The following is a 72,089-nucleotide window of genomic DNA, read 5'->3' on the forward strand; positions in this document are numbered from 1 at the left end:
TTAGAGGATTGCATGCCATTAGGTGTGTGAATCTCATTTCAGTGACATGAGAAAGAATGAGATTAACTTCTGGGTTCATAGAATGCTAAATTCCTCATTTGCTCTCACCTTTTACTTCTCTACAGTTCTGACAAATTGAGTCTTAGCTGCCCTGTCGAAAAAAGAGCTAGAGGTATTTAACTGAAAATGTAAGACATGCTGAAGAGTTTCACACTCAAAAGATATTAACAGTCACACTGAAGGAATTGACAATACAGGATTGTACTCTTTTGTATTGAAACATTCTTTGAGTGAAGCATTCCATTATCTCTGTCCACATAGGATGAATCTGGATAAAAGAAAGGAAAAGATTATTTGTTTTGAATGAGATCCAGATAGACTTTAGTCATGAGCTCCACAGTTCACTCAGTGTACCACTGCCGGAGGCCACTACAGCCTTGACAACTAGTATTTAACAAGTATTTAATGACTCTTTGTTGGGGAGCCCCCACTAGGCAAAGACCCTGGGTAGGTCAACCTACCAGATGAATAACTACCTGTAGTCAGAGGGTTTCTCCATTCTGCCCTGCCCAATAATCACTCAGAAGTTTATATTAATTATAACTGCTCAGCCATTAGCTTAGGCTTATTACTGACTAGCTCTTACACTTAAATTAACCCATAATTCTTATCTATGTTTAGCCATGTGGCTTGTTCTCTTTTCTCAGTTCTGCCTTGTCATCTTGCTTCCTCTGTGTCTGGCTGGCAACTCCTGACTCAGCTCTTCCTCTTCCCAGAATTCATCTCTTCACCTCACCCTGCCTATACTTCCTGCCTAGCTACTGCAACCAGTGTTTTATTTATCAACCAATCAGAGCAACAGATACTCACAGCATACAGAATGACATCCCACAGCAACTGTCTGTTGGGGATCCCACCTGGCAAAGTCTTGGAGTTACTGACCATTAGTGACCAGTTGCTCCTGTCTGTGACTTTCTCAAGTGCCACCACTATATCTCCCTAACAAGAACAGCTGTGGGGTTCTTTCCATAGCCTGTTGGTGGTGTGTTTTACACTTTTGGGGCATAGAACATGTCTGTGATTTGTCAGTAGGATGACTTCTTATAAATTGTGTAAATTTGGTGAATAAAATGTACTTTCTTAGCCAGGCCTTTAGCTAAGACTTCAGCAAATTCAAAATAGACTAAATTGCCCTGGAGACAAAGTGCTCAAGGTCAAGTTTTCAAGTGGCTGACAAGGTCAGGCATGAAAAACTTCAGTGTCAGGTTTTTGCTTGCAAAACAAGCCTGATAACAGTTAAAGACACAACTCACTGTCTCAATAATTGACTTTCTGCACGTATTTCTAACCTCATTTTTATGTTATAAAATTCAAGGTACAGCTTACTAACTATTTATGCAGGGTAGAAGAATATATCTTAAGATTTGGGAAACTCTCTAGGTCACTGTCATTGCTATGTGTCTTTCTGCCTGCTTCATAGACTGTGCATCAGGGAATCTGGCTGACACCAAAGCTTTGCCCTCATTATGGTTGGCATGGCTTTTCAAGCCTGAGGGGAAAACCATGTGAATTCTTAAGTGTTAATAAAATGCCTCTGTCTCCATTGTTTACTTAAGAAACGTAATATGATCTTCAACATGCAGCTCTTATATTGGCTGGAATTTTTTCTGTGAAGAAGAAATTTTATGAGATACAGTAATAAATAAAGTTACCTTCAGAAGGTGTGAGCTGTTTTTTTCCTAAAGAGTTTTTCAGAAAAATAAGAATTTGTCCTAATCTCTGGTTACTCTGAGGTCTTCTTTTTTCCCTGCCCTGGAGCAGATCATGGGAGCTGACCTGGAACAGTCTTCTTTATACCATGATGGCTTTTTCTTGACCTCTGTGCTGCAGCTTAAAGTTGTCACTGTCCCATAGCTCTGAGACATCAAGTGTGCTCAGAGCATCCCTTCATTACTGAACAGAATATGTTGCCTGCCTCCATCTGGTCAAACTCCTCAGAGTTTCCTACTCTTCCCAAGTACTTAGAAAATTCAGCACTCTGGTCCTGTCTCATTTATTACCAACTATATACACTTGTGAGTCTTGCCCAGAAGAAAACAAGACACAAGAGCTAGCTGCAGCTGCCCCTCTTGGCAGTGTAGCTTATGTGGTGTATGAGTGATATTGGTGTCAGGTCATGAATGCAGGCATCCATGAATCCTCACCAAATCTCCTGACTCTACAATGTGAAAGAACTGCATATGAAGGTCAGCCTGGTGTTGAAAGAGAGTCATTGTTTTCCCTCTACAGGTTGTGGCTGGAACAAATTTCCGGTTTGATGTGATCCTGGGCCAAACCACATGTATGAAGCACCAGGCTGACTTGACCAACTGTCCTTTAATTGAGCAGGCTGATCAGCAAGAGGTATGGACATGATACATATCCTAGACATATTGTGCACTCAGGACAGTTAGTTTGTGAAATAATAATGTTATATTTATAATGTTATAATTATTTTGTTATAATTATATAATTATACAATGTTATAATTGTATAATTATAACATTATAAAAGTTTGTGAAAGTATATATCAGATCATGTCTACAAATGTGCAGGTGTGTGAATACATTAAATAAGTGTGTGTTTGTATGTATATATGTGTGTTTGTGTGCATATTTGTACACTGAGTTATGGGAGAGTGCTTTTCCTCATACAAAGACAAAGTTGGAAAAATGCTTATGTGGCATAGCCATGTTTTGAGATGTGAATGTATTTGTATGTATGAAGAGAGTATGGTTATTTGTAAATTGATATAGGGATTATTAGGAATATATAAGCCCAATGGTTAAGGTATATGTATACACATTAAAATTTTGAGTTGTTCTTAGGATTGTAGTGTGAATTAAGTACAATGAGAATATTTCTGAACGCTTTGGGTATGTTACATGCTGGATAGGAGCAGACAGCCTCAGGTGTCCTTTTCTATTGATGGAAAAAGCTCTATGCAGTCCCAAGCTGATCTTCTGTCTGGATCTCCCTGAAATGAAGCCATCCAGCGCTTCCCCTTTCATCCAATGATTTTCCATGATAGAAGTCTTCTTGAGATAGAGTGACTCTGTATATAACTGCAGTTCCTCATTATGCTGCTTTTCCCCCATGTAGTTAGTGTTGAAGACTTTCTGCGTCCCAAGCCCCAGATTCATCATTGTTGTCTCTGGTACTGGAGCAGAGGGGGTGCAGCTTACTGAATCTGTCCCCCTTTCCTGACCTCTAAGGTCCTTGCATGAGTCATGAGCTACTCTTTAAAGGTTGTTTTGTCAAAGAGATGTGAAACCCTGTGAGCCTAAGATGTATACATATGTCTTATTTTAGATGAACACTGATGGTTCTGGCTGAGTGTCATTGGACTTGGCAGAGGTTTTGGGTGATGGGTGGTGTCTTACTTGCTTCATTCCCGCTCCCACCTGACACTTCTGGCTGCACATCTTCTTCTTAGTGGTAACCATCACTGATTAACCTTCTCTCTTCATTTTTGCAGAGAGAATTCTGTTCTTTTGAGGTCTACGTTGTGCCCTGGGAGAACCAGATGTCCCTGACAGCTTCCAGCTGCCACAAAATATAAGTTCCTGCCAAACAATACTGTGCAGATTACACACCTCTCTGGCAGAGCCTCATCACTGTCATGGATGACTTGGCCTTTGGGGGTGTATCTCGGATCACCTGCATTAAGTTCCATATTAGATTAGGCTGCTTTGGGTAGGTTCTCACACCCTAGCAGCCATTCTGTATTCTTTTCTCTTTCCCCTGCAAATGGTCTGCTGCATACCTCATTTGTGCTTGCTTATTCTTTGCTCAATAAAAGAGTCTCACTAGCTCCTTTTGAGTGGCTCGTGTCTCAGGATATGTCAAGTGGGGTGATGGGAAGGTAGTTAATGTTGTTTCACATACACATGTGTAAATCAGAGCAACACATGCTCTCATTGTAATATGGAGATAACAAAGTACAGGTAGTAACTGGAAGTCAATTATGTTGACACAGTGGCCACTAGCAGAGGGGTGGGTGATAGTGGAGTAGTATTGCAGCCCCTGAACCTGAGCTTCACTCAAAACCAGATTTAGACAGTAAGGTATGTGTCATGTCTATCAATAATACTGATGACCCTGCCTAAGGAGTAGAGTCACATAATGAACGTGGGCTTCTTTCTTCAGATTCCAAAAAATCCATATGTGACGAAACATAGATTCTATTTCTGTCAGGAAATGTTTTGGGACCTGTAAGAAGCAGAGACTAAAACTGTGTGCTTATTTCTTTGCATGTTCATGTATGTGTGTTACTCATTAATAAAACACTAACTAGAATCCAACAAAGGGTGAAATAATCCAGAACCCTTCAAAGCCCATACAAATACATATTCTAGACTGATGTGACTCTATGGGAGAGAAAGATGACTAGATGATTACAGTTCTTCTCACTTCTGGTATAGCACAAGATATTATGAGCAGGTTCAGTTTGAAGGTGTGTGCAAATGATAAATGGACTCTCACTATACCAAACTACAATCTACTAGGGAGGCTTTTTTAATGAATAGCATCTTTATGCAACCATGTTTCAGTAGAAGAGTAACATCTTACTGTCTGTTAATAATAAGAGAGTTTGTCACTCAGAGAAATAAAAAGGAAACTGTTTGAATTTATTCCTGCAAGGCCTAGCATCAGCCTTGAATGGCATGCACCCCGATTGAGGAAGAGACCAGTTTTAAACACTGAGGATATAACCCCCCCCTTTTCTGTAATAATCAGGAAGCACAGTCTTACTTGTCATCTCTGGCTTATCTATTGCTCTGTTATGCATTTTTCTGTTTTTCTTATCAAAAATTGTGTTGGTTCCTCTCTAAGTTTTACATCCTCGTGTTTATTTTTAAATATTTTCATGTGCATATCCTTGGAGACATGCAGGGCTATAATTTTCTAATCTATAATTCTAGTTTGGATATGTATAGGTTGTAGCTCAACAGAGTTTATGTGTGTATGTGTGTACATCACAGTAAAGTTTGGTTGTGTGCAAGTGTTCATCTCAGCAGCTTTTGGTTGGGTGGGGATAGCTCCACTAGCTGACTTGAGCGAGGATCGAGTGTTTTATATTCATTTGTAGGTAGACTTTAGAGTAATTAATTTTCCCGCTGCCCATTATTCCCTGAACTCTGGCCCTGGTGTGACACTGATTGTTTTCATGTTCACTCTTCTTAGAAACAACCTCTCAGCAGTGGACTAATTGAGGCCTGCTTCCATTAGCTCAGGAGAAAAAGGTACTTGTTCACTCTGTATAGTATGCAGGTTGATCATTGACATTCTTCTCAATCTCAACACATTTCCAGACCCAGAAATAATCTATTTCTACAATTCATTCAGAATTCTTCCTTCACAGGATAAAAGGAATTTGGGTACTTCAAACACAGGGATGTTTCAAACCAAAAGAAAACTTTGTAATGACTACTCAGTAAGTCTGACTTTTCAAGGGATTATATTTTAGTGTGTTACTGACCCTTGTATGTCATATTTTAAATTAGAAAAGGGATCCCAATAACTATGGTGAAGCACACGGTGAATGACCAGGGGAGATGGGTTCTAGGTTTTCCCTGTGGATTCAGGAATGAGTCCATGATTCCTATCATGTCTGGTTTCATATCTGGAAATGAGACTCACCTAAACCATTGTGAATATTGCTTGAAGATTCTATTATAGTTTTTATATCCCTGCCTGAAATGTGCCAGAATGATGCAACTTAAAGAAGGATTTGTCTTATGTATTTATTTGGGTTTCAGAGGTAGGAGTCATAATGATAAATAAGGTGTAAGAGAGCACAGAATCTCTCAGCATTGTCATAAGGAAGCATAGAACAAGGCATACAAAGAGGGGCCAGAGCAATATATTGCCCCCAAAAAAAACACAGGTCCCCAGTGACATATTTCTCCAAGTATCTCCACCACCCATCACTTGTTATCTTTTGATAATGACACAAAGCTTTATATGTGATCACCTGGTTTTGTCAGAGCATTCTGATGATAATCATCACCCAATCGGCTCTGTTAAATCCATCTCACAAAGGATACATGTAGGTTTTTATAAAAATCTCTTAATCATTTCTTACTCCATCTTTAGTGAATATCTAGTGCTGTGGGATGGTCTGTATGTCAAGTGTGTTGCTGATTGGTCAGTAAATAAATCACTGATTGGCCATTGGCTAGGCAGGAAGTATAGGTGGGACAAGGAAAAGAATTCTGGGAAGTGGAAGGCGGAGAGAGGGGGACACTGCCAGCCGCCATCAGGACAAGGAAGATGTAAAGTACTGGTAAGCCACAAGCCATGTGGCAAAGTAAAGATTAATAGAAATGGGCTAAATATAAGAGTAAGAGCTAGACAATGACAGGCCTGAGCTAATGGCCAAGCAGTTTAAATAATATAAGAGTTTGTGTGTTTATTTTGTAAGTGGGCTCTGGAACTGGCGGGACTTGGTGGCGGGAGCTGGAGAGAAATTCTCCAGCAACAAATGGCGTCCAACGTGGTGGCAAGAGTTTCCACCTAAAAACTGAGAAAAAAGATTCTAAAACGGAGCTAAAAACAGTTCCTAATTGTCTCTCTCAAATAAGCGGCAGCTGCCGGTTTGAGCTACTGGCGGGTTCCTAGTGTGCGCTCTCGACCTGCAGTATGGTGGGAATGAGGCCTCTGCAAGTAGCACATTAAACTGTGTGATGAATTTAGCCTTTGCTAGTACAAAACAAAAAAAAGAGGTTTCTGGGCTACACGCTACTTTGGTAAAAGTGTAGACCCACTATTTCTGAGAGTCATGGCTCCCAGAGCTGGCGGAAAGCAGACCGCCGCCATGTTGGGAAGCTGAAGTGGGCGGAGCCAGCAGCCACTGCGCCATTTCAGGCTTAGAAGGCTGCAGTTTAAAAGCAATAGGCTCAAGCTAATATAAAAAAATAAGCCACGTAAAGATGACTACCACACAGAGAATCTGGATTATGTTCTCTTTGATATTCGTAACTGAAGAAAAACATTTGATTACAAAAGCTGTTGAATTATGCCAAAATGTGTATTTTAAAGGTACCTTGACTTCAAAGTTTGGATGTAAGGATATGTTGCTTTGGAAAAGAGTCTCTTTTGTTTCCACAGAAAGCCAGAGACTATGGATTTGTTCCAGATTAAGATACATCAGGTTTGACCAGCCAAGACCCCCTGAAAGGTCTCCAATGACACCATGGCCCAGATGACTCAACATCCAGAATGGTTCCAAGGCAACTGGCTCAGATGATACAGCCTCATGGACTACTCCATGATCCTAAAATTTTCTTCGTGTCCCCATAAGATACAGCGCCCCCCTCCAGCAGGAAGTAGTAAGAGAAGCTACGCCCAAATTCCCAAATATACCAAGCTGGCTTTAGAGATGGAATTGGCTCACTCCCCCTCTAAACCCAGACATATTGCTCAAAAAAAAAAAAAAATGGTTAAGAGATTCTTGTGTCCCAAATCAGAAGAGCCCTCTGGTGTGGGACAGAGAAAAAACAATATTTTTATTTAAAGCAGGTTGATTATAAATACAATCTCTTTCTAAAGAAAAAAAGGGGATAGTTTAGATATGATAGGATGAAAGGGTAGATTAATGAACCTACTTTTAAAGAGTAACAACTTGTTTAAAATGTTTTACATCGCTATAGATTTTAGTTTATTGATACAAATTTAAACTTAATTTTGTTATACTGTATATATATTTCTATTCTTGTTTGAGGTATTATGTTTATGTAACTCATTTAAAATTGTAATGGATAATTAAAAAATAGATTAATAGTTAGTCATCTATGATAATATTTGTAGCCATGTTAGTTAAGTCTTCTAGGTATACATAGATATATTTCAGATAGATAGGTAGTCTTCAAACACTTCAAAGACCTACAGAATATGGCATTTAAAATGTTTTAAAAATTTAGACTTTCTGGACAGTGAGACATGTCTGCTCCTGACAGCACCGATTTACTTCAGAGAGGAGGATGGGCATCGAAGACACTCCATACGGAGTTTATCTTCACCTTGACAAAAATAGCCATTTGGGCAAGAAACTGTTCTTGCCTGGACTGCCTGATCAACTGGACATGCAGGACCCATACAAAGGTGACCACTGAACTTTGCTTGACAAAATGGTCCTTCAGGTTCCTGCTTTGCAGAGAAAACTGCCAGACATTCTACAGGACACAGAGAAAAGTGAATAAGAGACTCTAGGCCTGTGGGCTGAAGACAGATGCCCCAACTTTACAAGAGAACTATGAATGACTGTCCAGGCTGCCATCTGTCTCTGTCTACCCTACAAGACTCCTAAAAGTTGCTTATATCCTTCTCCATTTCTCAGGTAGTAATATATCCTTCTGAGGTCTTTGATGTGGTTAAAGACTAGATACTTACAATTTTCCTTAGTTATAATAAAAGATAAGTTAGATATAAAACCTTAAACTTACAAATATAAGATAGATAGGATCTCTTCTTTAATATTGTAACTGTAATTCTTGCTTGATAATTGTTTTGTTATATGTAATTTTACTATGTTAAAGTTAAAACCTTCCTTTTTAAGAAAAGAAAAGGGGAAGTGCTGTGGGATGGTCTGTATGTCAAGTGTGTTGCTGATTGGTCAGTAAATAAATCACTGATTGGCCATTGGCTAGGCAGGAAGTATAGGTGGGACAAGGAAAAGAATTCTGGGAAGTGGAAGGCGGAGAGAGGGGGACACTGCCAGCCGCCATCAGGACAAGGAAGATGTAAAGTACCGGTAAGCCACAAGCCATGTGGCAAAGTAAAGATTAATAGAAATGGGCTAAATATAAGAGTAAGAGCTAGACAATGACAGGCCTGAGCTAATGGCCAAGCAGTTTAAATAATATAAGAGTTTGTGTGTTTATTTTGTAAGTGGGCTCTGGAACTGGCGGGACTTGGTGGCGGGAGCTGGAGAGAAATTCTCCAGCAACAATCTAGATTCATTATCATGTGTTTCCTCTAAGTTAATTAGCATGCTTGAACAGTACATGGGGCAGCAAGGATAATAGAACCTATAAAAACATGTTAGAATTAAGGGGAAACAGGTGCAGCAGGAAGAACTGTGCTGGTCTTAACTAATTGCACCTTTATTTAAAGTAGGAAAGAGCTCTTCACTCAGTGTATAATGGGGCACTGTTGTATCTGTGTCAGTGTTAGTACATATCACCTTTCAGCATGTGTTGTGACTCTTCCAGAGATGGCTAGAAAATAAGACTCAGAAGTAGGATGAAGGCATGTGAGTCTATATTGTAACCTTCTTCCAAGACTGACCATGGGGACAGTAACCCTTGGAGGAGCGTCATTCCCAGTTCTCTTCCTTGCTGATAATACCTTTAGTTCTGGAGAGTTAATACCACAGTTTGGAGTCCAGATATATTTCAGGATTTATCATGCTCAGAGTCAGGGAGGAGTACCTAGATGCTGGTAGCAATGAACATATCAGTGGTACAGCAGATGGCAATTGAAGTTCAGGTATCAATCTACCAAGAGGAAAATCTCAGAATGCTCAATCTCATTTTAAGGCAAGGTCATGAGACTCCAGACTCCAGAATGTATTTTTCTTCTATTGTGTCCCTGTATTCTTGCTGCTATTGTGTACATGGTATAGGGAGTCTCTCACTGCCTATATTTTAATGTGTTCATCTCATGAATATATTCCATCTACTGGGCACATTTATATCTGTATATAGTCAAGAAGATGATTTCTTCTTAAGCTGTATAATTTTGATGAATACTGCAGACATGAAAATAGTGAGAGAAGCAAATACTTTCTATCTCTTTCAATTGTGTGCACATTGGCCTGCTTCTGCCTCTAGGATTCTGGCTTGTTCAATTTCCTTCTATGACTCCCCAGCAATTAGAAGTTTCATGAGGATGTAAGCTGAAATAAACTTTTTCCTAGAAGCTCACACACAGAGGGAATGGGGAGAGTGATAACATGCCAGAAGTTCCTTTTTGTATCAAGATACATATGACTCTATGAAGCAATAATGATTTTTACTTGCTCACAGTTATACCACTATACACAGTTGCTGTATGCTTGGGTTTCAGGGAGGCTCAACTGGAGAGCACTTTATGCCTGTTTTTATCAGATCACATTTTAGATGACAGCTGCTATGGTGGACACTTGGGAGCATGATATGACCTGATTCCGACAGAGGGCACTCACCTGTACTCATTGAGTAAGAGTTCAACTGGGGCTCTTACCTGGAACATATCTGTGTAAGCTTTAAAATACGGCAGCCTTGATGGTGGTTGACTCACAAGGGGATGCATTTGCCTTGGAAGTCACCAACCTCCTTTCTCTGAGAGGTGGAATATAGAGTAAAAAAGGCCAGTGAAAAAAAACCATGGGCATGAGACTACAGCCAAAAAAACACATCCTGCACCTAACCAATTCAGAAATTGAAAACCAAAAAATCCCAGAGCTTAAAAACCAACCAAACTCTGAGTTTATTTCAGACTCAGGAATTGAAACCCTACCAGTTCCCACACTGAATATCTCTACCTTGGAAAGCTCTATACCTAAGAATTCCTATGTAAGCCCTGTACTAGTTCAGTTTGGAGCTGCCATTTTCCACACTGGCAGATAGGAAGCATGATTCTAGTTAGTCTTATCAACTGAAGCCTAGACTCAGATATTGAGGGTGAAAGATCAGAGAATCAGAGCATCCAGCCACTAGAGACTGATATCTCAGATCAATTAAGGTCTGAGATCCTGTCTCTACCCACCTTATGTTCCTGTCTCCAGCTCCCTAGTGCTGGCATTAAAGGTGTGCACCACCACTGCTTCTCTTTTAGACTGGTTCAATCTTATGTAGCCCAGGGTGGCCTTGAACTCCTGATCTTCCTGCTTCCTCCTCCCAAGTGCTGGGATTAAAGGTGTGTGCCACTACTGCCTGGCCTCTATGGTTAACTAGTGGCTAGCTCCGCCCTCTGATCTCCAGGCGAGCTTTATTTGTCAGAACACATATATCATACAACACAGTTAGAAACCACTCTTCTGGATTCTTCCCTCGCAATAAATATTTTGAGTGAGATTTGTTGTAATGACTTTCTTTCACCAGATCAGAACAGAGCAGAGATGTAGCAATTTTTGCCAGAGCAGAGCAGACCTGCTACAGCTCTGTGGAAACTCCCTACGCAGAATAGAGCTGTATGGCTCTCACAGGAGTGGAGCAAAGCAGGAGAAGAGCAGCATAGGAACACTTTGACTGGGGAAACTTTTCCTTGCTGGTGAAGCTGAGCAGAGCTGTAACGTTTCTCCAGATCACGGTGAAGCAGAGCTGTGACAGCCCAGCTAGGGAAATCCTCCCCTAATGGAGCAGAGTTGTTACACTTACATTAGGGAACCTTTCCAGGCGCAAGGACTGTGACACTTTGCTGGGGAAACTGACCCCACTGGAGCAGCAGTAGGTAATTCTGGGATTCTGACTGCCAGGATGCCTTTCCCTTCTGAGCAGTAGGTAACCCTTGGCTTCTGACTGCGTGGACACTTTTCCTCTCATAGCTGTAACACTTGCAGGTATTCCTTGACTTCTGACTACCAGGACACCTTTCCCTTCAGAGTTGTAATATTTGCATGGAACATTCACTAGACAATATAAATTATGGGAAAAAGACTCAAGTCCTGCATCTCAAAGATAAGAATGCTAGAGATTTTCAAAACCAGGTCATAAAAATACTTCCCTATATAATGACATCAATGAAAATAATCTAACTTGTACTCAGTGGTTTCTCTCAATTGCACATTGTTGTTTGTGTTAAGGTTACTATTATGAAATAGGCATCTATATCTTAATATGTAAAGTAAATTAATGTAAAAGTGAAATATGTAGACAGAACGCACATGGTCTTAGCTGCTTTCCCAGGAGACATGTTGGCAATGACAATTGGACTTGCAGCTTCTAGTTCATGTGTTTCACCCCGAGTTCAAGAGTCCAGGATCTAGGAACCCAAAGCAAATGTTTCTCTGAGGGTCTGTGGCTTGAGACAGCCCCTGAGTAAGGAATGTATAGTATCAATATCAACTGTTAGCAACTAGATGTCTTGCCCAGGCACTTTTATAACAACAGAGCAGAGAATGGATGGAATTATCAGATGGCATCTCAGTCATCCCAGTATGTCCCCACAGCATAGGATGTATGGATATAGGTATTTCTTTGCTCTGGATTATGTCACCCTGCCTTGGATGCTGCAGGAATTTTATTTATGTGTTAGTTACATGGACGTACTTATTTTATTCATTTTGTGTACAGAACTGGAAAATAGAGGAATTTTCAAATATGTATTTCCTGGAGACCTGAGGTGTGGAGGTCATCACCTCTATTTGGTGACTTAGGCATATGTACATAGGTAATAGCTCTTCATGTTATCTAGTACACAATCTACATACTTTATGTAAGTCTCCTTTGTAAGGTAGCAGCTGATGATACAGAGCATCAGGACAGGCCTCTACCTTTGATGTCCCTCTGCATGGAGCTATTTCATCTGCCCAATGGCTTCCCAACACCCTTTAGGTCTTTGACAACTCTGAGTCCTCTATATCACAAAGACAGCAGAATCGCTGCAATATCCATTGGGATGGAAGCCCAGAAACAACAATACTACCACATTACTCCACTTGGTCTGAGATAAGAGCAACTCAGAAGGAGCTGGTGAAGGTTTTTATTAGCTATTAGTGAGCAGAAGGGCAGCCAGCCCCTTAGTTATGAGAGCCTACCTTTATTAGGGTCACTACTGGGCTGCTAGTGCGGGCAGCTGAGTGCATCCCTCAGGGCAGGAGCATCCATCTGAGTGATGAGGCACTACACAGAGGGCTTCAAGTCTACACAGCAGAACCTGATAGAATTTTTGACTTTGTGACAGCTAGAGCTTTTCAGGGGCTTGTGATTTATCCAGGCTACAGTGTAGGTCTGAAAGGAGAATGTCTGTGTCTGCAAAAGTAAATATAGATGGTTTTTTATCAAAGCTAGATGGAGCTAAAAATGAAGTTGCCCAGCAAGATATGTCAGATTGGGGTGGAAATGATGTAGTTAAGACCCAAATCCAAAGCCTCTGGTAAGTCCCATAACACTCGGTCTGCCTTTTCAGTGTCCGATGCTTGCTTACACATTGCTGTCAGGCCACCAGATGGCATCTGTCTCTCTCCCTGGCTCACAGAGTTTGTCATCCATTTGCCAAACCACGGCCTTTTAAGGAGAAGATCGTGGATCATGCAAGAGCCAGACGCAATGTCAGGGGAATAGACTCAGTGCTCTTTATCCCCTTCATGCAGGCACCTGGGTCAATTAAAATCATGGCCTACATGAAAAGGATTTATAAGGCATTATAGGTGTAGCTAGAGCCCCTATGTCTCAAGAACACTTCTGTCCAGAGGAAAATGTCATTGGGCTTAAAGAGCAATACTGCAGGCCACCTTTCAATCACTATGGTCTGACAGACACTCAGCTAGGGATTAAAAAGAGCTTCTCCCTGGCAAGGAACCTTGAAACTGCTTCTTCCTGTCCATCAGGCAACATCCCCCTAACACACTCATGGCTGATCTCTGAATACCCTGAATCTCCTTTCAACCTACTGAGCAATTCAAACTACTTATGGGTACACATAAGCCCTTCTCCAAAGACTGTGTATATGAACAAATACTCCATGCCAAGGTGTAGCATGAATCTTAAAAGGTCTTATTAATGAAAACAAATCTGGAGCCAGGTATTGGGGTGAATGCTAGAAGATCAGAGAAGCAGAACAAGCCACAGCCACCTCACCTTGCCAATTCCTCAGCTGATCTTGTTTCCTCAGACTGGAAGCCTCTGTGTCCTCATCCAGAATGAATCTCAGCTGAACTGCTGCTAAAAGCTTAACCAGCTCTAGTTCCTTGTCCTCACGCCTTATATACCTTTCTGCTTCCTGCCATCACTTCCTGGGATTAAAGGCATTAGTCACCATGCCTGGCTGTTTCCAGTGTGGCTTTGAACTCACAGAGATCCAGACAGATCTCTGCCTCTGGAATGCTAGGATTAAAGGCTTATGCTACCACTGCCTAACCTCTATGTTTAATATTATGGCTGTTCTGTTCTCTGACCCCCAGATAAGTTTATTGGGGTGCACAATATATCAACCACATTTCCAAGGTGTATATATTCCTAAAGAAGCACACTCCCTTCAGCATACACACATATTCACCCTCTCCAACACTCATGTCCCACATATGCTCTTTTCCATATTTGCCCCAATAGAGTAACACATACTGTTCCATTCATACATGTAGATATCTGCATATGCACAGCAGATGCTCACATTTTTCCTGAATATCATTGCATGTGTTTATTAACAAAAACACAAGCTTGTATACCTTCTGCCTATACAACATGTTCATATTTCTTTGTGAACTGGCTGCATAATCAAGAGGCAGTTGGTAAGGTCAGCCTGAGTGTTTATATATGTGATTTGGCCTAAAACCACAGTAAAGTAGAATTTAGTTCCATACACAGCCTATGGAGAAAGCATTATGGTCTACTTTCACCACTGGACTAAAATTCACATCTAGTTATTTTACATTACAAAGTCAATGTGTTTGCCGAGGATTCATGCATGCCTGTATTAATGATCTGCATCAATGTCACCCACCCAGCACACAGGCTACTTTCCCAAGTGTGGTAGCTGCAGTTCTGTCTTGTATCTTGTTTTCTTATTGACAAGTCTTACAAGGTGTTTTATGTTGCCAAAAAGTGAGATAGGACACAGAAGGCAGAATTTTCCAAAGGCTCATGAAGAGTAGGTCTCTCTGAGGAGTCAGACAGGATGGAGGTAAAAGACAGTTTTCTGTTCAGCAATGAAGGGCTGCTCTGAGTACAAATGATATCTTGGGGCTGCAGGACAGGACTAACTCAAGGCTGTAGCCAGTGAGTCAGTAAGTATGAAGTGTGCCTGCCCATTAGTAAACATTAGCTGAATTCCACTCACAACTGGGATTCATTATTTTATTTTATCCTGATTCCTCCCTATGTGGTCTAGAGGACGTTGAATGTTTCAAATACAAGAATGTATTAATGCAAAAGGAAGATAGAGAAGCAAACGGTGAGAGCAGATGAGGATTTGATATTTTTTTTTTAAAAAGTAGGTGAGCAAGTTTAAGAGTAAGCTGGCAAGCAACCTTCAAGATAATCCCTTTACTGAATGTAATAACTGCTCTAATGGGTTGCGAATCCAGGAGTGAGGCCCATGATTCCTTTAGTGTCATGTTTCCAGTATGTGAAATGAGATTGACCTGTAGTTTGATATGCAGTGCTCTAAGATTGTGTAATAATTTACTCAATACAAAAAAAGATACATGAATGAAGAAACTATAAAGGACTTGTTGTTATGTATTTGTCAGGATTTCAAAGGTACCAGTCATTCATGGAGGGGAAGGTATTTTAAACCAGGAAGCCAATATCACTGTGGACAGGAAATAGAGAAAAGGACATACAAGGAGAGGTCAGAGCATAGCATGGCCAAAATAGAGGTCCCATATGACCTATTTCTTTAAGCAGGACTGCCACCTACCTCTCATTGGCACTCAATAATGACAGTGTATTTGAGAGTTGTCCATTGATTAGGTCATAGCATTTTCATGATCTTCAAAATCCAGTCTCCTCTGAAAAAGCCATCACACAAAACTACAGGTAGGTTCTCCTAATGATCACTTATCTATTTCTAATTCTAACCATGTTGACATCTAGATGATCTATGAGAGGTTTTCCCTAACTAATACCCTTTTGAGTGGTGCACAGGACAGCAAGGATTGTGGAACCTAGAAGGTTTACAGTATGTCCAAGTGTCCAAGGGAAATTCTGCATCAGTATAAGCTGAACTACTCATGACATTTTGAAAATTCAGAAAAAGCATGAAAAAGCTCTGTACCCTTGATTACCATGAGGCACTACTGTATCTGTGTTGCTTTTAGTACCACTCAACTATGGGCATATGTCATGGCTTCTGCAGAGATGTTTATATCCGGAGCTGTCTACAATAGGATGAAGGGATGCTAGTCTAAATTCCAACATTGCTTCAAATTTGACCTTAGAGCCTAGAAGCCTCTGATACTGGCTATTGGCCCTTTCTTCTCTTTATCTTTGAGTGATAATTTCACACTGCTTTGTCCAGGCACATGTCTCAGTGGTCCTCTCTATGCAGTGGAGAAGGATCACCCAGACTATGACCCAAGGATCATGTATGTAGCAGCAGTTTGCTCAAGGTTCTTTCAAGGACACTACAGTTAGCCTGAAAATATAGGCCAAACTCTTCAAGAGAATTTGGTAGCATTTAGTAAGAATCATGTGGGATCTTAAGTGGCAATCTTCATTTAACCATGAGAAAGAACTGGATCAAACAAATATTTAGTACACACAGTTATTTATTATGAAAGATGGGAACCTGTTTAAGAAATATGTTCCCATGGTATTTTACCATAGAGCAACATCACACAAAATCATAGATCAAGTAGACAGAGCATAACTAGGCTGTATCATCTTATGAGACTTTTCATGGAACTGAGAAACAGGCTTTATTTCCAAATCTGCCTGAAACAGTTACAACAATAATGTATGCAAACCTAAGCAAACACAGCTCAGAGAAGATAAGGCCATTATTCCAGGAAGCCACTCTGATAGTGGCCATTACTGGACACCAGCAAATGGAGTGAGTCTATGCATGAGATAACTGAGTGTAATTGTTGATTCCTGATTTGCCTTTTTAAATCTTTTGTACTTAGAAAATATCTTTTTAGTGTGGGAACAGAAAATGGACATTAATGAGTTTGCTATCAAAACTTTCAGAAAAACATTCACCCAGAACTACAAGCCCCAGGGAGGAGAAAGCACACACACACACACACACACACACACACACACACACACACACACACACATAAATAATAGTGAAGGAAGGCATGAAGAATTGAAAGGGACACTCTGCTACAATTGTGGCTATTCTTAAAATTTGCTCCTAATCAGAATAAAAATTAAATTAACCACACTTCAAAGATTATACAGTGAAGAAAGCTGTGGTTTTGGTTTATTCTTTTCCACAGCCACTTCATTAGCTGTCCACACTGACCCTATACCCTAGGAAGCTGATGATAAGGAGTTCATCTAGGAGGACCATGATGTAGAGCCTTTATCAGGATATGGTTGAGAAGTTTAGCAAGACAAGTATTCACCCACCTATAGCATGCTCCTTCAGGATGAAAACAGCCTAAGAGATTGTTTTAGTGGAGAAAGTCCCATCTTGACGAGATATCAGATGACAGAAAATCTCTAAGTACAAGGCTTTGTGAGAGGCAGAGATATGTGGATACTATGTCATTATAACCACTGCTTGCAAATCACACTGAGATACAGCCTAGAGCAGAGCAGCAGGGATGAGTAATGGCTGGACTAAGAACACATCGTGGCACTCCAAGTGGCAAAGCAGGCTCCCTCAATTCAAAGGTAATATCCTTCCTTATGGACCCTTAGCCCTTACACCACGTGGTTGAGATGAAAGTCATTTTTCTTTTTGCTGTGCCTGCTGACAGCAAAGTCCAGCATTTCCTGGTTTTCTTTTTCTGCATATCGACTTCTTCTATGTGATCCAACACTTTGGCATTCTTCAGAGAGGTTCAGACTCTGGTTCAAAACCACAATGAGTGTGGTCATCAGGAGGAGTGGAAAATGGAGCAGGAAAGCCATGGTCTTTTTAGACTATGACTTCTATCCAAGACTGCTATTAACCTGAATCAAAAAGTGAGTAGAGCCTGTAAATCTAAGGCCTGCTTATCCTACACTCTTAGCTTGCATGGGCTCCTTGCCAGACCTCACCATCTTTCTCCTTTGCCACTCTCTTTCCTGTTTCTTCCCTCTGTGGTTCGTCTCTGTTCATCTCTCCACACTGCCACTTCTGTAGTGGTATTTGTTCCACCATGACCTTGGGGTATACAGCCCAAAGGAGGCGGTGCTTCCTGCCATTGTACATGACCTCTTTTAAGAAGATGGAGAGGACACAAAGAAGTCGGAGAAATCTCACACTAGTGACTTAACAGCACAGCTGAAAGCTCTAGAACAAGAAGAAGCAAACTCACCCAGGAGAAACAGATGCCAGGAAATAATCAAATTGAGGGCTGAAATGAATAAAATAGAAACAAAGAGAACAATACAAAGAATCAATGAAACAAAGAGTTAGTTCTTTGAGAAAGTCAACAAGATAGACAAACCCTTATCCAAATCAACCAAAAAGCACAGAGGAGAATCCAAATTAACAAAATGAGAAATGAAAAAGGGGACATAACAACAGACAATGAGGAAATCCAGAGAATCATCAGGTCATACTTCAAAAACCTCTACTCCACAAAATTGGAAAATCTGAAAGAAATGGACCATTTTCTGGATAGGTACCCCATATCAAAGTTAAATCAAGACCAGATAAACTATTTAAATAGACCAATAACCCCTAAGGAAATAGAAACAGTCATTAAAAGTCTCCCAACTAAAAAAAAAATCCAGGACCAGATGGTTTCAGCACAGAATTCTACCACATTTTCAAAGAAGAGCTAATACCAATACTCTTCAAATTGTTCCACACAATAGAAGCAGAAGAAACATTACCAAATTCCTTTTATGAGGCTACAGTCATCCTGATACCCAAACCACACAAAGATGCAACAAAGAAAGAGAATTACAGACCAATCTCCCTCATGAACATGGATGCAAAAATACTCAATAAAATACTGGCTAACTGAATCCAGGAACACATCAAAAAAATTATTCACCATGACCAAGTAGGCTTCATCCCAGGGATGCAAGGATGGTTCAACATATGAAAATTGGTCAATGTAATACACCATATAAACAAACTGAAAGAAAAAAAAACACATGATCATCTCATTGGATGCTGAAAAAGCCTTTGACTAAATCCAACACTCCTTCATGATAAAGGTTCTAGAGAGATCAGGAATACAAGGAATATACCTAAAGATAATAAAGGCAATTTACAGCAAGCTGACAGCCAACATCAAGTTAAAATGGAGAGAAACTCAAAGCGATTCCACTAAAATCAGGAACAAGACAAGGCTATCCACTCTCCCCATACTCATTCAACATAGTACTTGAAGTTCTAGCTAGAGCAATAAGACAACAAAAGGAGATCAAGGGGATACAAATTGGAATAGAAGAAGTCAAACTTTCACTATTTGCAGACGTATGATAGTATACACTAGTGACCCCAAAACTTCTACCAGTGAACTTCTACAGCTGATAAACTCCTTCAGTAAGGTGGCAGGATACAAGATTAACTAAAAAAATCAGTATCCCTCCTATACACAAATGATAAATGGGCTGAGAAAGAAATCAGAGAAACATCGTCCTTTACAATAGCCACAAATGATATAAAATACCTTGGGGTAACTCTAACTAAGCAAGTGAAAGACCTGTATGACAAAAACTTTAAGTCTCTGAAGACAGAAATCAAAGAAGATATCAGAAAATGGGAAGATCTCCCATTCTCCTGGATAGGTAGGATTAACATAGTAAAAATGGCAATCTTAACAAAAGCAATCTACAAATTCAGTGCAATCCCCATCAAAATCCCAACACAATTCTTCACAGACTTGGAAAGAACAATACTTAACTTTATATGGGAATATAAAAAACCTAGGATAGCTAAAAGAATCCTGTATAATAAAGCAACCTCTGGAGGCATCATGATCCCTGACCTCAAACTCTACTATAGAACTATAGTAATAACAACAACTTGGTACTGGCATAAAAACCAACACATGGACCAATGGAATTGAATTGAAGACCCTGACATTAATCCACACACCTATGAACATTTGATTTTTGACAAAGAAACCAAAACTGTACCATGGGGGAAAAAAAGCATCTTCAACAAATGGTGCTGGCACAACTGGATGTCAACATGCAGAAGATTGCAAATAGATCCATATCTGTCACCATGCACAAAACTCAAGTCCAAGTGGATCAAAGACCTCAACATAAATCCAGTTACTCTGAATTTGATAGAAGAGAAAGTAGGAAGTAGTTTTGAACGCATTGGCACAGGAGACCACTTCCTAAATATAACACTAGTAGCACAGACACTGAGAGCGACAATTAATGGAACCTCCTGAAACTGAGAAGATTTTGTAAGGCAAAGGACACGGTCAATAAGACAAAACAGAATCCTACAGAATGGGAAAAGATCTTCACCAACCCCACATCTGACAGAGGACTGATCTCCAAAATATATAAAAAACTGAAAAAGCTAGACTTCAAAATACTGAACAATCCAATTAAAAATTGGGCTGTAGAGCTAAACAGAGAATTCTCAACAGAAGAAGGGATGTTGGATATGGATCTGAAGAGAATTCTCTAAAGAAGCAATATGGGGGCTGTCTAATAAACACATTTTCAAAAGTTGAACATCACCAGTATTCAGGGAAATGAAAATTAAAACCACTTTGAGATTCCTCACCTCAGTCAGAATGGCTACAATCAAGAAATCTCTGTAAAGAAGGTGAAGAATGAGGAACAAGAATTCACTTTTGGTGGGAGTGTAAGCTGCTACCGTGTGTAGATTCTTCAGGAAATTGGAAATATAACTACCACATGACTCAATTATTGCACCCCAAGTCATACACCTAAAGGACTCTCTTTTGACCAGAGAGATACCTGCTCATAGTTGCTCTAGTCACAATAGCTCGGAAATGGATCAGTTTAAATAACCATTAATGAATAATGATGGTGTGGCAGGAATATGAAATACAGTTTTATTCTGTTTTAAAGAAAAATTAAATTATAAAATTCCAAGTAAATGGGTAGAACTCAAAAACACTAGGCTAGCTGAAGATGGTGAACAGGGGTAGATGCTTTGATACGAGGAGAACAGAAGGAAGAAATTTTAGCAGTGAAGCCCTGGAGGCACTTTCCAGATTTTAAGTGCCAAGTCATGTATTTCAGCTTTTATTTTAAAATTATACTGCATTTACTATATGGCAGACAGAAGTCCAAAATCTTTACTATCTCATTGTCATCTCTGAGTGTCAAAGGCAACCAGGCTCATTAGTCCACAGAAGACTAATACCACCCTTAGAGATGTCCAGCTGTGCAGAGATAGCCACACCTGAACCTGTTTCTCAAGCTGTAGACCTCAGAGGAGCTCGTGTCATAAAGGATTACCATATATCTTTCTGGTTACAATGAGGAGAAAAGCACTGTAGCAAGCCATTGTGGATGGATGGACTCTAACAGGGTGGTGGCTCAGCAATAATAGGCTCTGTACATATTTTATAAGCAGACACCATTGATTTTCCTAGAGGATGGCTATAATGGGGGAAAAGTAGAAGGTAGACAAGTATGACTCTCACCGACTCCACCTGAACACCTAGAAGGTGAAAGTCCTCATCAACAGGAAAGAGAAACCCAGCAAAAGAGACACTTAGAAGAGACAATTGGGGCTTCACAGGAGTCATAAGGATCATTTTACCTACAAACGCTCTAGCAGATATTGTCATTGAATTGTCTAGTATACAAATAAGCGAGGTAGAATCCAAAAGCTGTGGTGAAATATTTTGTACTCTAATAAAATTTGCCTGAAGATCAGAGGACAGAACAAGCCACTAGATTAAACATAGAGGCCAGGCAGTGGTGGCAGACACCTTTAATCCTAGTACTGGGAAGTGCACATGCCTTTAATTCTGGGAAGTAATGGCTGAGCAGAGAAAGGTATATAAGACATGAAGAGACAGGAACGAAAGGCTTTTAGGCAGATGCATCCCTTTCAGCTAAAGCCTTTTCAGGTTGAGCATTTGGTGAGAGGTGGTGGCTGTGGATTGTTCCTTTGTCCCTCCGATCTTTCAGCATATACCCCAATATCTGGTCTGGGTTTTTTATTAAAAGACCTTTTAGAATTCGAACAACAGAAGGTAAAAAAGTAGAAATCATCAGTCTACAGGATGTTTGAAGCCTCAAGGATGGGTGAGGCCACAGAAGCAGTGAGAATAAATTTAAAAAAAGAGAGGTACTAGGTGTGAGCCTGCACTGGTCAAGGTTCAGAAATTCTGAAATTGAAACAAGCAAGAGTGTGAACTAGGAGAGGAAGCTGTGCTCATGGCTAAGTAAAAAATGGAGGGTTTTTTATAGTTATTTATTTTATTTTTGAAATTTTAAATTCAATGTATTATTCCCCACTCCCCCTTTCTCCCTCGAAACCCTTCTATATTCCCCTTCTAGCTTTCTTTCCAATTTATGGCATTTTCTCCCCATTAATTGTTGTTATATCCATATGTGCGTGTGTGTGTGTGTGTGTGTGTGTGTGTGTGTGTGTGTGTGTGTGTGTGTGTGTGATTAAAAACATGAATACACCTGCTCAGTCTGTATAATGTTTCTTGTATGTATATGTTTTGGAAGCATGTCTTTATTGATAGAAAACAACCACCTCTATTTAAGGCAGAGTCTGTGAAGAGCTCCCTCATGTGGAGGATTTCAGAACTATGGTACAAGTGACTAGTCTGCTGCAAGGTAGCCCATGATCTTTAATTTTACTTTTTTTGACACTTCGTGCATGAAAAGTGCATCTACATCACTCTTTACACTTTCTCTTCCCCTCCAACTACTCCTGCACCCCATTGATTACCATTTTAATTATAGTTATAACATGTATGCTCATATGTATATGCATATTTTATGTATATATCCATCACATGTTATATATATAGATATATAGATATAGATATAGATATATAGTTTACTGAGTCTGTTTAGGTTTTGTTTGCTTTTATGTACATATGCTTGGGGATGATCATTTGGGATTGGACAATGTATGTGGAACTTGTCCTTTGAGGAAACTAATTCTCCCTTTCTCAATAGGCATTGACCACCTGAAGTTCTTCTCAGGGTGGGATCATGTGGGGTTTCCCTTGTCCACATTGGCATGTCAACTGGTGTTACCATTATGCTGGACTTGGTCAGGTAACCATATTTTTAAACATTCATGGATGCAGTTCTCCTGTCACACAGAAAATATATTATCTTAAAGCAGACATCTTGTCTTTGGTTCTCCTTTGCTCCTTCTCCTTTTCCTTGAGATTTAGGTGCAAGGACTGCATTGCAGATATATTAGTTTGGGTGGAATACTGCAAACTCACTTATTCTCTGCAGTGTGACCAGTTGTGGTCCCCTGTAATATTTTCTATTTGTTGCAAAAAGAAGCTTCTTTGATGAGGGTTGAAAACTACATTTATCTGTGGGTATAAGGATAAATATTTATAATACCGTTAGAAATTATATTGGTTTAGAAAAAATGGCAGTAGTAGATTCTCTCAGGTTTATGACTTTTCTATCCACAGATAATTGATTAGGTTCATGGTACAAGGCATAAATTCCTTCCAGGTGATCTGGTCTCAATTCCAATTAGACAGCTGCTCGTTACCCTGAAGATAAAAGTACCACTATTGCACTATTGTGTATGTGTTGCCAGTCAAGTTGTTACGTGGTTGATAGGGTTTATAGCTCAAAGGGACTGTAGATTGCTTCTCTCTCTTGGCAAGTTGCTTAGCCTCTTGTGATACCATAAGATGCAATCTTCAAGGAAGAGGCTTCCAGCTCAGTTCCAGCACGATTCCTCTAAGACACGTGTCCCAGGTGTGTGGTGTCTTCAGTTATCTGGTTTTGCCTTTACCTTCAAGTTCTGGAAGGCAACCAAAGACAACTGTAATACATTCTGTTATTTTGGGAGTCTCTTATACTGCCCAGAACAACAACTGACAGTTTCTCATGTCTGACACTGGTGTTTTTGTTAGATAGTCAATGGCTCTTAGAGAAAGCATTACCACCACAAGTGGAATATGGTTACTTAAATTATTTATATATTTATACATATACACTAACAGATATTATGTGTATTTTTAAGAAAACTTAAAATGTATTTGCCCATGGTTTCTTCAATCATCCTTGATGTTCCTTACCCCTCCTCTTTCCAGCTCCCTCAGAGTTGTCTTCCTCACCACAAACATCTCCCCTAATTTTTCCTATTTTCTTCCTCATAATGTCCATGTGCTACTGTTACACTCTCTATAGCTCTTCCTTCCTACCTCTATGTGGTCCCTTTTTATTTTAATAGTTTCTTTGGTTACTTCAGGTTATATATTCACATCTAAATATTTGGAAATAGGAAACACAATAAAAGAGAATATTTGATGTTTGTCCTTCTCAGTCTGGGTATCCTCACTGAATATGCTATGTTCTAGTTGCATCTGCTAACTTTCAAATTTCATGATTTCATTTTCTTTTGCAGTTGAATAGAATTAAATTATGCATATGTATCACATTTTCATTATACACTTATTTAATGAAGGACATTTAAGATGTTTCCATTTCCTAGCTATTGTAAGCAGAGTGGAAATGTGCAAGTGTCTGTGAGGTAGGATGTCCAGTCTTTGGGGAATATGACAGGACTGATTGATATAGCTGGATCATATAGTAGATCTGTCTTTAGCTTTGTTGGAGATTCTCCACACTGATTTCCAGAATTGCTACACCAGTTTTCAAACCCATCAACAGTGAATACGGGTTGCCTTTCTACCCTATCCTCACCAGCATTTTTTGTCAGCTGTTTTCCTGATTTTCATCACTTTGACTTTGGTAAGATGAAATCTCAAATTTGTTTTAATTTCATCTATAATTTCTAAGAATATAGGTGTTTATTAAAGTAAATTTTACTTACTTATTCTCTATCTGTATATATTAATTTTTTGCTTGTTTGTCTCTTTGTTGCTGCTTTTTTATCTAATATGAGTGACTGTTTATGAAGGCTCTTTTTTGCCATATGCAAGTGACTGGAAGACTATGTTTGGAAGTTTGAAGCAAAATGTTATCATTGAATGTTATGGGTGATTTTTTGATGCACTTAAATTTTTGAAAAATAATATGTAAATCAATAAATAATTAAAGTAATGATGATGATGATGATGACAGAGGAAATCCTTTGAGGAAAAATATTTCAACCAGAATCATTGAATTTATCTTTCAACACTTCAAGGTATCAACCAGAACAACAGATAATAACACATATACAAATTAATAACTTGGTTAGGTGGTGAAGTTCAAAAAATCCTATAATAGAATGGAAAGTTTAGCTATTGATTTCTTAGGAGATAGCCTTGGAACTTTAAGGAAACAATTGTGTAGGGTGCTATTGAATTCAAGTAAATGAAGGTGATGAACTCCATTAAGCGCCAGCAAAATGGAGATCACAGCATCTGCTTTGTGGTGGATTGTCAAACTTAACTGGCAAGAATTCCAGAGAAAACAAGGGAATCAACTATAATTCCCCCTTTCATTAATTGTGCCCTGAATCATATGTGAGTTTGGCAAAGCCTTTCTCATTGCCTGTCATACTTCTTTATCTGTAAAGTAAAAACAATAATAACTATTGTCATCAGGATTCAATGAATTAACCACTGTCAAGAGTCGGGGAAGGGCATCCTCATAGTCAGTTGCCAATATGAGATAAGGTAGATATTACGTTCACTGTGGTTCATGTCCTATATCTCAGTATGTGACACATGTTCCCAAGATTACCATATAATGCCAGGTGAAAGCAATAATCAGGTTTGTACTCTACTTATTTCCAATCAATATTAGATTTTTTAAGGTGGACATGTAAGTGGTGGATTTTCAGAAACTTGTTTCCAAGTACTTCACTCTAGATGTTCATTGCCAGAACACAGGAAATTCTTCATTTTGGCCTCAGATTCCATAAGTAAGATAATCATGTTTCACAGAGTGTATCTGAGCTGAGTGTATCCTCAACATGAGTGAGGAAGTGGCAGCAATAGGATATGAAGTCTGTGCATATCAGAGGGACATTGACAATGCACCAGAAGACCATTCACTTTTATCTAAACAACAAGCACAATTGTAGTCAGAATGTTTCTCTGGTTCTGCTTGACCCTGCAATCAGGACAACTCTCTCCCTCCCATGGTCCTGAATCCACTTGGACCCAAGTTAACACATGGAGGCTCATATTATTTACAAACTGTGTGGTCTATGGCAGGCCTCTTGCTAGCTAGTTCTTGCATCTTAAATTAACCTATTTCTATTAATCTATGTTTTGCCACATAGTCCATGGCTTACCAGTCTGCTGGCATGTTGCTTCTTGGGTAGCAGGCTTGCATCTCTCTCTGCTTTTCTTCTTCCTGTCTCTCTGCTTGGATTTTCCACCTGTCTCTAAGCTGCCTTGCCATAGGCCGAAACAACTTCATTCATTAGCGAATGGGAGTAACACATATTCACAGCATACAGAAAGACATCCCACAGCAAACAATAATATCCAATAATATGTTAGCAGCTCACTCTACCTCAGGAGTGATGAAGTAGGGTCTCCACATTACAACAACCTAGGGTTTTATAGCAAGGTTCCTATGTTGCATCAATATTAGACCAAGTAAAACAGAGGCACATTGATTACTGAGTACCTGCAATGAATCCAACTTCCTTGTGGTCAGGAATGTGGATTTTGGAACTTTCAATTAGAAAAGTATTTGAATGTTTTAAGTGTGGCTTAATGGGTCATCCTAGTAGGAACATGAAAGACAGTATTGCTGAGGATGATCTGAACTGTGGGAACTTGGCTCAAGAGTTTTCAGAGGAGATGAGTGTTAGTACTTGGCCTAGAGACTGTTCTTAGGATATTTTGGCAAAGAGTGTGGCTGCTTTTTTCCTTTGTCTAAAAATTTTACCAGAGGATAAGTTGATGAGTTTTATATTAATTCTGTTGACAAAAGAAATCTCCAAATAGTCTAGTATTGACTCCTCCATGTGGTCATTGGTGTTCACTCTTATGATGTAATGAAAAGGAGCAAGCTGATCAAGGAAAAATACAAGATGTACATTTTGAGGAGAAAGGGGGCACCAGGAAGTGGGATGGAGCTAAATCCTGTGTTCAAAGAGACAAACAGATTAAAGAAATGCCTGATGTTAAATGGAGTAAGTATTGATCTCAAGGCAAGATCTCATCCAACTAAGCTTCCAACTTGTGAAAAGGAATTAAATAAAAGCTTAGGATTGGGTGTGATGGTGCATACTTTTACTCCCAGCACTCCAGAGGCAGAGGCAAGCAGATCTCTGAGTTTGAGGCCAGGCTGGTGTACAGACTGAGTTTCAGGGCACAAGAATTAGACAGTGAAGGAAACCATGCAAAACAGAAAGGGGGTACAGATGTAATTAAATGAAGGGGCCATGTTCCAGCCCCAACAAGCCACAGAACTTGGGAGCTTTGGTCATATAATTCTGGCTTTAGAGTCAAAGATAGAAGAAAGGGATTATGGAAGCTCATTCTGTGACTAAGGAAACCCACTGAAGCCAAGTATGCATCAGGGGTGTCCCTGCATGGAGGACTAAGGAGGTCATTGTATGAAGCTGTGAAACTAAAGCCTGGATTTCCTTGGAGATCCAAAAATGTTGAAGATGCTAAAGCTATGGGATACCTGCTGAAGAGAGATACCAACAGGGAATGAAACCAGCCTAAGAGAAGGAAATGTGTTGCAGTCAATAAAGATGAAAGGAATTGGAAATATGAGGATCACTTTTGTTGTTGGGTCCTAAGGGCTTCTCAGGGGAAGGGAGTAAGAAGACAAGGCATCAACAACACAGATGTGACATGGCTCCCCCTCATTGGTCCAAATCATCTCATGCCACTACTCAGATGCCGTTGTCTAGGCTCTTAGGCAGAACCAGGTTGGCTCTCAGGAAGTATGTCATGTGCATGCTCTCATTACTGGTTTGGGCCATCTGGTCCTCAGGCCTATTAGGGCTGAGTCATTCCACATATCCACCCTTTTCATTATTTTGTGGGATATGCTCAGTGGGAGCTAGGGTTCATTGCCCTAACCTCAGATGAGCTCAGCTTAATGGACTGTGCCTGTCTTAGATTGGCCTGCCAAACAAGCTCTTATCCATCATTGACTATGAGCCCTTGAAGAACATAAATCCTAGAGAGCCATCTGGGTGGTGGGCTTTAGGCCTTTTATATCTCAGTGAGCCATATGTGCATTAATTGTCTAGGAGGACTTTGTTTCATGTATCTGAGAGCCAATAAATACTGTGGGGTTGCCATTGTGGCCACCCTCTGTTGGTGAACCTGTTGTAAAAGACATTTGAACAAGAGAAGGATTAAACATATGATTCTGCCACACAAGGCATTTGTGGGGATCTGGGAGGGATCAAAGAGTCTTTTAATATTGTTCTAGACATTGGTCAAAAATTCAGTCTCTAAGGACACGGCTGGGATCCTAGTCATATTTAGTCAATGAATTTGTTCTCGATGTAATATGGAGTAATTAAGGAACTTATCTGACCAGGATCCCTTTATGTATTGTTCCAATTGAAGTCTTTCTAATGATGCATTAGCAACCTTGTGGGGGGGGGCAAATTACTTGATATCTAGGGTCACATGACAGTAATGACATGTCCTTAATAATGCCACAATAGTGGAGCAGATAACAATATAAAGGGTTAAAAGAGCATGCATTATCCCTCCGAAGCTTCTTTGGCCAAAGTCTCTTGGTCCATTGCCAAATGCATATGTTTGGAAGGAATCCATATTGGTGTGTTGGTATTCTGAGGAAAAATGCAAGCATACCCTCAACCATGGGTTAATAGGAGAGAAAGTGATTGCCATTGAAGGGTGATGGAATCCTGCCAATGCTACAGGGGCAATGGAGTCTCCCGAGACAGGTAAGCCCAATGTTTGTAAGTGGTGCTTAATTATGTATCATCAACTAGAGAAAATTAATATGAAAAAAATTTTCCACCAGGGCCAAGTTGGGATCTTTCTTGGCTTCTGAGAAAATTATTATTTTTTTATCAAGAGCTCTTTAAGGGTTCTATTACTTTACTCTACAATAGCCTGACCTTGTGGATTATATGGAATTCCTATGATGTGGGACATTTTCCATGAACTCACAAAGTTATTTAACTGCTGTGACATATAAGCAGTGCCATTTTCAGTCTTAATGGTCCAAGGCACTCCTGTGACTAGCACTGTTGACTTGAATATCTTAGTAACATTAGCAGCCTTTTCTCCAGGCAAGGCCAGGGCATACATAAAGCCCAAGCAGGTATCTACTATTACATGTACATATCTTAAATTGCCAAAGGATGTATAAAGAGTGATATCCATTTGCCATACAGCATTGGACAATAAGCCACAGGGATTTACCCCTTCTCTTTGGATGAGCATTAAAGAAGCAAGTGGTGCACAAGCAGTGCAGATCCTAGATATATGATTGCATTGCAAAACTGGCAATTCTGGGAGCAGTTTGTGCAGGCCCTGTGGTGACAAATGAAATTGCTGGTCTAGTTCTCAAGCTTGTTCTAATAAATCTACAGCCACTGTTAAAATGATGGTATCAGTTATCTCATTCCCCAGGCCAAGATTCATGGTAGTTTGGAATGTGATCGAATATGTGATAAATACCTGGGCTTAATTCTTTGATTCAATACATCTTCTTTAAAAGCGTTGTACTGGCTATTGGATTTAGAGTATCTTTAACCCTTGAGAATACCAACATTCTTCTCACCTGTAAAGCATACTGACTATCAGATATGATGTTAATAGGCACATTTTGACACTCCAATGGGATTTTGAAAAGTGTTGATAATTCTCCCAGCTGTATAGAATCAGGATTTGGAATATCATGTGTTTTGTCTTCTCCCTTTTTCTGAATCAATATTCCATATTTAGTCTTGTTGGCATCTGAGAAGGCTATGGTTGTGCAAGGAATGAGCTTAGATGATGGTACTGAGTGAATGGGTATCTCTATCAGGAGCACTGGAAACTCTGCTAGTACTCAACTTTTGGCAAATGGTTGTCAATTGTTGCCATGAACCCAGTAATCATCTCTTGAAAGTAAACGGAATCTGCCCAGAGAGCCTGTGTATTTTTAAGGAAAATGAGAAAATTAACATATCAAGTTCTCTTCCTAAGTCCTTTGAGCTAGCATTCATGCCTTTAGATCAATTTGAAATGTCTAATCAAACTTAGAGGTAACTTTATGTAAATCTGAGTGTGCCTGATGAATGCACATTAATGGACCAGCCTGCCAGAGTGCCCCCAGGAATCCTCCAGATGTCCACAGGATTATAGCCAACAAGAGCAACTCAGATTTATGGCACTGCAGGCTGATGGTGGATAGTATAGAAAGAACCTTTTCTAGATCATTTTTGGCCCCAGTAGTGAACTTGACATTCTGTGAGGGGCATGTAGGAGCCTCTAAAAGTGAGAATTCCCTCATTTCCAGTTTTGGAGTAGGAATAAAGTGTTTAAGCCAATTTGTTGTCCCACATAATTGTTGTAGTTTGAAATGGAGTATTTGTCTTTTATATTTAATTTGAATGACAAGGGGTGAACATCCTTAGCAATAACAAAGCCCAAAACCAAAAAGGAGGTACAATTTGGATATTATCTGGTGCCACAATTTTTAAGGAAGCTAAGTCTTATATTGTTGATTTAACAATTTGTTGTAAATAAGCTGAATCAGGGTGTGCCAATAGCAAATCATTCATATATGTACTAGCACAACATCCTTAGGAACATTAACTAGAGCCTAAACAACATATAACTGACATACTGAGGGAATGTTTTTTATTTCCTGTGGGAGAACTGCCCATTGATATCTCTTTACTGGCTTATGCATGTTTGGTTCCCAGACTGTAAAAGTAAAGTGACTCCTATCTTGTTGCACAATGGGAATCTGGAAAAAGCAGTCCTTGATATCTAATATTGTGATGTAATGGGAAGGAGGAATTGTGCTAGGGTGTAGGAGGCCTGGCTGTGCTGAGACCATTTGGAGACCATTTGTTCCATCTTATCATTGACTACACAAAGATCTTCCAATAGATGATACTTTTAACTTTTTTGGATTAACAAATATTGGAGTATTATGGCTGCTGATGGATGGTTCTATTATCTAGCACATGATTGTCACTATACCAGGTATTTTAATATTGATAATTTAGGCTCAATTATAGGCCATTGTTCCACCCATACATCTTGGTTAGAAAGTCAATTGATTGGAATAGGATCTGGTGTTTTAGTAGCGCTGGACTTTGGGTGACAGTGACCCTTGAACTGACCCAGGTGCTGCTCTAGGTCTCAGCCAGTAAGGCCCATTTTTTTCATGGACCACAATATCATCAAAGAATATCCTATTATCTGTTGTAAGGACAGCCCCCATATCCTCTAAGATATCCCTGCCCACAAGTTTCTACGTACAGTGGAGATGATGAATGTGGTGAATGGCTCCTCAACTGCCATCAAGGATCTTCCAAGGGACTGGGCAAATGGTTAACTGGAATCTCATTGACCCCCAACTCCACTAATTGGGGGGCCAGGTTTAAATTTCCAATGAGAGAAATGGAGTGTTTCTGCCTCAGTTAAAATGGTGGTATCTGCACTCTTATCCACCAACCCTTTAACAGGCTGCCCATCAAGGAAGATAGTCATCATAGGAGAGTGAGGAAAGATGGCCAGTGTCTAAAAGATCATTGGGTTTGTAGAGCCTCCTTTTACTTGTGGGACTGAGGAACTCCCCTCCTAGAGTTTAAAGGAACCTTGGCCTCTTCTGGTTGGGAGCGGCAGTCTTAGGCCCAATGGAAGCCTTTACTACATTTTAGGCATCTAGTCTTAGGCCTAGCTTGGGAGCAGTCCCTCATAATATGACCAGGTCTGCCACATCCCCTGCATGTTCTATCAGTGGAGGGTGTCTTGAGTCTCTAACCTATTCTGTTTATCAGCGCAGAGAGCATTGAGGAAGACTGTGAGGGCAGCAAAGGGGCCACTGTTGGGATCAAGATCTCTAGTAGCTATTACTCATTTACGAATATCCTCATTGCAGATGGCAGCTACTGCATCATGGGTAGGGGCATTAAGACCTTCTCATGTCAATTGTTTATTCAGCATCTCCCAAGTAGGGCCAGGATCTACCCTCTACTCCACTATTTAATTAACCAATGTGAGGAAGATGGTAAACAACTCCCCTGGCTTCTGGTTGAGGTTGCAAAAGTATGCAGATGGATGGATCACAAGGAGTGCAAGACTTAAGTGCCCTGAAGGCCAATTCTGAGACCTGTTCGAAATAAGTATGTTGTCCAATTTGGCTTGTGTGGCAGGGTTAACATGATCCTTGGCCTGTGAGCATCTCAAGAGAAACAGCAATGTTGTATTGTATATTAAGATGAGCCTGAGCCTCAGCCTGGTCATCATAGGTAGCACAGCATTTTACAGAAGACCACAGGCTCCAACACTGTCTTCATCAAATGGTACCAGTCATTATAAGTCTGTAAATGTATTGCCCATTGCCATAGGACTTGCTAAAATATGGCAAGTCAGGACCCTATTCATTAACAGCCTTATGGACCAAGGACAGTTCTGCAAGAGGGGTAGGTATCCATGATTAGTTGGCCCCATTGGGGCCCACATTAACTGGAAATGCATGGTGGGAATGGACAGCATCATAGGTGGAATAGGAAGTATGCAGAGCAGCTGGCTCAGTGGGCAGAGAGCAAGGCAAGTGACTCCATGGATACTGCAGTAGGGGGGTAGCTGCTCATAGCATGGAGGGAACAGAGAGAAGGGCTGCCAGTGTAGGCTTGGGAGCTACCACAATCAATTCCTCTCTCTTTCCCTTTCCTTTACTTACTCTTGTCAGGTATGCCTTTCCTCCTCCATCTCCTCATCACAGGTAGAGGAAATAACAATCATGGATAGAATGGAGGTGATAGACAAGTTGGAGTTACGTTGTTCCTGGCAGTGCTTATTGTGGGCCTCTATGACCTACTCAGTAGAGGAGGACTTTAGGCTAGCAATTATAGCCAACAAAATGGATGTAAAAGACAATTGGAGGGACATTTCCCAGGCCTCTTCCCTTTTTCTAGACAGAAACAGAACTCTCATCCAAAGATCAGGTTCCTACATGTTCTCTGGAGAGATCCGTGGGGCAAGCACTGCAGCCTCCATCCGAAACCTTTCTAGTTCTGGTGCTGTAACCTGACCCCTTGGCTGGTTAGGCGGAACTTGAAGGCTCCAGTATGAGCCTCTTTACGGTGAGTGGGGAGACTACTCACAGTGGTAGAAGGTACGGTAGACAACAGAGAAAGTGAAAGTGTGTGTCAGACCCAAGTGTCTCTGAACAAAGGGCAGCTGTCAGGAGTCAGAATGTGGCTCCATTTCCTGAGGGGCAGCCCTTATATGGAAACACCCAGCAAGCCTGAATAAAAGTAGGTGCCACCCTACCATACAGACAGACTCACAGACAAGACAAACAACAAGGAATGGAGAGGGGGTCCCAGCAGTTACCTAGCCGCCAGGACTGCAAACCATGAACATGGAGGGGCCTATTCACTGAATTGCACCATTCAAGGGGGCGCTCTACCCGCACCGCAAGTGAGTGGAGCGAGACAGAAGCAGAACCAGGTTCAGGTGCCAACTGTCTCTGGATCCTAATGGCTCCCTCTGGGGAGGGGGTGAGAAGGCATGGCATCGAAGACACAGATGCGGGGATTCAGGTCGGGAACAACAAGCTCAATTTATTCCACAAGGGGCAAGCCTTATATATACATTCCACCCTGCCTGGGGAGGGTTCTGTTGTGAAGACATCTGTTGATGGGACGTGGCTTCCCCCTCATTGGTCTAAGTCATCTCACACCACCACTTGGACACCTTTGTCAAGGCTCTCAGGCAGACCCAGGCTGGCTCTCAGGAAGTGTATTATGTGCATACTCTCAATACCACTTTGGACAGGCTGACCCTCAAGCAGGCCTGTTAGGGCTGAGTCACCAAACTCTCTTTGACATCAGACATGGAGATACAGAGTTTGTAGTTTGTCCAGCTGGTTTCTGGTCTTGTTTGGTCCTATGATTTTCTCACTATACTCCCTTTCTTCTATTTTGGAATGGTAATGTATATCCTGTGCTACTGTATATTGGTGATCTTTTATTTGATTTTCATTTTACAAGAGAATACAGCAAAGAGACTGCATGAATTTCAGAAGAGACTATGAACTTTGGACTTTAAAACAAGTTGGCGACTTTTTTTTAATTTTTATTTTTATTTTGCAATACAATTCAGTTCTAGATATTAGCCACAGATTCCCTTGTTCTCCCCCCTCTGGCCCCCCTCACCTTCCCCCCAGCCCACTCCCCATTCCCATCTCTTCCAGGGCAAAGCCTCCCCCGTGGACTGAGATCAACCTGGTAGACTCAGTCCAGGTAGGTCCAGTCCCCTCCTCCCAGGCCAAGCCAAGCGATCCTGCATAGGCCCCAGGTTTCAAACAGAAGTTGGAGACTTTTATAGACTATGGGGACTTTTGAAGTTGGACCACATGAATTTCTGCATTATGGTATGGCTACAAGCCTATGGGGGACAGTGATTGGAATGTGGTAGTTTGAATAGGAATGGCCCACATAGTCTCATGTGTGTGAATGCTTGGCCCATAGGGAGTGGCGCTATTAGGAGGTATGGCCTTATTGGAGTACATGTGCCCTTGTTGGAGGAAGTGTGTCACTATGGAAGCAGGCTTTGAGGTTTCCTATGCTCATGCTAGGTCTAGTGTAGCAGCCTTATTCTGCTGCCTCTAGATCAGGATGTAGAACTCTCAGCTCTTTCTCCAGCATCATGTCTTCCTATATGCTGCCATGCTTCTCACCATGACAGTAATAGACTAAACTTCTGACACTGTAAGCCAGTCCCAATTAAATGTTTCCCTGTATAAGAGTTGCTGTGGTCATTATGTCTCTTCACAGCAATAAAACTAAAACTAAAACACCATGATTGTCTTTATGTGTCTGGATTACCTCACTCATGATGTTACTTTTAACAGCTGAGTGAAACTCCATTGTGTAAATATACCACATTTGATCTATCCATTCATCAGTTGAGGGACATTTAGGTTGTTTCCAACTTCTGGCTACTATGAATAAATCTGCTATAGATATAGGTAAGCAAGTGTCCTTGTGGATATATATATATATATATATATATATATATATATATATATATATATATATAAAACAGTCATATAGCTGGGTCTTGAGGTAGATCAACTCGCAGTTTTCTGAGGGAACCATCATATAGATTTCCATTGCTGCTATACAATTTTGTACTCCTGTCAGCAATGGAGGAGTGCTCTCCTTGCTCCACATCCTTGCCAGCCTGAGTTGTCAGTTGTGTTTTTGACCTTAGCCACTCTGACAGGTGTAAGATGGTATTTCAGTCTATTCAATTGGCATTTCCCTGATTGATAAGGATGTTGAACATTTTTAAGTGTTTCTCAGCCACTTCAAAATTCCTCTCTTGAGAATTCTCTCATTAGATCTATATCCCATTTTTAATTGTATTATTTGGTTGTTACTGTCTAGTTTTGTGAGTTCTATATTTATTTTGAACATTAGCCCTCTGTCAGATGTGGGGTTGCTGAAAATCTTTTTCCATTCTGTAGGCTGCTGTGTTGTCCTATTGACAGTGTCTTTCAGGTTACCGAAGAGTTTCAGTTTCATGAGGTCCCATTTATTAATTGTTGATCTTAGTGCCTGCACAATTGGTGTCCTGTTTAGAAAGTTGTCTCCTGTGCCTATACACTCAAGACTATTCCCCACTTTTTCTTCTATCAAGTTCAGTGTTTCTTCTCTTATGTTGAGGTCTTTGATCCACTTCGACTTGATTTTTTTTGCAGGGTGAAAGATATGGGTCTGTTTGTGTTCTTATCCATAAACATGGTAGACCAAGACCATTTATTGAAGAGCCATTCTTTTTTCCATTGCCTATTTCTAGATTCATTATCAAAAATCATTTGTCCATAGACATTTGGGTCTTTGATTAGGTTATATTGATCAACCTGTCTGTAATTATGCCAATACATGTGGTTTTTATTACTGTAGCTCTGTAGTACCACTTGAAGTCAGAAATGGTGATATCGCCAGAGTTTCTTTTATTGTTTAGTATTGTTTCAGCTATCCTTTGTTTTTTCTTTGTTTCTTATGAAGTTGAGAACTGTCCCTTCAAGGTCTGAAAATAATTGTGTTGGAATTTTGATGGCAATTGCTTTGAATCTGTGGATTTCTTTTGGTAAGATCGTCAATTTTCTGTGTTAATTCTACACATCCATGAGCATGAAAGATCTTTCCACCTTCTGGTATCTTCTTCAGTTTCTTCCTTCAAAGACTTGAAGTTTTTATCATATGAAGCTTTTATTAGCTTGGTTAGAGTTACACTGAGATAGTTTATATTATTTGTAGCTATTGTGAAGGTTGTTGTTTTCCTGATTTCTTTCTCAGCCTTTTTGTCATTTGTATATAGGAGAGCTACTAATTGTTTTAGTTATTTTATCTAGCCACTGCACTGAAGGTATTTATCAGCTGTGGAAGATCCCTGGTTGAATTTTGTGGGTTGCTTATGTATACTATCATGTCATCTGCAAATAGTGATATCTGACTTCTTCTCTTCCAATTTGTATCCCCTTGTTCTACTTTAGTTGTCTTATTGCTTTAGCTAGAACTTCAAGTACTATATGGAATAGATATGGAGAGAGTGGGCAGCCTTGTCTTGTTCTTGATTTTAATGGAATTGCTTTGAGATTCTCTCCATTTAATTTGATGTTGGCTATAGGCTTGCAGTAAATTGCCTTTATTATGTTTAGGTATGTCCCTTTAATCTCTACTCTCTCCAAGACTTTTCAGGAAGTGGTACTGGATTTTGTCAGAGGCTTTTTTAGCCATCTAATGAGATTATCATGTGGGGTGTTTTTCTTTCAATTTCTTTATATGGTAGATTACATTGGCTGTTTTTTATATGTTAAACCATCCTTGCATCCCTGGAATGAAGCCTACTTGATCATGGTGGATGATGTTTTGGAGTGTTCTTGGATATTGTTTGTGAGTATTTTATTGAGTGTTTTTCCATCTATGTTCATGAGGGAAATTGGTCTGTAATTCTTTTTCTTTGCTGAATCTTTGTGTTGTTTGGGCATCAGGGTAACTGTAGCCTCATGAAACAAATTTAGAAATAGTCCTTCTGTTTCTATTTTGTAAAATAATCTAAGATTTGACTTTCACTTTTCTTTGTAAGTCTTATAAAATTCTGCACAAAAAGTACCTGGTCCTGCACTTTATTGTTGTTGTTGGGGAACTTTCAGTGACTGCTTCTATTTCACTAGGGGTTATATGGCTATTTAAATAACTTATCTGGTCTTGAATTAATTTTGATAAGTGAGATATATTGAAAAAATTATCCATTTCTTTTAGATTAAAAAAAGAAAATCTATCAGATTTTATTCATTCCTGTGCATATTCAGAACCTCCTACTTGCCCAGACTTTTAAGGGATTGACAATACAACAATGTTTCAGCAGTATTGGTGATAATGGTATGTATATAATGTGCATCTCAGAAAGGAGAGCATGTTTTAAATGTAGTCAACTTGAGCATTTGGTAGAGTATACCCCTCTACACATCCAGCCTTGAAAGGTAAAGAGGAGCTTTCTGTGGCTATTTGTATTGCCTAGGCTTTTTCCTCGCTGCCTGAAGCATAAGGACTGGGCTTTCCATTTCAAACTGAACAGATTTCCTAGTACATCCCTTAGCTGGAAATACAGTATGAGGCTTGCTGCAGTCCCTTCAAACAATAGTAGAATTGACTTAGCCTTCCTAGGAAGGGAAGCCCCAAGTGATAAGTACAACATATCTTTCCTCTACTAGGCTATTACTTGGTCACCTGCCTTGGACCATTCTGTCTCATCCTATAGTGTATTAACACTTGAAATGGTGCCTCAGGCTATCCCTACATGAGAATTGATTCAACCACATTAATTCATTACATATCTTTTATTAGTTAGATTTAGCTTGACTGTTTTGGGATTTTATGATTTGCCTTGCATCCCTCAGGTCAATTATAAGGTATAAATTTAAGCTATGACTCTTTTTCCCTAAGGAATATCCACAGTATGCTCCAGTCAGCCTATAGCCCATTTAAAATAATCTCACTCCCAGAAGGAAATAATCATATTCTTACTGGTTTTGTTTCATCTGATGCTCTTTTGGACACAATGGTTCGAACTTCATTAGGTGGGACAACAACTTTCTTAGGCAGAGGTAAGAATTATTGAAAAAATGTTTCAGAGTCTGTTGGATATTGTTCTGAAGTATCTGTGATACGTTTGAATGTTTGGCCTATGACCTGGCCCTGCAGAAGGCTGTCATAGAGAAGCTGAAAAGTATTTCAAAAGTTCAGAGAAATCAGAGCATGGTGTGCTTCTCACCTGGGAAACACAACAAGTTTGTCAAGGAATATTTGGACCATATGTCCTTTCTGTTTGTACTTTTACTTGTGGGGAAGGGATGTGTTCTCTATAAATGGAACAATGTTGTTATGTTCCCACACACACTGTTACTCATCACATGTTTCAACAATGATGTGACTCTCGAAGAGATTAAAACACAGAATGTCAAGAAATGATATTTCCTGTTATGTCTTTATCTAATTCAATGTCTCAGTTATGCAATGTATGGGAGCTTTGCAGCATTGTCTCTCTTTTCTCTTTATTGTATCTTTTTTGACACCCTATGGTGATATGTGTGTGTGTGTGTGTGTGTGTGTGTGTGTGTGTGTGTGTATGTGTGTGTGTGTGTTTCAAGACAGGGTTTCTCTGTGTAGCTTTGTGCCTTTCATGGAAATCACTCTATAGCCCACGCTGGCCTCGAACTCACAGAAGTATGCCTGCCTCTGCCTCCCAAGTGCTGGGATTAAAGTTGTGTGCCACCACCACCCAGCTATGATGCTGTATTTAAGGGATGCCTTCTTTGCTATTCACCCTTCATGCTCAGGTCATCTCATCTTCAATTCAAAACTGTGCAAATATATATATATATATATATATATATATATATATATATATATATATATATAAAGTTATGTGGATTCAAGCCTTTTAACATCCTTCAGGGTAATTCAGTATAAAAAGAAATTGGGGTATATGAAACCCTGTCTCAAAAAACCTAAATAAATAAATAAATAAAGTCTTACATGTCTAGGCTCCAGTGTGATTGTTAAGAGCAATATGCTTCCATGCATAGCTATAAAATTGATTTGAGTCTTATAATTCTACAGTATTTTAAATGTATAATGCATATCTAACCTCAAAAAAACCAAACAAACAAGGCATATAATAAAAAATACTAATAACATAAAAAAACAGAGGTCAAAAACCTCAAATAAATGCTTAGTAGGCAGGGATGAGAAGGAAACCAAACATACTGTCACTGTGGACACAGTTTATGTTCTTCTAGGTGGGAGATGGTATTAATTTTATTCTGAAATGTACTATACCATCTACACAGAATCCATGAATAATGGAATGAGGATGGGCCACATCAAGGCTTCTCAGTCATTGTAGACAATGCACCCAGTTCTCTCAAAATTCTGGCCTGTCAGCCAGAGTAAGACTTAAACAACATGCAGGTGAGTTGTGGTTTCATGTCCTATCTTACGTCCCTCAAGTTTCCCCATTGTCCTAGTCTTAACTAATCACATATCCAATAATATCTACAGTCACATAGGGAAGAGAAGTCACCATTTGTGAAGCTGTTTTGGATCATATGAGACTCATAGAAGGAGAGTAAAGTGATGGTTGAGAGAAATTTAGAGAAATTTATCTCTAATACCTGTATGCCTTGGAGGAGAGGTATAAGAAACAGAGGAGGACTCACTGTTTATGAGATGGGAACGGCAAGAGACCTGGAATTAGAAGTGGAGCCTGAAATGTGACGGAGCATTGCTTCAATGTCATAGGAAAACATTTGTCTTTATCTGAGTACATTCCTGAAGGTACTATGAGTAGCAGCTAATGAACAAATTTTTCAAAGAAAGCTCCTAAAACATTTACAGTCCCCCAAAATCCATTTTAGCTTCTATCTTTCACTAATGACTATGGCTTATATTCAATTGAGGATAACACTGAAGACAGGTAGTGTTGCTCTAAAAGACACAAGTCAGTCAGGATCATAACGATGTCATGTAAATGAGTAAATGGGAATCTCGGTAGTTAAAACATTGCACCATCCTAGTTAGGAGTCTTAAGAGCATAAGCTCCGGTTTTGAAAGTTCTTCCATTAGTGAAATGTTATCAAAAGGCTTCTCATAAAACAATGAAATATTTTGTGAAAGCAAAACTGAGTCAGTAGGGTGAGCTTCATTCTTTTCTTTTTTAACCTAACTACCACCAATATTTCTACCTTAAGCAAATTCTATCTTTATTCATTGATAGTTCGTACCTGCTGCCAAATATCCATTGATATTACTGCAACCTGAATATATTATAGTGTCATTCAAGTATAGTTCTTACATACAACAGGAAACTAAAATTTATCAGATTGGTCTTGTATGGTCATGTCATTATTGCAATTACCTAGTACTATGCTCATGATATCTCTGACTTGTCCCTGGAATATTCTTTATGGACAGTGGCTAAATATATATATATACTATTTTGAATTCTGTGAGCCAATTAGCATGTAGTAAAGTCCTAGAAGGGGGTCAGTGTACCTCAATTTATACTGGTGATAATTGGCGTGTGACCTGAGAATCCATCTTAATGGAATCCATCTTAATGGAATCCATCTTAATGTCATTTTCTACCTCCTGGTAGAAAATGACAGGGTAGAAAAGAGCTAGGGGACACTAATATAGTGTTTCTCATGAATGTCCGTCTGCTCTGTGGTAAAGAAAATTCTGCATACTTTTGGTGTCAAAAGTGACATTGGGACTGGGGAAATTGTTCATTCAGTTGTATAAGTGCTTGTCACATACCTGTGAGGACCTTTGTTTTGATCCCTGTTATCTGTCTAAGTTAATATACCAGTACAATCTGCAATGCCGGCAGAGAATTGAGGATACCTAGGGCTCAGTGACTAGCCTTTCTAACTGAACCAATGAGCTCTTGGTACAGGGAAATACTGTCTCATAAATCAGGTTAAAAAAATTAAGAAAGACACTTGATGTTCACCTCTGGTTGTCACACCGCATATACAGTGATGCACATACTCTATAAATCGGTGTACATAAACACACACACAAATTTGAGTGAAGTGATGTAAGATTCCATTATGAGCATTGAATATGTATTTTTCTATCTAGATCCTCAGGACATGTACAATTCTTTGTTCTTTATGCACAATTCTTAATATATAAATATAGCATCAGCATCTATATAGGCATCAAACATATGTATGATATGAGTTTACAATACATGTATAATATAATATAGGCTATTAATTTCTTCTGTGAATTCATACACTCAAGGTAGCCTTGGAGATTTGTCTCCTAGAGAATATTTTCATTATACTCTAAAGAGGTTAGAAACACTTTCTTTTCTTTAAAGGTTCAAACTAATGGGGCTGATGCAAAGACCATGGTCCTTCATCTGGCAGGATAGGAAATGAGATTTTCTCAGTTCCATCATCACTTGAAATTTGCTGTGATTTGTGATTTGTGTTCTGGTATACCAAGACCCAAAACCTGCATTATACTCACAGACTCAAGTCTAAGAAGCTAATGTCCACAGGTGTGGCTTCCTTTTCCTAATTTCAAGGACTTTTGATATATCAATTGAGTTCCAAAAACTGGCATACAGGCTTGAAAAGAAATGGATCATGGAAAACAATGGTATCAATTACAGATGACCTTTACTCTGCACCCTGGATCTTTTGGAATCCTGGCTTATAACTCCCAGTGTTAAAACTCCTTTTTCATTTGAATTATACTTTATACACTGTTCCTAGAACAATTTCCTAATACAAGTGAGAGCACTGAAGGAACTTGAGAAAATAGCTCCCACAGCGGAATGTGAGATCTTGGTCCCTCAGCCCTGGACTTCAGTAAGAATAGTGAGTGAGGGCTGTGAGGGTGTCTATGTGAGATCCATACCTTTCCATATGAGGCTACCAGATGTTGTCTGTAACTGTGGTGGTATTAATGCATAATTTCCTAAAATATCCCCACTGAATAGAAGATATTACATCATATTTCAGGCTGCTTATGAAGAAAATCAATCCCCTGTCTAGTTGTACAGTAGGACTTGTTTATATAAGGAAAGCCATGTTGAGAGCATAACCTGATACCACCATAGTAGTCCAGGGAGTATGAGAAGGATGCTCAGGGGTCTGGACATGTGAACATGCCACTTTGCCTCAAATGCTAGTTGGGAATTTTTAATATCTCTTTTTTTTAAATCTGAAACATGGACATCTCCACAGCCAGTACTTAATACCTGACACACAGATGTGGGTAACAAACCTCAATTCCTGTATGTTTGGTCCTATCTCTCCACACATTATGAGACAGCAGCGACTCAAGAGCCAATGAGTCTATTTTTATTGATTAAAGCAAGGATAAGCCATGTGGGGCTTGCATTTGTACAATCTGAAGAAAGGAGGAGATAGGAAAAATGGGGCAGTTGTTTACATCTGCATTACTTGACTTTAGCAGCCTTCTCTGTGGGGCTCCTGCTCCTGTCAAAATGGGGTGATATTTCTGAGGACTTATGCATCCATATGAAGGTTGGGGCAGTCCAAGCAAGATGTGTAAGTGGTAGGTAACATAGCATGTCATGGCTCATACCCTCAGATACTTATACACATGAATTGTATGACAATCCTATACTTCAGTACAGAGAAATCAGATATAATGAAGCTGCATGATACTCTCTGAAAAGAGGAAGAAAAATAGACCATCAATGAAGTTAAAATTAAAAAGGAATATGGTTAGTCATAAAAGTAAAATAGACACGGGAAACATGCCCATGAGTCATTTCAGGCACTTCTGAGTCCCAGCACATTCAGCTTAATGCTTCATTGGCCCATCATCATTGCTTGAATTGTCTACGGTACAGCTGAAATCATGTACTACCACCTGGAGCTCATAAGTTCCTGCATACTCCTATATAGCACAGATGGCCATGTGATCAAGGCCCATCCACCTTGAGCACATGGACCACACACTAAAAGTGTGACTGGGAAGAAACAAAACAGGTGACATAACGCAAAAAATAAGAGCAAATGGGAAGAGTTGAAAAGATGAGAGCTACCACCCCGTGTGTGACATTTCAGGAACCCATGCTTAAAGGCAGCAGTTGGCAGTAGAGGCATGGAATCAGCAAGAGGGATTTTCAGTCACTTACATGCTATATATCTCTTTAGTAAGGTCTGGGAAGCCAAATTAATCTGGGAGTTAACAGACGCTCTTCTCATAAGTAACTTTCTCCACAGCAGCTTCCTTACACTCTCAAAACACCCCCAGAAACCAAATTAATTCCCAGGTAAAGAGAGAAAAATAATCATATGTGCACCCTGCCTCCTCATTTGGTCAAAACTCTACTACTGAGGGACTCTATACACCCAAAATGAATATCTACTATTCTCTCTCTGTCCACATATGTACTCACATGTACTGTATCTCATGCATACAAATATTTGCAAAAGAAAAACCTCTCAGACATCATACACAAATGTAGGAATATTCTTCCTATGCTGGGGTCATTTTGAGAATCATGTGCTTACCTTCTGCTGGACTGCCTGTTCATTGAAGGGACAGTTAGCCACTTTAGATAGGAACTTGTTGCATATGTTTACTTCTGGGTTTAAATTGACATAAACAACGCTTCCTTGCTTGTCCTTTGAATAAGAATAGGATTCATCATAGCATTTTGGGGAACATTCAAAATGTGCAATAACTTTATATTATGGAGTTAATTTATTTGTCTAGAGTTAATGCCTACATTCCTGGGCAGCCAGTTATCACCACACAGCACACCAGACACATCTGCTTGCACTGGTCTTGTGAGTACAAGATGCTTTGTGCTGTTGAGAAAATGAGAAGCAAGGCAAAGGGGACAGATGAAATCCATTCAATGGAGTCAGGAACGGAAGATCAGTTCTGAGAAGTGATCAAGGATATGGACACTTAGGAAGAATTCATGGGTGGGCAAAAATGTCACTCAGTTGACAAAGTATCAGGATAGCGATAGACACACAAAATTATTCCCAGAGTCATGGTGTCACAAGAAACAACCCTACCCAAATAGGGGAATATAAAAGACAGTGCTGGAGAGCTTTGGCCTGTTACTGGGCTCTATTTTTGTTCCCGTGGGGATTGAACAAATACCTTCTCCCTAGTAAGTATCTTTTCAATAGTGTCCTCTAGCCCGGGGGGAATAGCCAAATGAAGGGAAGATTGCCTTCTCAGTATGAAGATTTTCAGTTAAACACACTTAGAAATTATGTCAATTACTTGTGCATGTACTCCTCCTCTAAGTCACATGACACAGGACTGAATTGGCTGGAGTTCACAAGTGTCCACATCCAGCTGTATTCATTCATGTAACTACTTTGTTACATATGTTTTCCCATTGTCATGCACAGACACTCTCCACATATCAACACATCGATACAAAAACATATCCACTATCCATCTGTCTGTTTGATGATCCCTGGTGATTATTAAATACATACTTTTTTCCGACGGAGGTCAGTTTTGAGAGGACATTTGTCCAAATCAGATTCAATCTGGGTACATGTTGTTTGACCCAGCTGTACTTCACCATAAATCGACCCAGCCCACAGCTGTAGGGAAAAGAACAGAATTAATGCACATTAATTTGTTCCAGTTTACATACATGCATTCAGTTTCTTCATAGAGTTTCCATATTTGCCTTGGGTCCGTGACATCATTTATCAGCTATCGAACTATCATCCCCAGACCACATGCACAAGCCACTTCTTCTATTAGAATGATTTACAGAACCTGCTTTCTACTTACTTTGTTCTAAACAAAAGGAGAAACTACTTAGAAGACAGAAGAGTGCACCTAACATTTTTAAACATCTTAGATAATCAGCTCTGGGAAGCCAGCCAAGGTGAGGGCAATAAAGTGTTCTCTGTCCTAGGAACATGATGATGCTGACAAGACACTTAAGTTGAATTTCTTAATGGTCTACATCTGTCCTCAAGTGACTTCTGTGAAGCCATACGGAGGACCACTCTAAAAGGTAAAATTTTTGAAAGGACACACATTTATTCTCTGAAATGTAAGGTTATAGATTTTCTCTATGGGATCACACAAAGCATATTTGTCAACTAAAGTTTGAAGAATCACTGCCTGATCTCATCTTAGGGGACCATCATTGTCTATCCTGTTTATAGCTGAAGAGAACCCTAACTTGTAGCAAAGACTGTCTGCCACAGTGGAATGGACACTTTGTCAATAAAAGGGTTATAAAAGCCACTCAGGGTCTGTACATAAAATGAAGTTATGGGGCCAGTATGGGATCCACATCCCATTCTGGAAGAGTTCATGAGTGGGCATCAGCAAACAATGAGTAAGGGTAAGAAGTATTAGGCCCTATGTACTGACTCATGATTTTCCTGGAATGAAAATTTGTCACATAAATAATTTTGTTGTTTGCAAGAAGTGTACATGGAGTTGCTATTCTAAAGGGATACAGACAATTAATACATACAAACACACATTCCCCAATTTCCATGCACAAAGCAACAATAAGGAGAATGGAACAAACATGGCCATGCATAACACTTGAAGGAATTGATGCAGAATCTGCATGGATGGTTTGAGTTACTGTTTCAGTTTCCCTGGAAATCTGTCTTTACATGATAGGAAGAAGTTAAAGGATATCATTTAAAAAGAGCATAGTGAGTAAAGATACTGGCCACTCAGCCTGAATCCCTGAGTTTGGTCTGACATCCACATTTTGGCAGAAGTGGTGTAAAGATACTAAGGCTTCCACTGACCTTTATATGACCACCTAACATACTCCTCACATCAATAAACACACACCCACACACACGGTAAAAATGTTTAAAATGTTAAAGAATACTAAAAGATCATTCCAATATGACAATTGTGTCTGTTTCTCTCTATATGTGGCTATTCATTTAGCAATAAACATTGACATCAGGTGTTTCATGCCAGGAACCAAACCAGGGGACAATTGACTGTGAGTCTGAACTATAACTTTGTTACCTCCTGCAAGTGAGCACATTGCAATAGAATTATAGATAGAGCTACCTTCTCCATGTGAAAGTGTACTGACTAGATTTACAGCTATGCTAATGGTGACTATCTCTCAAGAGATCCTTGAAGACATACATAGAGATAGATAAATCCTGTGGGCGTAGCTTGAATAAGAAGTATGCGTTGTTCAAGTGTTAGTATGTTAAGACCTGGATCAGGCCATGGGTCTCAATGAAAAAACACTGTACACTGGAGGGACATCAACATGGTTGCAGCAAGAGTGAGAGTGATACTGAGGGGAGGAACAAAGGCACTGCCTCAGTTGAACATGTCAGCCCTATCTCTGACTCTGGGATAAGCACTTACCCACAATTTGTAGTTCATTATGTTGCTGAGGTATGTGTCATTGTTGTGAATATTGTAAACAGTTTTGAAGACATCCAGCACATCCTGCTTCCTCTTTTCATCCAGTGTGTGGCTGTTACTAATTTTCTTTGCAATATCTGGGTGTTTTCTGGCTTCATGGCTTGAGTTCAGGAGCAGGACAAAGGTGTTCAGAAGAAGTAGTGTACTGCACAGTGTTTTATCCATTGTCTGCTCATATATAAAGATGCAGATTCAGCAGAGCAGAGGACTCAAGATCTGTGGGAAGCAAACACAGCCACTATGCACTATATACTGCTGGACAAGGCTAGCCACACCTTCCAAATGAGCCCAAATTTTCCTCCCTCCCTGTTTCCTGCTGGCCAGTTCGTTTCCCTCAGTACACCCTTCATCTCATTTCCTCCTTTTTAGAATCCCTGCCACTTCTCCTGCTCTTTCAACTCAGTCCTTCTTTACAACTTTGGACCTCCTCCTTAGCTTACCAATTTAGATTCACCCTGGTACCCACAATGGTAACACCCATATCTGCCCCTTACAAACTTGACACTTCGTTCTTCATTTCTTCAGAAACTTGTAAGTATCTGTTGAGTTACCCGTGTGCTCAGAGTTCAGGAGTGTCCTTGAGCATCTGGATCAAGATCAAGTTCAATTTCCTTCTCTAATTTGTTTCTAGCCATTCTAAGTTATCGAACAAAAGTGAAGTGGCTAACACAAAACAGAAGCACAGACATTCTCAAACAGGAATTCAGTAGTTCTGGAAATGAAACCAATAACTGGAAAATACTTGGTTGTAAAATATCTAAGAACAAATAAATGGAATTTCAGATATAGGGGAAGAAAAATGAGTATTCAAAATTGGTGGCAGTGCAAAATTGTTTAGTCACTATGCAAATTAGTGTGCTAATTCTTCAAAAAGCTAAAGTAGATTTACCATATGCAGGTAAAACACTCCTGTCCATATATATAAAGTACTATGAAGCCTATTATACTTACATACTTGTTTATCAATAATCTTTGCTGATCTATTATAACAACCAGCTATAGGAAGCACCCAGGGCATCCATCAATTGATGAATAGATAATGAAAGTGTGGCATATGTACACAATTGAATCTTGTCCAGCTATTAACAAAATAAATAATAGCAGATGATATGTCAAAATCTAAGGGACAGACAGATCTCACAAGACCCTGAGCTATCATGAAGTGCTACAGGCTATTATTAATTGCTGGGAGAGGGAGAACCTGTTATCCTCAAGGATGAGCATCCTAAGTAGTTAACCATTCAAGTCTTTAGCCCTTCAATCATACATATGAAAAACACTAAATGGAATATACATATATATATATAAAATATATAAGATATATATAATATATAAGATATAAAAGATATAAAATCTCTATATTTAGATAAACTACTATGTACACACATACATGAATGATGACTAAAGAATGAGACAATGAATTACAGAGGGATTAGTGGAAAGAGAGAATTTAGAGGGGAGATATAGGTAAATATATAAAAACAATACACATATATTTCAAAAAATAAAAGATAAAGATATGTGGGGGTATGCCCACAAGTATATATTCCATGTGTGATAAGATATTTTTGGTATATCTCTACTATGTTTTTTTTATATATTACCAATATATTGAGTATATGTTTCTACTCACAAGAAATACTTGATCCATTTTTCTTGATTTTCTTTTATCCTTCACTTACTTTAAAACAACTTACTGAGAGTCCCGTAGACTGAGGAACAATTTGCTCTCAGGAATTAAATCTAAGCAAGAAAGTAAGCTTAAAATCTCTGCAGACACATGAAGAGTTTCTCTCCAGAGGATCCTGGCTCCTTGTGTTAGGAATTCTCATTCACTTAAGATGCCCACTTTGGATCTCAGCTGTAATGATTGCCTCCCTCATGGGAATAGAATTCTAGGAAAACTGACATTTGATGGAAGCAAAAAATGGCTTTTTCAAATGGTAGGTGAATCTCGCATCTGAGCTGTGGCCAAAACCTGACATGTTCAGTGATATTTAGACCTGACTTTTCATACAAGATCTTCAGGCCAACTGCCAGAGGGTATTTTAGACACTGAGGCCTTTCTCTGATGTGTCCTACGAAGAGTGGTTCAGAGAGAGGTAAGCTAAGGTGATTCTGTTTCTTTGTTGGTTACTTGCTTTCATCTGTACTTACATTATTTCTTCCTGCTAGACATACCCATATTCATGGAGATAAGAGTTCACTGAACGGCTGGTGGGAAACATGAAGAGTTCATAGCACTTCAATATGCAACACTCCAGAAGGAGGTAAAAATGAATTGTACACATTACAACTCCCCTATATACCCTAGCTACTTTATCTTTCACTCCCCAAATTTTGACTCTGAGGGTCACCATTTATGTCATTTAGCATTATGAACACTGGGAAGCAATGTGTTCTTCTGTGAGATAGGTTAGGAGTAAAAAATATTTTATGTTCCACAACCAAAGAAAAAGAGGAGTATAAAATAAAAGGAATACACCCATTTAACTAACGAGATTGGATATATGTTTCATCTGAGATGAAGCAGAGATAAGGAAAAATGCGGCAAGCCTGAAGTGATTACTCTGTAGTTAACAGCACTTGATGTTATTCTGTGACCTGAGTTTGTTTTCTAGTATTCAAGTCATGTAGCTGATAACCTTGTGTAACTGCAGCTAAGTAGGACAGTCCACTCACCCACAAATACTGACAAGCAAACACACACACACACACACACACACACACACACACACACACATCCATATGCATAATTCAAAATAATAAAGCATAATCATTCTTAAAAGGCAAGAAAAACAATATATTGTGGTCCTTTGACATTGTGATTAAATGCTTGCAATTTTCCTCATAGGTTTAAGCACAAGAATGGATTCATGTCTGGACTTCCAAGACTCACCCTTGAAGTAATATTCTTCAATTGCTTTTGTAGACAGATAACAGGTAAAAAGTGAAAACCAGAGTGAATGTCCAAATCTAGGGTGATGGAAAAACATTCAGATCAGGTAGATATGGATTCAGAGCACCATTAAATCACCTTTTGAGAGTTATTTCATGAAACATATTCTATTGTAAGTTGACAAATTTACTTGGCTTCCATATCTCTGCTCCACAGTCAGATTTGGTGGCATCCTAAGTTCGAAGAACTCAGCCTTCACAAACCTTTTCCACTGTGAGTGTTGCCCACATACCATAGCATCCCCAAAGCAAGAGACGATCATAGGATATCTTAAGGCAAATGTGTACATCCATAAGCCAGTCACTAACATGGCAGGGAAAGACATGCAGTTTGGAGGGACATATACATAGTCAAGGTTGCCTCATTTCTTTGACATGAGATTTGGAAGCATGGCAGAGATGACAAATCATCATGGTTCCAGAGCACAGAGGCCCATGACCATGAGCAACCCATGGGTAAGCAAACTCATCTCTCCGTCATGCCATCCACAGAGTGAGAAAATCTAAGGATAATTTTATATGATGAAAATGAGAAATGTTGAAAATGAAATATTCTCACCATGCCCCATTCTTGCCATGAACAAAATTCACCACAACGTCAAAGCCATGTTTTCCTATAGTAGAAACTCAAGAATTAGAGTATAGACCTTAGTTTGGGGAGAAACCTGGCATTCTCAGTAACAGCATGTCAGCAGACTTTGATTCAAACATACTAAGCAGAAACCCAAGGAGACAAGCTGAGATGAAAAGACAGTAGGTGATGTGAAAAGACAAGAAGATAAGGATGAGAGCAAATGTGAAGTCAGTGAGATGAAATATAAATAAGTATAAATAAAAGACTGAAAAAAAACCAAATGCATCAATTCTCTAACAAAGGACTATTACAGTGGAACAATATACATGGAAATACACAAAGTTAACTTCCCTGGTGGGTAACAGGCTTTTGGGGAAAATTTACTTCAAATATGTGTGAAGGCACATAATTTTGCTAGTATATCAGCTATCATAACAAGAATAATTTTTTAAATAAGTTGATTTTATAAAGTTTTCCATTACCAAGATGTGGGTAAATAAATTGAAATTTTTTTTGTAATTTTTATGTTGTACACAAGGGCCTCAAATGTAACTTTTGAGTATACTGTATTCACATTCTGTTTACAGAGTATAGTGAAATCTCTCTGTGCAATGAACATCAAAGAGAAAATGGAATTACCATCACATAAACTTGAGACCTCACTGTTATGACTTAATATTCATATGTCATTCAGTGTATATTTCAACCAGAGTGTCATTCATACTTATAGATGTTTAAGCAATTGGTCCCAAGTGGACTTTTATACCTACACTGAAATGACTATAATAGGTTCTTAGACTCATAATTAAAATATGTAAAATAGACATTGAGGAAATTTGAAGACATTTTTATTAGAACTTGACAAAGAAACAATACTATAGGACATGGAGATTCACATCAGCCAACAGGACAAAAGATATGGAGGAAAATGTTATGCCTTTTACATTAGCTGTGGAGGTCAGAGAAATAGAGAAGCATGAAGTATCAGGGTAAAATATTGTCATGGTAAATCTGTGGCTTAAGGTTCAGAGTAAATTTAATTCCAGGCTTTAGTGCCCCAAGAGAAAAGATTACATTAAGGACCTATTAGAAATATAAGCAAGACTTAGGTTTCTTGTCATAGAGGTCTTTCACTTGTTTGGTTAGAGTTACCTTGAGATATTTTATATTATATGTGGCTATTGTAAAGGGTGTGTTTATCTGATTCTTTTTCTCAGTCCATTTATATATTTGTATATAGGAGGGCTACTGTTTTCTTTTTTAGTTTATCTTATATCCTGCCACATTACTGAAGGTGTTTATCAGCTGTAGGAGTTCCCTGGTAGAATTTTGGGGGTCACTTATGTATACTACCATATCATCTGCAAATAGTGAAAGTTTGAATTCTTTCTTGCCAATTTGTATCCCCTTGATCTTTTGTTTTCTTATTGCTTTAGCTAGAACTTCAAGTACTATGTTGAATAGATATGGAGAGGGTGGACAGCCTTGTCTTGTTCCTGATTTTAGTGGAATTGCTTTGAGTTTCTCTCCATTTTATTTGATGTTAGCTGTCAGTTTGCTGTATATTACTTGTATTATGTTTAGGTGTGTTCCTTGTATCCCTGATCTCTCCAAGACTTTTGTCATGAAGGGTTGTTGGACTTTGTCAAAGGCTCTTTCAGCATCTAATGAAATGATCATGTGTTTTTTCTTTCAAATTGTTTATATGGTGGATTATATTGGCAAATTTTCATATGTTGAAGCATCCCTGCATCTCTAGGATGAAGCCTACTTGATCATAGTGAATGATTTTTTTTTTTGTGAATGATTTTTTTTATGTGTTCCTGGATTTGGTTTGCTAGTATTTTATTGAGTGTTTTTGCATCAATGTTCATGAGAGAGACCAATCTTAATTCTTGTTTGTTGCATCTTTGTGTGGTTTGGGTATCACAGGAACTGTAGCTTCATAAAAAATTTGCCAATATTCCTTCTGTTTCTATTGTATGGAATAATTTGGTGAGTATTGTTATTAGCACTTCTTTGAAACTCTGATAGAATTCTGTGCTGAAACCATCTATCTGGCCCTTGGCTATTTTTGGTTAGAGGATTTTTAATGACTACTTCTATTTCCTTAGGGATAATAGGTCTATTTTAGTGGTTTATCTGGTCTTGATTTAATTTTGGTAAGTGGTATCTATCCAGAAAATTGTCCATTTCTTTTAGATTTTCCAATTTTGTGAATTATAGGTTTGAAAGTATGATCTGATGTTTCTTTGGATTTCCTTGGGATCTGTTGTTATATTCTCCTTTTCATTTCTAAATTTGTTGATTTGGATATTCTCTCTCTGCCTTTGGTTAGTTTGGATAAATATTTGTCTGTCCTATTGATTTTCTCAAAGAACCAACTCTTTGTTTTCTTGATTCTTTGTATTGCTCTCTTTGTTTCTATTCTATTGATTTTAGCCCTGACTTTGATTATTTTCTGCCATCTACTCTTCCTGAATGAGTTTGCTTCTTTTTGTTCTAGAGCTTTCAGGTGTGCTGTTAAGTCACCAGGGTGAGATTTCTCCATATCAATATGTAGGTACTTAGTGCTATGAACTTTCCTCTTAGCAGTGCTTTCATAGTGTCCTGCAAATTTGGGTATGTTGTACACTCATTTTCATTGAATTCTAGGATGTGCCCTGGGGCTTAGGGTCTGGAGACTGGAGCAGTTTAGCTGAGATACCAGTCACTCACATGTTATTCCAGCTGGAGCCTGTAGAGGAGCTGCTGATGTTGCAGTGGATGGTTGGCCAAGGGGAGGATGATGGGGTAGGTGGGTTTGGGTGGCAGAGTGGGTCATGGAGGTTACAGAGTTCAGTGGGTGTCAGGGGTGGTGGTGAGGCCTGCCTGCAGGCCTCTCACCTGTTGGTTGGCTGCTTCCTCTTGTCTTTCCAAACACCTGCTTTCTTTTCATCTCAGTTTGTCTCTTGGGCTTTCTACTTAGTACATGTGAAGCCAAGTCTGCCAACTTGCTCTTTTTGAGGATGCCAGCATTTTCTCCAAACTTAAATCTGTTCTCTAATATTAAATGTCTGCTATATGATCATGTCTTCTTGTTTTTGTCATGGATTTTGTTGGTGACAAGAAAGGAGAGTGGAAAGAACATTTCATTTTCAATATTTGCTCAGTTTTCATCATTATAAATTTGCCCTTTGCATTTCTTCTTGCAAACTGATTGCAAATGAAAATGGGTTTCTGTGTTTGGATCCATGATGGTCTGCCATCTCTATCATGCTTCAAAATCTTAGGTCAAATATATGCAGGTATCCTTGACTTCGTACATGCACCTCCAAATGTCATGTCTTTTCCAGCCCTCGTAGTGACTGAATTATGGTCATACATATTCACTTTCAGGTTTCCCTATATCCATGCCCTTGTCTTGCTTTTGGAAGGTCATGGTGCGTGAGCAGTACTCACACTGGAAAAGGTCTCTGGAGGCTGAGTCTGCAAACTTAGAACCCCACAAAGATGACTATGGAGCAGGGACCTGGGAGCCCCATGCTTTGTCAAATTGGTATGGAATATGCATCATAAAATAACTCTCAAAAAGTGACTAATGCTGCTCTGAATACATATATTCCTGACCTTAGTGTTGACTCATTATCCCTAGATTTGGAGATCTACTCTGGTTTTCAATATTACCTCTTATCTGTCTATAGTAGTCTAGAGGATATCACTTCAAGGTTCAGAAGTAACTATCCTGTGAAATCTAGGTATCATGAAACCATGAGGGGCATAAACATTTTATTTTCTAAATTTGCTTATTTCTTAGCATCCTACAGAAACAAGAAATGCTCTTACATTTCTCCACTCTGTAGTCCCCACAACATCAGGAAGAACTTGTTAACCCATGGTTGAAAAAAAAAGGTAATGGTCCTCTGTATTCAGGACCTATGATAATCTGCCGTCTACATCATGCTTCAAAATCTAAGGTCAAAGAAATCCAAGAAAACTTAACGATGTATGTGCCCATCCAAAGCTGTGTTTTTCCTAACTGGGTAGTGATTAACACAAGGTTGTGCACTTTCCTCTTCAGTTTTCCTTTGTTTATGACCTTCTCTTACGTTGGAGAGGTCATGATGTGTGGGCAACACACACACACTAAAAAATGTCTGTGAATGTGAGTTCCATGGATTTAGAGACTCAATCTCAGAGCAGGCTGTGGAGCAGGGACCTGGGAACTTCCTGCTTTATCAGCTTAGAGAGAAATGTTCCTACTGAAATTACTCTCAGAACAAATTACTGATGATTTGAAACCATAGCTCCCTGATTCAGTGTTCATAGTGACATAATGAAATCATTCTTATCCTTGTAAATATGAGGGAAATTCTAGACATTTAATCCTAATGCTTAAGGACAAGTGTCAATTAATGATTTCTTACTATTTAAGAAGTATTAATTATTATTATTTTAAATTATGCATAAGTGTGTGTGTGCAGGTAAGGACAGTTACCCCTAGGGTCCAGAGGCTGAAGTTTTGAAAGGTGGTTAGCTATTTGAGTTCCATGATTAAAGATGAACTCAGGGCCTAAGTATAGCTGTGGTGGTATTATATTCTCCAAAATATTGTGCATGCTAATAAACTTATCTGGGATCAGAGAAGAGAACAGTCACAATATTAAACATAGAGGATAGGCAGTGGTAGCACACACCTTTAATCCCAGCATTCTAGAAGCAGAAATCCCTCTGGATCTCTGTGAGTTCAAGGCCACACTGGAAACAGCCAGGCATGGTGACTCATGCCTTTAATCCCAAGAAGTGAGCCTTTAATCCCAAGAAGTGAGCCTTTAATCCCAGGGAGTGACAGCAGAAAGCAGAAAGCTATATAAGGCGTGAAAACCAGGAACTAGAAGCTTTTAGCTGGTTAAGTTTTCAGGCTTTCAAGCAACAGTTCAGCTGAGATTCATTCTGGATGAGGACTGAGAGGCTTCCAGCCTGAGGAAACAGGATCAGCTGAGGAACTGGTGAGGTGAGGTAGCTGTGGCTTGTTCTGCTTCTCTGATCTTTCAGCATTCACCCCAATAACTGGCCTCAGGTTTGATCTTATTAATAAGACCATTTAAGATTCCTGCTACATATAGCAACAATTTCTTTTTAACCATGAGCCATCTTAAGGCTTATTATAGTTTTTTATTATGTCTGCTTCATCTCATATGAAATGTACATTCAGATTAATTCAATAAATGGATATGTTCCTTCTATTTTATAACTTCCTTATCTATTATAGTTGTGAGGCAGAAAACACCTTACCACTTACCTGATACACAAAGGACACAATTCTGCCAGTGTTCTGAATGGTAACGTGTATGAATAGTAACTCTCAGAGTTAATATTGGGGCAGAAGAAAGATGAAGATACAGGAGTTCATAGGGAAGTTAGACTGAACAGAAATTCCATTGTGCTTCCTTTTACATACCACATACTCAAGTGCTATCCATTCATAGTTTTTTTCCCACCAGCCAGGACTGCCTCACATAGTGAAATCACTTTCCCATGAACACAGCGCGTTTCTAGCATGAAGAAACAATGTAAGAATGGATATAAACAAGCAAGCAACAAAGACACGGAATAACACCAGCTTCCCTGTCTATGAAACATTCTTTAGATGACAAACCAGAGAATGACTTCAGTGCCTTGAACACCCTCTGGCAGTTGGAATAGAGACCTTGTATAAAACTTCAGACCTAAATGTCACTGAGCAGGCCAGGTTTTGGCAACAGCCCAGAAGCAATATTCACACATCATTTAAAAAAAGCTGTTTCTTGCTTCCCTCAGATATCAGATTCCCTAGAATTTTATTTACATGAGAGGAACAATCATTTCAGCTGGCATTCAAACACAGCCTCTTTGTTGTTATTCGCATCTAAGAAAATGATTATGAATTCCTGAAGCCAAGAACCAGGGTCTTTGGAGAGAAACCCTTCTTATTTCTATAGAGATTGGAAGCATATATTCATGCTTAGACCTGACTTCTGAGAACAAAATGATCTTTCTGATCAATCTAGGAAACTCAGTGAATTATTTTATAAATAAATTATGAGTAAGAGCAGACAAAGAAATATGGATTAAGTATTTCCTATGAATAGGAAAATATGTTTATACAGTTTGATAATACAAAAAAATTCACAAAGGAGATATGCCAAGGATATCTTATCACACATGCAATATATAAATGTGTGCTAAGCCCTATATATTGAAATTTATTTTTGAAGCAATTGTGTATTGTGTTTAAGTCATTATAGACATCCTCACTGTAAGTATCATCCTCGTACTTCTTCTACAATGAATGGCCTCATTTTCTTCATTTTTCATTCAAATACATGTATTTTGTATGTACATAATTATTTATCTAAACATGGAAATTATATATATGTGTGTGTGTACACCTATATATGTATAAATATGCTATATATATAATTATAACCTATTTAGTTCATTTATTGTTTCTCACATGGACATGTATATGGCAGACAAACTTAAGGTGTCATGTTATGGGCAATTAATAGTTGCTGAGAGAGAGAGAATCTGTCATCCTCAGAGATGAGGTTTCTAAGAGGTTACCCACTATCATGTGAAAAATATAAAATGAGAAAAACTAAATGGACTCAGCAAGTGGCAATTAGATACACAAATATATTCAAAAACATACATATATAATTTCATATATATCTATAAGAATAATAATTAAAGAAATAAAGCTATTAATTTAAAAAGAGTATGAGGATGACACTGGAGAATTTATAGGGAGAATGTCTGTGATGATATAAACACAATACACAATTATTTCAAAAATAAATTCAAAAAATAAAGGTAAGGCTAAACACATATATGTATATTGTATGTGTGATAGGATATTCTTGGCATATCTCCTTTGTAGATTTTACATATTACCAAACTGTTTACATATATGTTCCTATTCATAGGAAATACTTAATCCACATTTCTTCATCGGCTCTTACCCATTATTTATTTTAAAAAACCTGACTGATTCTCCCACAGATTGATCAGAAAGATCATTTTGTTCTCAGAGGTCAGATCTAAGTATGGAAGTAAGCTTCCAGTCTCTACAGACACATAAAGGGTTTCTCTCCAGAAGATCTTGGCTCCTGGATTTTGAATTCTCAATCACTTTCTTAGATTCAATGATGACGAAGAGGCCCTGTTTGGATTTCAGCTGAAATGATTGTTCCTCTCATGGGAGTAGAATTCTAGAAAAGCTAATCTCTGAGTGATTCAAGAAACAGCTTTCTTAGTAAAGTGTGAATATTGCATCTGGGCTGTGGCCAAGACCTGGCCTGCTCAGTGAGCTTTAGCCCTGAAGTTTCATACAAGCTCTCCATCCCACCTGCTAGAACATGGTCTAGACACTGAAGCCTTTCTCTGATGTGTCCAACATAGAGTGGTTCAGAGAGAGGGACGCTGAGTCTTTTTCTGTGCCTTTGAGTGTTTGCTGTTTTTTCCATCCATTCTCAAATTATTTGTTTTTATATTTGTTTTATTATTATAACATTCATCGAAATATGTATTCCCTACATTAAGCAGTTAAGGCCACTCCAAAAGTCATGATTTTCCTAACCTGATTGTGATTGACTTATGGATATATATATATATATATATATATATATATATATATATATATATACTCCTTTAGGTTTTCTTTTGCCTGTTGTTACCTTATTTTGCTTTTGAGAGGTCATGGTGTGTGAACAGCACTCACACTGAAAAAATGTTTGTGAAGTGAGAGCTCTGTGAACATAGTCATGTAGTCATGGCTGCTTGGATTTCTTTGACCTAATGTTTTGAAGCATAACATAGATCGTAGATCCTAATGGTTCCTGAACACCAAGGACCATAACCATTTGCAAACTGTGGGTCATTAAGCTCTTCCTCATGGCATGTGGTCCACTGAGGTAAGAAATGTAAAGGACAAATGTATAATGCTGAAAATATGAGCAAAGATAGAAAATAAAATATTCTTGTCACTCCCCATTCCTGACACCAACTAAACTCACCTGAAGTTCAGAGACAGGTGATCCTACAGCAGACTTTCAGAGTTAGAGGACAGACTAGAGTTTGAGATTGAGAAGAAGCTGGCATTTCCAATATCAGTACATCAGCAGGCTTGGCTTCACACCCCACTAGGTAGGAATTCAAGGAGAAAAGCTGAGATGAAAAAACAACAGATGTTGTAAAAGGACAGGAGGATAAGGAAGACAGGAAATATGAATTCAGCAAGATGAAATAACCAACGTCAAATAAAGAACAAGGCGACCAATATGATAATTCTGTGAACAAAGGACAATTTTAGTGGTAGAGAACTTACAGGGAACTTAATATCAACTCTCTTAATAAGTTTTCTAGTCTTTCTCATTGTTATAACAGAAGCAGCTGTGAACTGAAAAATATCCTAAATTGTGTAGCACAATTAGTAGCTCTGTAATCACTTTTATAAAACTCTTAAGATTATTCATATTAACAAAAATCATATTAAATTCTACAGAAAACATTATGTGCAGTTAAGCATGATAGATCAAGATCCAGTGGTTTTTTTTTTTTTACATACAATGAACATTAAGCAGTTGTGGAGCAAATTCTGACTTGGATTTATAATTTGATTATATGTTTGGTAAAAGCAAACCTTGAAGCAGCTTTCTTACTTGATTCAAACATTGCAAGGCTACGGCCCTGCAAACTTAGTTTTCATTGTACTAGGTTTCCACACAACACCTCAAAAATTCCCCCTAACTCTAACAGTCTCTCCTCATAATCTCTCCCTTCCTCTCTCCCTCCCAACTCCTTATCCCTCTCACTTCTGCCCCCATATGCCACCTCCACCCACAGAATCTATTTTATTTTCCCTTCCCAGAGATATCTGTGCTTTCCCCTAACAGCCATCTTCTTTACCTAACCTCTGTGGTCTGTGGATTGTAATTTAATTACCGTTTACATGACAACTAATACCCACTTATAAGTGAACACATAACACATTTGCCTTTCTGTGTCCAGGTTACCTCACTCAAGACAATTTTTTTCTAGTTCTCTCAATTTGCCTACAAACGTCATGATGTCATTTTTTAAATGTGTAAATGTACCACATTTTATTTATCCATTCTTCAGTTGAGGGACATCTAGGTTGTTTTCAGTTTATGAGTATTATGAATAAAGCCACAGTGAACATAGTTGAGCAAGTGTCTTGCAGTAGGATGGAGTGTCCTTTAGGTTTATTCCCAAGGGTAGTATATCTGAGTCTTGAGATAGATTGATTCCCAATTTTCTGATGAACCACCATATTGATTTCCATAATGTCTGTACAAGTTTGCACCCCCAACAAGAGTAGAGGAATGATTCAATTGCTCACCAGCATGAGCTGTTAGTTGTATTACTGATCGTAGATATTCTGACAGATGTAAAATGGAATCTCAAAGTAGTTTTAATTTGCATTTTCCTGATGGATAATTATGTTGAAAAATTTTTAAGTGTTTCTCAGTCATTTGAGATTCCTCTATTGAGAATTCTCTCTCTAAACCTGGATCCCATTTTTATTAGATCATTTGTTTTTTATATGGATTTTTTTTTGAGTTTTTTATATATTTGAGATATTAGTTCTCTATCAGATGTGTAGTTGGTAAAAATATTTTCCTATTCTGTAGGTTGCTGCTTTGTCTAATTGGTAGTGTCCTTTGCCTTAGAAAAGATTTTCAGTTTTATGAGGTTGCATTAATTAATTGTTGATCTTAGATCTGCACTATCAGTTTTCTGTTCAGAAAAATTGTCTTCTGTGCCAGTGTGTTTAAGGCATTTATCATACCACATGTTTTTTTTGATAACTTTTTTTTATTTTATAATTTGATTTAATTTTACATATTAGCCACGGATTCCCCTGTTCTCCCTCCACCACCACCACCACCCGCCCACCCCCCATTCCCATCTCTTCCAGGGCAAGGACTCCCCTGGGAATTCAGCGCAACCTGGTAGATTCAGTCCAGGCAGGTCTAGTCCCCTCCTCCCAGACTGAGCAAAGTGTCCCTGCTTCAGGTTCCAAACAGCCAGCTCATGCACTAAGGACAGGTCCCGGTCCCACTGCTTGGGTGCCTCCCAAACAGTTCAAGCTAATCAGCTGTCTCACTTATCCAGAGGGCCTGATCCAGTCGGAGGCTCCTCGGCTATTGGTTCATAGTTCATGTGTTTCCACTAGTTTGGCTATTTGTCCCTGTGCTTTTTCCAATCTTGGTCTCAACAATTCTCGCTCATATAATCCCTCCTCTTTCTCACCGTTTGGACTCCTGGAGCTCCACCTGGGGCCTGGCTGTGGATCTCTGTATCCACTTCCATCAGTCATTGCATGAGAGTTCTATCATGACAGTTAGGGTGTTTGACCATCCAATCACCAGAGTAGGTCAGTTCGGGCTCTCTCTCACCCATTGCCAGTAGTCTATTTTGGAGGTATCTTTGTGGATTTCTGGGGACCTCTCTAGCACTTTGCTTCTTCCTATTCCCACGGGGTCTTCATTTATCATGGTTTCTTTTTCCTTGTTCTCCTTCTCTGCTCTTAATCCAGCTGGCATCTCCCACTCCCCTAAGCTCTCTTTCCCTCGACCCTTGCCTTTCATTACCCCCCACACATCCAGTTTACTCATGTAGATCTCATCTATTTTTCTGTCATTGGGTGATCCCTGTGTCTTTCTTAGGGTCCTGTTTTCTAGGTAGCCTCCCTGGAGTTGTGAGTAGCAGTCTATTCATCCTTTGTTTTACATCTAGTATCCACTTGTGAGTGAGTACATACCATGTTTGTCTTTCTGAGTCTGGGTTGCCTCACTCAGGATGATTTTTTTCTAGATCCATCCATTTGCCTGCAAACCTCATGATGCCATTGTTTTTCTCTGCTGAGTAGTACTCCATTGCGTACCACATTTTCTTTACCCATTCTTCAGTTGAAGGACATCTAGGTTGTTTCCAGGTTCTGGCTATTACAAACAATGCTGCTATGAACCCACAAAAAGAAGTTGGAGAAATCTCACACTAGTGACTTAACAGCACACCTGAAAGCTCTAGAACAAGAGGAAGCAAAGTCACCCAGGAAAAATAGATGCCAGGAAATTATCAAAGTGAGAGCTGAAATCAATAAAATAGAAACAAAGAGAACGATACAAAAAAATTAATGAAACAGAGTTGGTTCTTTGAGAAAATGAACAAGATAGGCAAGCCCTTATCCAAACTAACTAAAAGACAGACAGAGAGCATCCAAATTAACAAAATCAGAAATGAAAAGGAGGACATAACAACAGACAATGAGGAAATCCAGAGAATCATCAGGTCATACTTCAAAAACATCTACTCCACAAAACTGGAAAATCTAAAAGAAATGGATAATTTTCTGGATAGGTACCACATACCTAACTTAAATCAAGATGAGATAAACTATTTAAGTAGTCCAATAACCCCTAAGGAAATAGAATCAGTCATTAAAAGTCTCCCAAACAAAAAAAGCCCAGGACCAGATGGTTTCAGCACAGAATTCTACCAGATCTTCAAAGAAGAGTTAATACCAATACTCTTTAAATTGTTCCACACAATAGAAATAGAAGGAACATTACCAAACTCCTTCTATGAGGCTACAATTACCCTGATTCCTAAACCAAACAAAGATTCAGTGAGAAAGAGAACTACAAACCGATCTCCCTCATGAACATTAGTGCAAAAATACTCAATAAAATACCGGCAAACAGACTTCAAGAACACATCGAAACCATTATCCACCATGATCAAGTAGGCTTCATCCCAGGGATGCAAGGGTGGTTCAACATATGAAAGTCCGTTAATGTAATACACCATGTAAACAAACTGAAAGAAAAATACCACATGATCATCTCTCTAGATGCTGAAAAGGCATTTGACAAAATCCAACACCCCTTCATGATAAAGGTCTTGGATCAATCAGGAATACAGGGAACATACCTAAACATAATAAAGACAATTTACAGGGGAATCCATGGTTGATATGTAAAATTAAGTCAAATTATATTTTTTTTAAAAAAGGCAATTTACAGCAAGCCAACAGCCAACATCAAATTAAATGGAGAGAAATTCAAAGCGATTCCACTAAAATAAGGCTATTTTGTAAAACCTGGCTTTAGATAGAAAGCACCGTCTGACAGAAAATAGTTTGCTTCATTTAACCAAAGATTTTAGATAATTAATTGCCTTACTCTTGGTCAGTGGGATTAACATTGTGTCTACATGTGCTCCCCTTCCTCCCTCTTCCTGAGCAACACAAGACTCACTGTCAAATTTGCTCACAAGACCAGCTGCAAGCAGTGTGTGCATCCATCTAACTTAGCGTTTTATTCCTGTGAAGAGATATCGTGGCCATGACAACTCTTGTAATTGAAAAAATTTAATTGGGAATGACTTAGAGTTCAGAGGTGGCAAGCATGGTATCATACAGGAAGACATGAAGAGAAAAGATGCACACATGATTAGTTTCCTCAGTTTACCTGGGAGTTTGAGTACTGAGTACATTTTGGGAGTGTTGCACACACACACACACACACACACACACACACACACACACACACATATATTAGTACCCAAATTCTTGTACTTCTTCAGTGTAGATATGGAAGAGTAACAACAATAACATGTCACAGAGTTCATCCTATCTATGGTAAAATCTGCTGTGACAAACACATTCATGTATCACCTATATTTCAGCTTCATTCAAGTTCTCAGAACATATATGAATATGAATATGACAGATTCTCTGCCAGGATATAACTTCAATGGCCTATTGCCTGTTTCTCAGTGTTAGCATTGTTCTGCTCTGTTATCCCAAGAGCCAAGCTTCCATTGTTCATAATTCTCTGAGCATTTGGGTTTTCCAAATTCTCTTCAAAATGCCCTTTTAAGATCTTCTTGTACCATATTAAGGCTTTTCTATCCCATAGTTGAATATTCGTCCCTGTTCTTCCACAGACCACTTTTAACGACTAAGAACCAGATGGTCATGTTTATTACCACAATTCTACTTCTCAGTATCATTTTTTACATTTGTTTTTTTTTGTTATTATTGTGACAAAATGTCCAACAAAAGATCAATGCACCTAAGCAATGCCTCATACTGACTTTTGGTTTTAGAAGCAATATCAATCATGACGTATTAGGCATAGTGGCAGAAAGGTGAGGCTGGCTGGCTCCATTGCATCTGTAGTGATAAGACAGAGAGTGAAGAGTTAATTCCTCCTCATTCTTTATATATATATATTTATATATATAAATAATATATAATATTATATATTTATATATATAAATAATATATATAATTATATAAATATAATAAATAAATATATATATACACACAGAAATGTAGGGTTGTTGTGTAATTTGTTCTGCTCTATCAGAGTGAGCAGGGTGTACCTGATCCTAGATTTTCTATATTTGTTGCTGTGTCTATACTTTCTCCATTTCCTCATCAGTATAGTCATGCTTCTGGAGCCAATCTGTACAATATCAGTGTTTACTGGGAAGTGGTTTACTAAACTTGAAGTCCCACTCAAAGTGGTAAACTTTGTCCAGCAAGACTCCACTTGCCAAAGGTTGCACAAGCTTTGTGAACTGTTTTGTTTGGACAACAGATAGAAATATTGAAAACTACAAGATTAACATATATAAGAAAGCAGTATGAAGGACTGGATGCTAGCCCTTATAAGGAATTCATCTAACAAATAGCATATAAAGAGGCAATAAATAAATAAAGTTTAAGATACATATAGTATAGCCTAGGGACTATAAAGGGCCATATATTAGGTGATCTGATAATTTGTAGGCCTTTTCCCCAGCAAACTACAATTCCTCAGTCCCAAACAATTTTTTCAACTGGAGCACAAAAGCATTGGACTGAAGGCCCTCTAATCCTAAACCCAAATTTTTACACTGAGTATGTCTTCCCTTAACACTTTTCGCTTCCTTTCTATATCTCTGGCCTCCAGGGCTAGCATAAAATGCATAACTTTTTTTTATTTTTTTCTCTTTCATTCTGAAGGCATCTGGGAATTCTACCTTTACTATACTGTTATTTCTCTGTCAAATTCTCCCAAAATGTCAATTTTCCTATTTTATGCTTTTTAATTTATGAGACTGAGAACCTAGAAGGGTCATTTCAGTGTAGCCATTTACAAGTGTACATGGACCAAAGATATAAACACATGAAACGATTATTAGAACATGATGTGAGTCACATCATAAGTGTAGTTTGACTGTGGACAAGGATAACTAATATAGATGCCTCCTTGACTTGCCAGACTCTTCTAAATCTACCTTTGAGTTGACTCGTGATCTTTCCCTACACTTCTGATGTTTTATAGTAAGCTGTGCCTTTCACATTCTACTGTGATCAACTGGGCATTCTCTCTGTAGTGTCAGTGTTGGAACCATTATAAACTTGTAGACTCCTGTGTTAGACAATAATTGGGCAATTTCTATTCTTCAACAGCTCTTGATTGCATGGTTATACAGTCCAGTACTTTCACATGCCCCCCTCACTGTCACCTCTGGCTGCTTCAGTTTTAAACTCGGTTAATTTTTGTTTATAAAGAGATGAATACCAGATAAATTGTACTGTGTATGACTATGTCATCTCTGAATATTAATGTCACTTCTGATGAAAATTCCCTGAATAATATATAAATATTATTGTCATAGCAGTGAGTCTTAAATTGATTCATGGGTTGAAAATTTCATCTTGATGCTCATTGCACTGAGATTTCTCCACACTTCTTAGTCAAAACACTTTTACAGGATATCAAGAAGTTACTCTTGATAGATTTGTATATAAAAACAGCAGCAGCAACAACAACAAAACCTTTTTCAATTTATATATTCATTCTTGGGTATGGAAAACTTTCTCTAATCAACTGACTCAAGAAATGATTCTTGTAATGCTGGCTAATGTTCCAGTAAACATATTCACTTTCTCTAGGGACCTACTTGTAGTTTTCCATAATAGCCTCTTACTGATCAAAGAAGTTACTTTTTCTACTCCAATGCATGTTCTTTACCCCCGTATGGGTCCTTTATTCACAGGATTATTGTGTTTGTTGTTTTAAACTTTATTTGATCCTAGTTATTTCACTTCACTGAACTCACATTTCCTCTTTTCTCTACCCTCTTGTCCTCTCACAACCCCTGCTGTTTTTCCATCTCAGCATGTCTCACTGGATTCCTGTTTAGTGAGTGTGAAGCCAAGTCTGCTGACGTGCTGCTGATGAGGATGCCAGGTTTCTTCCCAAACTCTAGTCTTTTCTAACTCTAAATCCACTATATGATCACCTGTCCTTGAATTTGGTGTTTATTTTGTTGGTGGCAAGAATGGGGAATTGCCGAGGACTAGCCTCAGCAGTTTCAGGGGTCTGAAAGATGGGATACCTGGAAGGTGCAATAACGACTCAGAGACAATGTTCGTGCAAGCTGACAGGTCACCTCGGGCTTCTGCAGTTGCTAAGTTTCTTTTGCTTCCCTAGCTTCTCCTAGCTTCCCTAACTTCTCTTAGCTTCTCTAACTTCTCTTAGCTTCTCTAACTTTTCTTAGCTTGTCTTAGTTTCTCTTAGCTTCTCTTAGCTTCTCTAACTTCTCTTAGCTTTTGCTACAGCTTCTTCAGCTTCTGCTTTTGCCCTGGTAACCTCAGTCTTTTATTATCATAAGAAAAGGGGGGACAGAAAGAAAAGGGAAATCACCCAATACAAAATATTCTCATGATTCCAAAAATTATTCTTAGAAAATCACCAACATATTCTTCATCATCTTTTACTAAACACAGGAACTATCCCAGACTTAACACCAAAGCAAGCATAATCTATTTTTATTATTAATGATTATACAATCTTTTCAGCACTTGACCCAAAGGCTAGCAACATGCAATGTCACAAAAAAGGTAAAAATAAGAACAGTGGTCAATGTACCAGACAGTCATTTCCTTCTCACACAGTCTGCTCCAACCTCAAGACCCCTGTAGCCGCCTAAGTTCCTCCTCAGCCCTCTGCAAACACGAAGCCCCATGACTGGTGGGCTACAATGACCTCAGACAAGAAATCTGTCCCTGCAAGTCAGCAACTTCTGTCCTTCTATATCCAACAATTCCAAGGAAGACCTAATCTAATTTATAGAGCTTCTGTGAAAGAAAGCTCACCTTTCTTGGCAGTTCTTTTCAATCTAGAAACCCAATAAAACTTATAGCAATCACTCCATCAATTGTCACATTATCTCCACACTCCTTCAGGGGGAGTAAAAAGTATCTGAATTAAAGTTGCCATCTCCCTTTCTTGGAGGAGGCCACTATTTTCCTCCTATTCTAGGTTCCCACACTTTTAGTTTGTCATCCCATCTATATGTTACTCCATCCATAGTCTTCAGCCAATACCCCTTAGGGTCTCAATTTTTACCCAATGTCCTTGGAATATCCTCAGAAACTGAATTATTCATCATGGCCAATATAAGTCCAGTGTGTTGATGCACATCATACCATGTGCTATAGTTGACCACACATTCGGTACAGTTTATCCAAGCCTAAAAAGCTTCCCCAGGCCGCAGGTTCTTTTCCATGAACTACATAACTGCCTTAACCCCAGCCTGGGTGATCATCTCTGTATAATTTCCTGTGAAATTTACTTCACTCCTTTCCTGTATCACCGAAATCACCATTGGTCTAAGAACACAGAACATGAAGATCAGATAGAAGATGACTAGTATTACAAGAAATATTTATATGGAGGAGGACATGACATGTGCATGTCATAAAGCATTAACTTGGGACACATAGGCATTTCTGCCTTGACCCTCTAGAGTCATGCTAAGCAGAAGATTCAGAGGGGAACACACAGAGGGTTGATGGTCCACAATCTCGGGTCCCCTTTTCTCCAATCTCTGCTGGCAGCACGTCAGCCATCTTATATGCCATCCCCAGCATGGAATGGCAAGGATATATTATTTTCTATATGTTTTTCAGCATTATACATTTGCCCTTCGAATTTCACCATTCTGTGGACTCCATAAAACATGGTTTTCCAATAGTCGTTTGCATCTGTGTTCTGAAACTGTGATGATCTGACATCTCTCTCATGCTTCAAAATCTCAGGTCAAATAAATATAGACAACCTTGACTATGCACATTCCCTTCCAATAGTCATGTCTTTTCTTACCCTGGTAGTGATGGACTTATGGACATTCATATTCACCTTCAGGTTTTTCTTTGTCTGTGACCTTCTCTTGCTTTGGTGTGGTCTTTGTGTGAGCCCTTCATTCACACTGGAAAAAGCCTGTAGGAGGGTTGACTTCTGTGAAATTATATATCCATTGAAGTAGGCTATGGAGCAGAGTACTGAGCATTTCCTGTGTTATTGGCATATCTGGGCCACCTTTTCAATAGCGTGTCTTGCAGGCAGGTAACCATTACAGACCATTGGGTTTGTAGTTAGGTTGGTGTTTACATTTCCTTTTCAGTAGCCTGAATAATAACTTTTTGTACCAAAACCAGTAGTTGTGAAGGTTTCATGTATATACCTACTCAACTTTCTCTGTGTTTAATAGATTGTGTAGGTGTTATTTTCAGATATGGGCTCTTGACAGTAGTTTGTGGAAAAAAATTGTAGTCATACAAACAGGCTTATTGTTTTGTCCAAAAACTCAAGTAGATAGATGTAACCCAATCCTTGTACCAGAATCTTTATTTGGTTACAAGTGATGGCCCATCATGTTACTGTCTTGATGTCATCTATATTGCCTTCATATGTTTATATATTTCAGGAAGCTTCTAATGTACTATTTTTCCATAATTCCCTTAAAATGACCCTTAATTTTAGCTTTCTCTTCTTGTATTCCCTCTCTCATCTCTTACTTTTCTCCCTTTCTGCACTTGTTCCTTTTCTTCCAGTCCCCACAATCCATCTATAACAATTTATTCTATTTTTTCCTGTGAGATCTTTCTATTCCTACACTCAAGTCCCTAGCTCTATACATAACACTTGTTGTTCAATGTATTGTAGTTTGTTTATCAATGACTTAAGCAATAATATTCACATATAAGTGAATACATACTATACTTTTCTTTGTGGGCCTGGGTTACCCCACTCAGGATGATGCTTCTGAGTTCCACTCAATTTCCTGCAAATTTCATAATGTCGGTTTTTTAAATCACTGAGTAAAATAGTCAATTATGTAAATATACCACATTTTCTTTATCCACTCTTTGGTTGACAGACCTTGCTTCAATTTCTGGATATTATGAATAGAGTAGCAACGAAAAAGTTTATAGCAAGTGTCCCTATCATAGAATGAAGCAATGTGGGAGCATATGCCCAAGAGTATTATTTCCTGGGTCTTGAGGTAGACTGATTCTCATCATCATGAGCATCTGCCACATTGATTTCTATGGTGGCTATACAAATTTGAACTGACAATAACGATGGTTGTGTTTTCTTCTTGCTCCATATCCTTGCAAGTAAGATCTTTTATTTATTTTATTGATCTTAGCCCTTCTGATCTGTGTACATTGATATTTCAAAGTAGTTTTGATTTGAATTTCCCTATTTTCCTGATGGATGATAATCTAAGGATGTTGAAGAGTTCTCAATGTGCTTACTAGTAATTTGAGGGTTTTTTTTTTCCTTTGCAAAAAATGAGTTCTGACCTCATTTCAAATGTTGGTTATGTTTTCTCAACATGTATTTTCTTCTTATTCCTTTATATATTTTGGATATCAGCCCTTGTGCATTTGGTAAAAATCTTTTCCCATTTTGTAGGGTATAAAAGTCAATCAGTTTGCAGTGATTTTGAAGGTACAAAGTGTTTATGGAAAGCAGCTGTAGCTTGTCAGTGTGAGGCTGGAATGGAGTCCCAAAGACTGAAGGTGTCATGGAGATAAGTTGAGGTATCATTGATTGCAAGAACCCCAAAATTTTCAAAACGCCATTATCAAGGGATGACAAAAAAAATATAGCCTCACTCCGCTGACCTGATCCTAAAGCTCAAGCTTCATGAGCTGACATCACCAGGCTGGAAAAATGAAGCCCTTTGGAAACTTGAAGATCTTAATTGGTTCATAGAAGACAAGCATGAAGTTTTGAAGTATTTAACTTCAGGTTTGCTTTGACTGAATTGTAGCTGGGCTCAGCTTCTTTCCTCTTGGCATAAGGAAGGAAACTTTTAAGTATTATAGTATCTTCAATTGATGACTATTTTATACAGAATTTGAATTTCTGAGTGACTTTGGATTTTAGCAACACAGGATATTGTAAAAATACCAAATATAAAAAGTATATACATTATGGAATTTTACAGTAACATAAAGTTATTCTTTGTATATATTGTGATATTATTTATGATATCCTGAGGAGAACAAAGAATGAAAGTTTGTGTTTTAACAGTGATGCAATCATATCAAGGTGACAAGTTGTTGGGCAAAAATAAGCCAAAGTGTAGCACCCATAAATACAGGAAGTTAGGATATCTTTATTTTAAATAGTTTTGGTTGAGATTCTCAGGTGTTGTCTGGGGAAAGCAATATGAACTCACCGAAAGTTATATACTATCAGGATTGAAACTGGGATAATCATTCCTTCATTATCTGTATACGGAATCCATATGAATTGTACCCATAGCCAGTATAGCAAAGGTTGTTGGAGTTCTGAGTTCTCAGCTGAAAGAAACTTGAATCAGACAGCATGATGACAGTCTTCATTCAATCCCTTGTCCCTTTAATTTGAATTCTTTTTCCCTTACCTCAGTTTTGTCTTCTAATACTTAACATTAATGCCTTCCAAAGCTTGAAAATCCATCTTCTGTGAGATTTCCTTGCTGAACTAATAGATAAATTTTATTAGTGAGAGATCAAAATTCATATCCTGTCTCATCTGAGGCGGATATGAGAGAATGTTCATTTGGAGACTGCAAAATCATCATTGAAGGGAATCTGGAAGAAAGGATAGAATCAGTGGAACTATAAACCATGTACATGCATTGATCCCTATGCAGTTGACTGTTACTCTACCAGCATGCACGCCATAGAGCATGTTCATCACTAAGTGCCTGATCATTTGATACTAGTAATTAATTGATATTTAAGGCAAAGTCTCATAGAAATCTAAACCAGGCATGCAAATCTTAGGTGCATAATTTATTTTATCCTACTTATTTGGTCTGATGTAACATTGTATTAAGAAGCACACAAAATTAGTGTCATTGATATTTAGGGTTATGAGTCTTTAGTTATTGTAGATCATTTTTATCATATCAAGAATAGTGTGGAGCCTCATCAAAGCATGCTATTGGATAAGGACTGGAAAGTCTTCCATTTTATCCAGATCAGCAATCAACATGCCCTAAGAAATAACTAACAAGTCATGATTAAGTTTAATCTATATCCACATTTTTATACATTTTATACCCTGTAGTTGGGTATAAACTCAGCATCCCTTTGGTTTTTATTTTGTAACTCTTATCTGTCTAACTTCTGCAAGTTGAAGGAAAATGGCAATAGTATCAACATCAGGATCCTGGGAAATTTAGCAATCATAGGATCATTTACTCTGTTCTAATATGAGGGCAGTTATGAGCAAGTGATCAACATGTCAAAGAAGTCTTATTGCTGAATAGCTTCATTGCTGTTAATAAAGATCAATTCTTATTATTTTCAATTATTTGTAGGTGTGTGTGTTTATTTATATAAATACATATGGTTAGATTCAAGTTAGTACAAGTGACCTTATCAGCCAGAAGCATTTGTTCTAATTAGCTAGACATGTAAAATTTGTCATTTGCCTGATTTGGATGCGAGGAACTGAACTCAAATCTTCTGGAAGATCATCAAGTCCTCTGTATCTCTGGGCCATCTCTCCAGTACTTTTACTTTTTTTCACCTGTGATTCATCTCAGATGGAGCATATACCAATATTAGGACAGATGGTCTTGAGTTCTGGTTTTAAAAAGTTAACTGAAAGAGACAGAGAGTAAGCCACCAAGTAGCCTTCAAGCTCACTTCCTTTACAGAATATAATGACTGGAGCTAATAAGTCATAGAAAGAAAAGAACACTCTCCAAATTAAGGGTTATTATAGCACAAATTGTTAGAAAGTCTTGTTAATTAAACAACCCTGGAGCCAGGTATTGGGGTGAATGCTGAATGATCAGAGAGACAGAACAAGCCACAGCTACCTCACCTTGCCAATTCTTCAGCTGATTCTGTTTCCTCAGACTGGATGCCTCTCAGCTGAACTGTGCTACTCAAAAGCCTAAAAGCTTAACCAACCTAGTTCCTGGTTTTCATGTCGTATATACCTTTCTGCTTTCTGCCCTCACTTCCTGTGATTAAAGGCTCACTTCTTGGGACTAAAGGCATGAGCCACCATGCCTGGCTTTTACAGTATGGCTTTAAACTCTCGGAGATCCAGATGGATCTCTGCCTTCCAAGTGATAGGATTAAAGGCGTGTGTGCCACCATTTTCTGGCCTCTATATCTAGTGGCTGTTCTGTTCTCTGACCCCAGATAAGTTTATTAGGGTACACAATATTTTGGGGAACACAATACCACCACAGGTTATTTCAAAAGTTTTGTGAAAGAAAAATTCCCCTAAAAGGCACAACTGAATTTTCCTGGATACCCTGAATTACCACCCTTCCATGGGCAGTTCTGAAGTCTGACCCTGGATGATTCTGCCTTCTGCAGACCACAAAGAAAAAGATTTTTAGGGAGAGTAAGAGTTCATCTTGAAGGATATAGGAATTTGCAAGCCGGAGAACAGTGACACCTTTTGCACACAGGATGACCAACATAGAAAAGCTCAGAAAGCGATGGATAAGTGCTGTAAAGCAAGTCGGCATTAAGGGTCAGCCTGGAGTTGTGAGACAGTAAGAAGAAGAGGAGATACAGAGGTGATGAAGAGTAAGTAGGGTTGAAGATACACCTTGTGTGGACCTT

The 72,089-nt window shown here is 38.8% G+C and overlaps 2 protein-coding genes across 2 annotated transcripts in view; one reads left to right on the plus strand and one right to left on the minus strand.

Annotated features, from left to right (window-relative positions):
* The window catches only part of LOC131908611 (cystatin-S-like), a 5,052-nt gene extending 1,451 nt beyond the window's left edge, over positions 1-3,601 (plus strand). The window contains exons 2-3 of the mRNA XM_059259647.1: positions 2,290-2,403; positions 3,518-3,601. Coding sequence (XP_059115630.1) covers positions 2,290-2,403; positions 3,518-3,601 — 198 coding nt within the window. The remainder of the gene's footprint in view (positions 1-2,289; positions 2,404-3,517) is intronic.
* A 13,957-nt stretch (positions 3,602-17,558) lies between these two features.
* On the minus strand, positions 17,559-46,737 carry LOC131907895 (cystatin-related protein 1-like). The gene is made up of 4 exons (XM_059258959.1): positions 46,513-46,737; positions 44,628-44,738; positions 43,677-43,790; positions 17,559-17,705 (listed from the first exon to the last, which is right to left on the minus strand). The coding sequence occupies exons 1-4, from the start codon at positions 46,735-46,737 to the stop codon at positions 17,559-17,561; spliced, it is 597 nt and encodes a 198-aa protein (XP_059114942.1).
* Positions 46,738-72,089: the final 25,352 nt, after the last annotated feature.

Source organism: Peromyscus eremicus, chromosome 4, assembly GCF_949786415.1.
Source record: "Peromyscus eremicus chromosome 4, PerEre_H2_v1, whole genome shotgun sequence".
NCBI lineage: Eukaryota > Metazoa > Chordata > Mammalia > Rodentia > Cricetidae > Peromyscus > Peromyscus eremicus.

Bases quoted from the DNA above. Each gene is read 5' to 3' on its own strand.
- LOC131907895 (XM_059258959.1), bottom strand. From the start codon at position 46,737: ATGGATAAAACACTGTGCAGTACACTACTTCTTCTGAACACCTTTGTC. The intron at 44,739-46,512 runs GTAAGTGCTTAT...TTTTCCCTACAG, and splicing joins TAATGAACTACAAATTGTGG to CTGTGGGCTGGGTCGATTTA. The intron at 43,791-44,627 runs GTATGTATTTAA...TCTTATTCAAAG, and splicing joins CTGACCTCCGTCGGAAAAAA to GACAAGCAAGGAAGCGTTGT.